The 72,089-nt window shown below is 44.2% G+C and overlaps 1 protein-coding gene across 1 annotated transcript; it reads left to right on the forward strand.

The window, feature by feature from the left end:
- The first annotated feature begins 29,977 nt into the window (after positions 1 to 29,977).
- Positions 29,978 to 35,857, forward strand: LOC127345200 (UDP-glucuronate:xylan alpha-glucuronosyltransferase 1). Its single transcript, XM_051371642.2, has 5 exons — positions 29,978 to 30,210; positions 30,720 to 30,887; positions 32,885 to 33,085; positions 33,208 to 33,845; positions 34,390 to 35,857. Exons 2-5 carry the CDS (start codon positions 30,847 to 30,849, stop codon positions 35,415 to 35,417), a joined length of 1,908 nt encoding a protein of 635 aa, XP_051227602.1. The 5' UTR covers positions 29,978 to 30,210; positions 30,720 to 30,846; the 3' UTR covers positions 35,418 to 35,857.
- Positions 35,858 to 72,089: the final 36,232 nt, after the last annotated feature.

Genomic DNA, 72,089 nt, shown 5'->3' on the forward strand with positions numbered 1-72,089 from the left:
TGTCCAGAGTGTAGGTCACTGAACAAATCTAGAAGATCCGATTTAATCGTGTCCCAGAAAGTTTGATAAAACTCAGCTGGGAAACCATCAGGACCCGGTGCTTTATTGCATTCCATTTGGAAAACTGCCTTCTGAACCTCTTCCTCGGTATAAGGTGCGGTTAAGTAGACCATTTTCCTCAATAGAAACTTGGGGTATATCGTCCGTTAAGTCCTCATTAAGAGAGAAGGTACTTTCCTCCGGAGGACCAAACAAACCTTTATAATAATTAGTTATGTAAGATTTGAGTTGCTCATGGCCTTCAATCACCCCTTCATCTTGAGTAAGAGAATGAATACGTTTTTTCCGATGTCTCCCATTGGCTAAAGCATGGAAATATCGCGTATTTGAATCTCCTTCCAATATGAACTGGGTTTTGGATCGCTGATACCATTTGAGTTCCTCCTCACGAAGAAGACTCGCCATCTGCGCATTTGATTGATTTTTAAGTTCAATCTCCTGCGTCGACAACGGTCTAACCTCCGCAAAACCCTCAAGCTCATCAATAACATTTGATAAGCGAGCCTTCTCTTTTTTAAGGATACCAGCCGTGTGGGCAGCCCAACCAGAGAGATGTTTGCGCATTGACCGCATCTTATTATTCCATCTCAGAATTGGAGAGCTGCCCCCGACCGGTCTCTCCCAAACCTTCTTAACCATATCATGAAAACCCTCTCGATGTAGCCAACCAAGTTCAAATTTGAACGGTCGTTTACACACAGGACGAGGATTCCCAGTGGTTAGGAAGATGGGGGCATGGTCAGACCGATTTACAATACGTTCTAGTGCACGGACAGACACCATAGGGTATTTATTTTCCCATTCGGTGTCCATCAACACGCGGTCTAGTTTCTCGTAAGTGGGTTCAGGCAAGCTGTTGGCCCAAGTAAACTGTCGACCAGACATGAACACCTCCCTTAAATCAAGGCTATCAATGACAGCGTTGAACAAGAAAGGCCAATGTCCATCAAAATGGCCTTTACTTTTCTCGTGAGGAAATCTCAACAAATTAAAATCACCTCCGATTAAAATCGGATAAGGATTGTCTTTTGTAAGATTTACCAATTCACGTAAAAAGTCAACCTTAAAAGCATCCTGGGCGGCACCATACACAGCGACCAGACTCCACTTGAACCCATCTGCTTTATTCTGAATGTCGAGCTTAATATGATACTCTCCATCAGAACTAGCTAAGACAGTCATGATATCTATACGGACGCCAAGTAAAATGCCACCGGATCTACCACGAGGTGGGCGAGAAAACCACTGAAAGTTAATTCCGCCTGACAAACGGTCGAGAAAACTTTGTGTGAAATTTCGCCTACCCGTCTCCGATATAGCAATGAAATCTAAATCATAATCTCTACAACCATCGGCAATGCGAGAATACTTAGCCAAGTCACCAAGACCTCTGCTATTCCGAAACATGCCGTTCATCGAGAAACTATTTTGGATTTAGAATTTTTGCCATATCTACGAGATTTCTTTCCAGCCGATGATCTAGAACCACGTTCAGAGGCAGTTAGATCATAAACTGAACTAAGCTCTGAGTGGTCTAAATCAACTTCTGTCACACTTCCAACTATAGCCGAGAGAAGATGACCATCTAGGATGCCATCATCTTCATCATCGTCAACAATGGAAGTAGCCGACTCAGTGGATCCATTTGGAGCAACCGTTAAACGGTCAAGCTCCGTCTGTCTCAACACATGAGCTGAAGCTAAAATCTCATGCGAACCTCTACCGAGATACCTACACTACTCAAATTCGAAGAAATTCTAGTATCAGAAAAAGAAATGAAAGACTTGGATGAATTTCTAGTACCTGCCGTGTCGAGGTTCTTTTCCGCCTTGCGCCGCATAGCCCTCTGCATCACGTCTTCATCCGTAGCCTCCACGCCGCCCTCCGTCGTAGCAAACCTCCCACTCCTCCTCACCGTCGGCTGAGCAACTGGTGGAGGAATAGTGGGGCGAGGTTGCAAGACGGCGGCAGCTGGCGGAGGCGGAGACACGCGCGATGAAGATGGCATCGACCCTGGTACCATAGTAGACGGTGGTCCAGACGCTGGTGAAGAAGATTTCGATGCGGGGGTAGATGGCGAAGAAGCCCCCTGCACCGAGCCCGACCGCGACGCTGAAGCCCCCCTAGGCGAAGAGGGCACAGGGGACCGGCTGGGGCGCCTCCCCAGCCTATCCTGCTCCTCCGCCTGAGGCGCACGGGCCGAAGGCTGCACCACGCCAGACCCCCCGCACGGCGGCGGAACAACCTGGCTAGAGGCCGGCTGCTGCACGCCGTGCTGTGAGCTGGGTGTCGTCCTCCTGCCGGGGGCCGGCTGCTGCAACTCCATGGCGAAGTCCTGCTGCTGCGTACTCGTCGTGTCCTGGGATGGCTGCTGCATCGCCGAGACAACGACAAAGTGTTGCTGCGCCATCGAGACAGAGGGCGGTGGCTGCTGCCCCTCCGTGCCGACGACCTGCTGCTGCGCTGCGAAGCCCACGGCCGGCTGATGTGGCCCCGCCGGGCCTTGGGCCGGCTGCTGCATCGCCGCATCAGCGGCAGAGAGCTGCGGCAATGCCGAGCCCAAGGCCGGCTGCTGCTGCCCCACCACCTCCGCAACGTGGCGCTGCAGCCCCGAGTCCGACGAGCCGAACGTCGGAGAAGAAGCCCTCTGCTGCTCCCTCTCCGTCTGAGGTGTGGTAGAAGACGGAGTGGGAGCAACCAAAGGAACACCGAGAGGAGTAGACGACGAAGACACCGGGCGAGTCCTTCCCTGCATAAAAGTCCGAACACTCGACGGAGAAGACGCCCCGTCCATAGGAGGCGGAGTTGCCACCAAGTGCGGCGACACCGTCAAAGCTCTAGCCACAATCGTCTTGCCCCTGACTGTCGTCGGCGAGTGGTTAAACGGGGTCATGGTGACCTGAGTAACCGGTACCGAAGCTGTGCCAGAAGAAGGCAAAGATGCATGGCCATCTACGTCCATATGTGAGGCCCCTGGTGCCCCCTCCGCCGCGGCATCATCAACACCATCATCGTCCCCATGAGCCGCATCGTCCTCATCATCACTCTTCCAGAAGAAAGGACGAAACCTAGGGTCTGGCTTGTACTCAGAAGACTCACGACGAAATCTGAATCTGTAGCCATTAAGCTGAAGGCGAGCCAGCACCTCTAAGCATGGTGGCCCGTGTTTAGCCTTATCTTTCTCCAGAACAGAAGCATCTCTCATGGCCACCTGAATACGAACTATCCCTTGACTCCTCAAGGTAAACAAATCCACATCAATAGTAGTACCAATAAAAGTACCAACAGCCCATAGACCTAGGAAGTGTCGTAGAGCATTCGGAACACCCTCGACATGCACCCAAACAGGCTCCATCACAAACTCTGGCATAACATCCTGCTGAGTCCAAGAAGAAACTATGGCCTGTGCATTAATCTTAGGCATAGCGGATACCATACCGAAGAAAACCTTGTCTATCATTGGCACACACGGGATGACGGGAATGAAAATTTTCTAAATACCTAACGGTAGCATGTACTATAGAACAATCCAGCAATCGCCAACTGGTCGGCCGGATGCGCCTCCGAAGACAATGAGTTTTTCGAAAGCGTGTGTGTGTCCATAATCAGCTGATCACGCAGACGACAGTGTTGGCTGCAGTGAAGTAACCCCATGGTTGCTGTACTGGCGTCGAAGTTAAATCAAGTGTGGGGCACTTCGTGCAGTGCAAGCGCGCTTCCATACGTACCGAGCGGCGGCCTGTTTCCGCACATGGACGCGCGTACGGGATCCAAGTTAAGTAAACAAGGTAGGGTCAAACGGGAGGTCTCTGCTAAACCCAAACCAAATGATGTGTGGCAGCTGCTAGGTTTGCATCAGGGAGAGTCTGAGAATGGAGTACTCCATGTCGGTCGTACTGATTAGCAACTCACAGGTTGGCACCGCGTGGGAGGAGTCTGCACTGCACAGCAGATGGAATCTGGATGCGGCGGCGTCAGATCGGGATGCTTTTGTCCGTGGCTCTGTTAGTTTACATGTGCTGTTTAGTACTCCTACTAATCAAGCGCGGTGGCCTTAGTTAATTTGTGGTTAGCTCGGCGGTGATCTGAGAGGTAGTACGATTGGCGTAGTGCACTATCACATCTCGTGATCCTGATTCCATTCATCGACCAGACCATGGGTGTGACTTATCCACAGCCGATCGTTGCCACCGGACGACAGAGCCTTTCACGATTTTGTGCTTTGGTGTCAGATCCTGAAAACACATCAGCGTATCACAGATTCACATGGATGGCCACATATGCTCCTGATGTAGTATGTCTGCGTCGGGCAATGGAGCAAAGACATTGATACAACTCTCTGCGACGGAAATAAACTGCGGCCGCTTATTTGGGTCCAACAATTCAAGGGTAGAAAAAAAATGAAGTAACAATATGGCATGGCATGTAAAATTATGTGGGAATGCTATACGTAAGAGTTAGTTGTAGAAATCGTCTGATTGCACCGGAAAAAAATTCTATAAAGATTAAGTACATATCATAGACACATAAAGTAAATTCCAAGAGATCTAATATCTTGCTAGCAATTCTATAAAATTATAGTCTAGAAAAGTAATCCATATAAATTTTATAGGGTTCAATCCTTTGATTGGGTAGAGCCAATAGGAAAGATGTAGTACAAGCATAGTTGTCAGTATCGCGATACAGATAGTAGTATCTTACGATACTAAGATTCTGCCAGACTACAACGATACGTATCGCACTGCGTATTCTAATCGGGTGGTAACGTTGTCAAAGTGCGATACCATGCCTTGAATCGATAGTATCCCGATAGTTTTACAACACATGATACCACACATTAGTTAAAACCGATCGAAGAATTAGTTAACCAGTTGACATCAACGAGCCTTGTAAGCATGTAATCTCTTCATTGTTTTTCTGTTATGGACTAAACATACTATGTGTTGTCCCTGCATCCCTAACGTGGTGTTGGGCTGTATGATCCAAGTTTATAATATGATATACCACTCTCTTACGAGAATAATATGATATGGTACTATGTTTTTCCAGAAATATATGTTAGGTAACTAGTTTAGTTAACAAATAAATTGATTATATTCTGAAAAATAGAAATCACATAGTATCGTGATAATACGATACGATAGTATTATAGGAAAAACGATACTGTCTAGTATCTTGATACTGAAAACATTATGTACAAGTGTAGAACAAACCGGGGGAGTGTTTATCTTCATCAGTCTGAGGCTTAATACGCACCACAACAACACTATATAATGTGTCCCTCCAAATTACTAATGGAGCTACTTAGAAGTACAGTAGCGGCGGTGCATGCAGATCAGCGCCTCATTGCTCCGCCGCTCGCGCCCGGCATGCTTGGCCAACTAGCTTGAACCGCGTTTCTGCTCGTCAATCACCATTCATGCACGGTCAACATATTCTTTCTTCGTTTTACACTCGCCATGCCGCGTGCGTGCACCGACGCCATGTCGTCTCCGGCGCCTCCGTGCTGCCAGCCCGGATTTGATGCTGTTCCACCGCAACGACGATCGGAAGTAGCCGGTGGGGTACATCCTGTCGACTGTCCCCGGGCGGGCTGAACTTACTAGGACACGTACATCTCCACCTCAGGGGCTTAATTCCGATCCTGTCGTTGGAGTGTGTCCATCGGATCTGTGCCTTGCTTGGAGGCGAAATGGGGGAGCGGGACGTGCTACGCTTGTCTACTTGGAAAAAGGCTGAATTCGCTTGAAAACGAGCACTCACCAAATAGATTCTGCTCATGAACCTCACAACCGAAATAGCGTGGCAACTGCCGAATGCAACATCGCCACTAATTTATCTGGATGGAAGAGATGCCGTCCACTTCACCATGCATGGTGATTGGCGATCAACGTTGACGGTTGAATCTGGGCCGTGATTAGCGGCCGTTGGGCAGGAGCTTGCCATTGATCCCGCCAGATCGACTCCTATGAATTTTCTTGTCTTCCTTATTTGTTTGGCAAACATTCCGTCGCGTGCAGGCGAAGCAAACAATTGCCGGCCGGCATTGTGGCCTGTCGTGACTCGTGAGTCTCCGGTTACGCACGGTCGTCCGTGTGACATGCATGACGAATGCATGGGTAGTCAACTCTCAAGACTCGTGGGCCATTTCTTTTCCACGCCTTGCGCTGTAACTTAGACCTAACTAAAACACGGCGAGCGGTTTGATTCCATCATTTGTCTTGTTGGTTTCTTGACAGGTTAACCTAAGCTGCAAGTGAAGCTCCGTTTCGATGCGACTTGACCTTTGTTTCGTCCTCCCTAGCAAAATACAAAACGAGCTACTAGTAGGATGCAAAAACCCATGTAGCCATCCATCCAGCTAGGAGTGGCCGCATACTTAAACACATTTCTTTATCAACACTTGACACTTCCACACTGGTTCTAACTTCACCATGTGGACGCCAAACATCTGTCTCTTGCCGCAACTACTCGTATCAGCGGTGACGTTAGCGGCCGCTTATTAAAACTGTTGTATTGTGATCCAAATTCATATACTAAAGGGAGGCTAACTTCTGACGAGCGGAGCGAGGTCCGTCGCCGGAGGCTTGGGCCGAAGCGTAGAGTGGCTCCCGAGGACACCTCACTCATATACTAGTGGGTGGGCTAGATGGTACCAAGTAAATAGAGACGAGAACTTTGGACAGCAAACACACTATTGTTTTGGTGCATCAGCTGGAAGCACCGGAACAACATGATCTTCAGCGATGCTCATTCAGATGATCCGATCTGAGTACGAGGTGTGTGGAAAAAGGCAAGCCGATTCTTCTTTGGTTGCTAAAATAGGCTTAGGGTCGAGGAGTTGGCACCTCCTGTTCACAGCAAGCTAAGCAGCTCGACGACGTTGTAACCTCGTCGTTTGACACCCTTGTATAATACAGTATGTGATATACCTGTTGTATTGTGATCCAAATTCATATACTAAAGGGAGGCTAACTTCTGACGAGGTACGGATCGTTGGCACCGCCTATATATACATCTTGTAAGCCGCCGGCTAGGGTTAATCAGATTATAAGATAACCCGCGGCGTTTGTAAACACCTCCCGATATAGTGAAGTTTTGCTGGCTGGCGCCCGTGGTTTTTTCCCCTTCTTGTTGGAAGGGGTTTTCCACGTAAAATCTTGTGTCCCCTGCGTGTGTTCTTGTTTCGTTCTTCGTTATTTGCTTGTCGCATTTATAACAAGTGGTATCAGAGCCCGTGTTTCAATCTAGGGTTTTGCGACATGTCTTCCTTGAAGTTCGATCTACCGCAGCTGGATTATACCACGAGATTTTCTCTGTGGCAAGTGAAGATGAGGGCGATACTTACCCAATCTTCTGATCTGGATGAAGCTCTTGATGGTTTTGGCAAGAAAGATGCCAAGACCTGGACCGATGAAGAAAAGAGGAAAGACCGTAAGGCTTTCTCATTAATTCAGCTTCATCTATCCAACAATATCTTGCAGGAAGTGCTGGCTGAGAAATCCGCATAGTCATTGTGGCTGAAACTGAAACGATTCGCATGTCCAAAGATCTAAATCCAAAAGAAGATGCATGTGAAGATGAAGTTGTTCTCGCACAAGCTGCAAGAAGGTGCGTCAATGATGAATCACCTATCGATCTTTAGAGAGATCGTTTCTGATTTGCTGTCCATGGAGGTAAAATATGATGATGTGGATCTGGCTCTTATACTGTTAGTCTCGTTGCCTAATTCTTTTGCGAATTTTCGAGACACCTTATTATACAGTCGTGATGAACTAACCCTTGCCGAAGTTTATAAGGCCCTCCAGCAGAGGGAAAAGATGAAATCTATGGTGCAGGCAGAGGGTTCGTCATCTAAGGCAGAAGCACTGCAGGTCTGAGGCAGGACCGAGAACAGAAACAACAACAACTACAACAACTACAACAGAGATAAGAGCAAGACCGACAGAGGTCGCTCAAAGTCCAAGGGACGAGATGGTAAGTTCTGCAAGTATTGTAAGAAAATTAGCCACAATATTGATGATTGCTGGAAGTTGCAGAACAAAGAGAAAAGAAACGGTACTTACCAACCGAAAAACAAATCTGAGGGTGATGGTAAGGCTGCCGTTGTTTCCAGTGATAATTCTGATGGCGATTGCCTAGTTGTGTTTGCTGGTTGTGTTTCTGGTAATGATGAGTGGATCCTTGATTCTGCATGTTCGTTTCATATTTGCTGTAACAAAGACTGGTTCAGTTCTTATGAGTTTGTGCAGAGTGGAGATGTTGTGCGTATGGGAGATAACAACCCACGTGAGATCGTGGGCATTGGCTCCGTTCAGATCAAGATGCATGATGGCATGACACGCACTCTGACAAATGTGAGACACATACCTGGCATGGCCAGAAATTTGATCTCTCTCAGTACCCTTGATGTTGATGGGTACAAACACTCCGGTTCTCGCGGAGTTCTGAAGGTATCAAAAGGTTCTCTTGTCTGGTATTGCTGCTGCTGTTATTCCTGATGAACCTGGTAAAACTAATCTGTGGCATATGCGTCTTGGACATATGAGAGAACATGGTATGGCAGAATTGCACAGGAGAGACCTGCTAGATGGCTGCAATTTGAGTAAGCTTGAGTTCTGTGAGCACTGCATTTTTGGTAAGCATAAAAGAGTTAAATTCAATGCTTCCGTTCATACCACTAAAGGGATTTTAGATTATGTACATGCTGATGTGTGGGGACCTTCCCGCAAGACTTCTCTTGGTGGTGCAAATTACATGCTTACTATCATAGATGATTACTCCAGAAAAGTGTGGCCTTTCTTTCTCAAACATAAATCTGATGTGTTTGATGCTTTTAGAAAGTGGAAAGTTATGGTAGAGAAGCAAACATAAAAGAAAGTTAAATTGCTTCGTACTGACAATGGCATGGAGTTTTGTTCTACTGTTTTCAATGATTATTGCAGCGACGAAGGCATTGTGAGGCACCACACCATCCCATATACTCCTCAGCATAATGGTTTGGCGGAGAGGATGAACAGAACCATCATCTCCAAGGCTCGCTGCATGTTGTCCAATGATGGTATGCATAGACGTTTCTGGGCTGAAGAGCCTCCACCGCTTGTTACTTGATAAACAGGTCACCTTGTATTCCGCTTGATAAGAAAACTCCTATTGAGGTATGGTCTGGTTCACCTGTTGATTATTCACAGTTGAGAGTTTTTGGTTGCACTGCTTATGCTCATGTTGATAATGGAAAGCTAGAGCCTAGGGCTGTTAAGTGTGTGTTTCTTGGTTATGGTTCAGGAGTTAAGGCATACAAGTTATGGAATCCTGAAACTAAGAAAGTTTTGCATAGCAGGAATGTAGTCTTTAATGAGGCTGTCATGTTTTATAAGAGTTCATCTACAGATGTTACTGATGCTGTTGATTTTTCTGATAGTTCTGATGATGAGCAACAGAGGATCAGCGTGCAGGTGGAGCACGTGGAGGAGAAAGAAAATGATGTTGCTGAAAATGATAACACTGTTGTTCATCACTCACCACCTGTTTTGCAGCAAACAAATGGTTCCATTGCTGCTGATAGACCGAGGCGTAACAAAGGTCCACGTCCTCGTTTAATTGAAGAATGTAATCTTGTTCATCATGCTTTGAGTTGTGCTGAACAGGTGGAGCATGAGACTGAACCTGCTACATATAATGAGGCCTTTGCATCCGTTGACCACGTGAAGTGGATTTCTGCTATGCAAGAGGAGATGCAATCACTTGATAACAATGGCACATGGGATGTTGTGCCCTTGCCTAAACAAAAGAAGGCTGTCCACTGTAAGTGGATATTTAAAAGAAAGGAAGGATTGTCTCCTAATGAGCCTCCGAGGTTTAAGGCAAGGTTAGTAGCAAAAGGTTTCAGCCAAATTCCAGGTATTGATTATAATGATGTATTCTCTCCGGTTGTGAAGCATAGTTCCATTCGTGCATTCTTTGGTATTGTGGCTATGCATGATCTTGAGCTTGAGCAGCTAGATGTAAAGACTGCTTTTCTGCATGGTGAGCTTGATGAGGAGATATACATGGACCAACCTGAAGGTTTTGTTGTGCCTGGTAAGGAGGATCTTGTTTGCAAGTTGAAGAGGTCCCTTTATGGTCTGAAACAGTCTCCAAGACAATGGTATAAAAGGTTTGATTCATTTATGCTTGCACATGAGTTTAAGAGATCTAAGTATGATAGTTGTGTTTATATCAAGTTTGTTAATGGATCGCCAATATACTTGCTATTATATGTTGATGATATGTTGATTGCTGTCAAGAGCAAGAAGGAGATCACTACTTTAAAGTCACAGTTAAGTAGTGAGTTTGAGATGAAGGATCTTGGTGCTGCTAAGAAAATACTAGGTATGGAAATTACAAGAGACAGAAAATCTAGTGTGTTATTTCTTAGTCAGCAAAATTACATTCAGAAAGTTCTTCATCGTTTTAATATGCATGATGCAAAGTCAGTTAGTACACCAATTGCTTCTCACTTCAAATTGTCAGCATTGCAATGTCCTAGTACTGATGAAGATATTGAGTACATGTCTCGAGTTCCATATTCTAGTGTTGTTGGTTCCTTGATGTATGCCATGGTTTGTTCTCGTCCTGATTTATCATATGCTATGAGTTTGGTCAGTCGATACCTTGCTAATCCTGGTAAAGAACATTGGAAAGCTGTTCAGTGGATTTTCAGGTACCTTCGTGGCACATCCAAAGCTTGCTTGAAGTTTGGCAAGACCGGTGAGGGACTTGTAGGCTATGTGGATTCAGATTTTGCTGCCGATTTGGATAAGAGAAGATCACTCACAGGTTATGTGTTCACTGTTGATGGATGTGCTGTGAGTTGGAAGGCAACGTTACAATCTGTTGTTGCCCAATCTACGACCGAAGCAGAATATATAGCAAGTAATGAAGCTGGCAAAGAGTCTGTTTGGTTGAAAGGTTTGTATGCTGAGCTTTGTGGAGATGATTCTTGCATTAACTTGTTTTCTGACAGTCAAAGTGCAATATACCTTACTAAAGATCAAATGTTCCATGAGAGGACAAAGCACATTGATATCAAGTACCATTATATTCACGACATTGTTGCTCAAGGTAAACTGAAGGTATGCAAGATAAGTACTCATGATAATCCTGCTGATATGATGACAAAGCCAGTTCCTGTTTCCAAGTTTGAGCTTTGCTCGAGCTTGGTTGGTATAACTGTTTAGCCCAAGTGGCTGTTGGCGCCAGCAAGTGTTTTTCCTTTGATGTTCAGGAGATTGTTGAAGTTCATGCTACAAGATGGAATTTGTCTCAAGGTGGAGTTTGTTGTATTGTGATCCAAATTCATATACTAAAGGGAGGCTAACTTCTGACGAGCGGAGCGAGGCCCGTCGCCGGAGGCTTGGGCCGAAGCGTAGCGTAGTCAGAAGTTAGCCCATACGTCGTGCCCTACAGGGACGCCTGCGGGGGGTGCGGGGGGAGGGGGGCAGCCCCCCGCGGTACGGTACGGATCGTTGGCACCGCCTATATATACATCTTGTAAGCCGCCGGTTAGGGTTAATCAGATTATAAGATAACCCACGGCGTTTGTAAACACCTCCCGATATAGTGAAGTTTTGCTGCCTGGCGCCCGTGGTTTTTTCCCCTTCTATGTTGAAAGGGGTTTTCCACGTTAAATCTTGTGTCCCCTGCGTGTGTTCTTGTTTCGTTCTTCGTTATTTGCTTGTCGCATTTATAACAAAAACTAAGCATGACTTATAAGTACGAGCCAGGACAAGCTAAGCTCGTGAAGCTCCGATTTCCAAAACCAAACCCAGGGTTGGTGTCGTGCCTTCAAGGTTGGCCAAACGTCAGGCATGCAGTATACTAATAGTTACTTGAGATCAAACACCATCAGGCGACATGCAAGTTATCTTGTGCTTAATTCACAGATTTGGGAAATCCTTGGTCTACCTGTTTTTTGTAATAGTAAACACCATCACACCTCATGTGCGAATTGCGATGTGTATCTACGAGCACTACAAAAACTGAGAGATTGAAAATATATACATAGATAACTAGTTCGATTCGCTATCTGACTTTTGAGTCACACAATTCTCTCAACAAAAGAAATGCATGCAACCTAAGAATGCTAGATAGGACTATGAGGGATGATGTGTTGACAACGTTTCAAACCTCAGGTAACGAAAAAAATCCATCTAGTACTAATACATCAAGCTAGGGGATGGGCTTGTTAAGTTCTGATCCAAATTCATATAAAAGCTTTTATTACGTATGGGGATGCCTGGGGAGTGCAAGGGGCGAAGCCCCCCCCCCCCCCCCCCCCTCCCCACCCAACAGCGCCCCCGTGCTGCGGTGTGGATCTGTATCGGGGGAGATAGTGTTAGGGGAAGGGAAGTGATGACCCTCTGGGACGCGCGCCAAGAACCCGTGACCGGTGCCATATTCTTTGTCTTGTTGTATGACACAGATCGGCATCAGTACAATGCACACAGTTTTTTCCTTACGATTCAACTACGTTAGCAAAAGTAAAAAAAAAACATTATAGACAACTCATTAATTAAAATAAAAGGGGAAAACCTTTGGTTCTATTTTTTATAATAAACAACAGCACGTCAGGTGCAGCACTACCAAAACTAAGAGATTTAGAATATAAAGATACTCCCTCCGTTCTGAAATAATCTGCATTATAAGCCAAAAATTTGTTCTAAAATACTCTATATTCTAGCTTTTAGTCAACAAGAATACACAAAACGAAGTGGTTTCCTTTATCTACTATTGAATACACTATTTTAATGTTGTTTGAATTGAAGTAGTACTAATAAATGCACTACTAATTTGTTTGATTTCTCCTAGAATGTAGACTAAAAGAGAACGAATGGAGTACATAACTAGGTCGATTCGCTATCCGATACACATACTTCTTACAACAAAAGAAATGCATGAAAATTCGGATGTTAGCTAGGGTTGTGAATGATGCCGCGTTGGAAACGTTCCAAACTTCATGTGATGCCTCTCATTACACCTCTCACCCTCTGACGGGGGTTGATAGTGTTAGCGGAAGGTAATCGATGACCTTCTCAGGCATCGTGTATGTGTTAATCGGTGTATCACAAACTCTAACGGACAGTTTCACAAATAATGCACGAAAGGTTGTGAAAGATACATGAAACAGCGCATGCACGCGTGTTCCGTCATGCCAACATATATAAAAGATATATGAAATTCTGTTGAATCTCCAATTCTCCATACATCCATTAAATATATTTGGGTTTCTTCATGAAACAAGAATCTACGTGAAACTTCCATGAAACATTTATAAAACCAACCACAGGTGAAGCTCAAGAAATAGAAAGTTTTATGCGCTAAGGTATTGATCGACAAAGTTAAACATGAATCCCAGAACTAAGGATGGGTAATACTGCCAGCACGTCGACATACGGGTGGCTGGGAGTGCATTTTGGTATCCCACCTATGGTTGGCCAAACCTTAGGGATACAAGGCCAGTTCTTGCAATCAGACGCCAGCACACCAAGTGCCAAATGTGATGTGATCATCTCCTAGGTACTTTATTTGTGTGGCACTATATTAAATGATGAAAAAGAGTGGTGTATCTTAGCTAAGATATAACTCTTGCACAAGGTAATAGGTAAATGCATTGCTAGACCAATCACATGCATGCATATCGTCCCTAAATTATTAAATATAGATATAACCCCTAAGATACAATGTATTATGGGTATTGTCTCTTAACATATACTACTACATATGATTTTGCGCGAAGATACACCCATTGAGAAAGACGTTAGGCCGAGAGATTAACAATATATGGATAGATGATTATTATTCGAGTTGGCTGATTTTTGAGTCACATACTTCCCTCAACAAAAGAAATGCATGCTTTGGAGTGAGCGACGGCGAGTTGACAACGTTGCATATATAGCACAAAAACCCATCCATTCAGCTAGGAATGGGCTCATACCTAAACACGTTTCTTTTTATTCGCGTTTCCACACACTACTTCTCCATGTGGACGACAAACATCGATCTGTCTCTTGCTGCATACTTCTCGGCTCAGCGGTGAGCCGGTGACGTTAGCAGCAGCTTATATTAAACTAAGCATCGATCGATCATTGATCTGTCCGAACCAGACAAGCTAAACTCGCATAGCTCCGAATTCCAAAACCGAGCCAGTGTTCGTCTGGAATGGTGTCTTTAGCCTTCAAGGTAGGCCGAATGTTAGGCATGTAGGGCTGCTCCATGCTCCTTGCAATCAAACACCAGCACGCCACAGGTGCCAATTGTGATGTGACTACGGACTACCTAGCGATAATATTACTCAACAAAATTTTATATTATAGATAATTAATTTCAAATCGCTCTCTGACTTTTGAGTCACATTTCTCAACGAAAGAAATGCAAGCTTTCGAACGTTAGCTAGGCGACGGCGAGTCGACAACGTTGCATAGCTACTGTCTCCTGATGCTGCGTAGGCTGGGAACTTGTCGTCGGTCTTGCAGCCGTCGCCGTCGTCGGTCGGCATTGGGCGGTTTGCTTCGTGCCAAATTGGCATTCCGGATTCAACCCAACAGAACCTACCGCCGTGGATTCACCAAACTTTGTTTCTATTTTCTACACGTGTATGAGTGAATCCAAGATCAAGTCAGCAATATCTTTGGCTTCGAGTTTACTTGAATTCATCGACACTTACTAGTTACTAGGTACCACCCACCTGTTGGTCAGGCAAACTGGTCTACAAGTTACAGAGAGTAACCCAAAGCAACGAGATGACGTGAAAAAAAAAGACGTTGGTTAACTTGTAAAAAAAAAAACTTGTCAAGGTGAAACAATGTTGAAGCGATCGGCGGGAAGCAAATTTGGTGCACATGAGCACCAGTGCTCCTAATTTTTAAAATATTTAAAAACTGTATATCTATGTTTCAAAAAATCGTCACATTTATTCCGTGAACACATATATATGTCATGAATACTCGTGCAAAGTTTTGTTAGAGATTGCATTGTATTTTGAGCTACAGGAAAAAAACAAATTTATTGCTACGTATAGTGGCATATATTTGTCAGAAATTTGTCTTTTTTGTGTAGCTCAAAATACAACATATTTTTCTACAAAATTCACACCGTATCTTCGAAATGTTTCTATGTATGTGAGTATTTAATATCAATTTTTTTGGAATTCAAAAAATATGATTTTTAGAAAACAGGAGCACTGGTGCTCATGTGCCAAAGAAACTTTCCGCGATCGGCGCTGCTTATAGTTGGGGGCCGTAGTTACACTGCTGACTGCTGGTAATGTCTCGTTTCAAAAGACAGTGCTGTTAATATGCGCCGATATAGAGGACTCACGACAGAGAATGAGCGTTTGCATGTTACGATTAGGAAGCCCAAAGAGTAGTTGCGACTTTCCTTTCAGAGAGCCTACGCTACGCATTTTCTGGCAACATTTGGCAGCCGCGCTAGCTTCCTGATCGAGTCTAGAACGAACGTGAAAACATGTCCGAACAACGGCCATATGGGTACATGACACAGTCACAGGTGAGGGCCCTAATCTTGTTTGGCGACGGCTAGTGCATGCGGGATCACTTTGTTGATAAGATTTCCGATTCCTTCGGCACACCCAGCCACAGTGAAAAATACTACTCCTACACTACATGTAATAGAAACGGTCATATAAGAACCTATTGCGGAAAATGTGTAAAAGCAAATTTTCAAAATGTCAAAAAATTAAAAATAAAATCTCACGTGTACATTTGGGTACTCTATGTTCGTATATAAGTTTTCTGGGTAAATGAACATTTTATGTGGCCCTTGTAAAAAGGATTTAAAAATGTCACGAGAATAGTCATGTTAAAGCATCAAATTTTGTCTTTTTACACGGGACACACACAAAAAAACTTATGTGTGAACATATAATGTTTAGATGTACATATGAAATTTTATATCAGAGATCTTTAACATTTTGAATAGTTTTTTGCAAAATGGTTTCATCTGTACCCGCGAGCCGAATTATGAATTAGATATATGTTTAAATCTGAAATGACTAGAACACGATTAGTAAAATTCACCTTCCGATCTCCCTTTTTCTCCAAGATCGAGTCACATTTGAGTTCTTCATTTCGTGGTATTTGAAAGTACGCGATGTGTCTATGTTGTCAACCTTTCGGTAATTTACAAGGGTGTTGTTTGCATTGAAGTATTTTTTTTCAATTAAAGTGTGGCAACTACCGGAAAAACGATTATTGTTGAGTGGTGCTCGTTTGGCGAGTATAAAATTTTCTGAACTCGGTAGACGAGCCTCTTTGCCGAGTTCCGAACCAGAAACACACGGGAAAACTGCACTACTCGGTAAAGGCACATGAAAACACAAGGCAAACAATCAAACTTGGTAAAAACGTGATAAAATGCTTGGTAAATAGAACACTCGGCAAAGATCTAGCAAAACCGTGGAAATTATCTCACCACGGCAAACCATTGGGACATGTGGCGGTGGCGCTCGCCATTGACGCCGCCGTCTGGGGGGGTCCCACCTTTTCTTCCCGCGCGAGGATTGGGTTCCCTGCCGTTTTTTTTTCGTAAACGTGATCACAATTTCATTATTATGCGTACGAAGTTTCGAACTTAAATTTGAAAGAACATAAGTTGGTAATTAATGTGTAAAATGAAGTATACCTGAATAGTACAAGTAGCAACTCCCTTGGTTTCTCTCTTTCTTGCATGATCGATTTTATCTTGAAATTTGAATTAAGGAAGATTCAAGTCAATATGTATGTACAATATTTCTTTCAAAAATTCCGGAATCTCAGAAGTACAATTTTTGAAACTTATGCGCTCGTAAGTCAGCTCACAGAGAGAGAAAATTGGTGGTTTTTTAGAACCGTAGGTACAATCGTGGTGGATTTTTGACAATCTATAAATCTAAAAAAAAAAGATGAAGCACAATACAAGGGCCACCATACACAACCCTTGGGATTGCTTGATTTGTCCGGAAGGACCAGCATTGTGGAGCAGAAAATACAGAACGAAATAAACATATAAGCAAAGAGAGAGGACGAACGAGGAATGCGCGTCGGCATCTCTCTCTGCATGCGCGCACCACAGGCTCTTATGGGAGGATAAGAGCTCGCTCACTAATTAGTTTAGGCCCTGCAATGGGATCTCTGCAGCGCCAAAAGAGTCGACAAAGACAGCGCCGCGGCCACGACGAGGGCTTCGCTTTCATCAAGTTTCAGGAGATCGAAAAGAAAGAAAATTCAGCGCCGGGCCGGAGCCAGGCGGGTGGCTACATGGTCGCATGTGTCTCTGAGCAGCGACGCGCGCTGGATCTAGGTCGTGTTTTTTTACTTTCTCGGGAGGAAGCCAAAAGGATAAAAAACCACTGTGAGCCAGCCAGGTGTTCATCGCATCGCATGCATGATCCCCTCCGACCGCCTCCGATGGGCTCTTCGCGATGGCCTCGTCGTCGGCCGTCGTGGCAGTGGTGGTGGACCTGCAAATGCTCCTCGGCCGTATCCGATTGATTCTTGCGGCGAGCTCGATCGCACATTGAAACCGAGCGTGAGGCGGGACGCCACCACCGATGGAGCACGAGAGCGAGCGCAGCGGCACCGGCGTAATTGTGCTAGCTTCAACAGAGTGACTGCCCTTGCCAGTTGCCACTACTGGGGCAACGGGATAGTATCGGATCATCGGCCGTTGCGCTTGCAGTCTCAGTTCTAGTGACATCAAGAGGAGCAGAGACACACACACATGACATCGATCCACATAAGCATGGCAGCATGTGTGAACGTGAACGCACAAAAGTGACCAAGCAAGGATCCATCGCCAGGTCAGCTGCATGCATGCATGCTGGGTCATTATGATGCTCTCACTCTCAGATGGAGCTACCACTACTAGCGTCTACCACTTCCACTAATAAAAAAAATCCTGCTAACTGCTGCTGCGAGCGATTGTGTTAAGCCGAAAGCTGGCCTGCTACCGTGCCACGTCGCGTCCTCCGTCGGAACTGCGGCACTACGTGGAGCGCTCGATTGGTGTTTAAAAATGGATGGCGCCATCATCGCCTAGACTAGATGCTGCCCGTTCTCCGATCGCTTCCCCCTTCTCGAACAGACCCGACTCGTTCGATCAGGATTTAAGAAATTAAGGCCATTGCATGCAGCCATGCACCCAACCGCCACCTGCAATATGGCACGCAATTACTTCGCAAAGGATCGATGCTGCGCTTTTCGTTAGTAGCGGTAGCACCAAAGCGTATTCGCAGATTTTAGGCATCTGTATTTGTCGCAATCATTATACCGCGGGTCAGGTGTCATTCTCGGAATAAAACCGGAGTGGAAAGAGCGGCAACGGTAACGTTTTACTAGGAAGCGATCGATCGATTGTTCCTTTTTTTTTCCTTCGATCTTGCGTGAGGCCACGATCACATCACGAGTGAGAGAGCGAAAGGAAGAAGCTAGCTAGCTAGGGGAAAAGGTCAGATCAAACTGCGAGATCAAGCACATACGTTTCGGGTCGGTGCGTTAAAAGGAGGGGAGGCGTTCCCCAAGTCATTGCTTCTTTGTCTTCCGTTTCCGTCTTTCTGTTAAGCTTTTTTAGCAGCCAGCTCCAGCTCGAGCCAAAACATCAAAAGCTACGGTTTGCATACATGGAGAAAGGAGAGTGTAGATTTGCAAGTCTAGACCGCTCACTCCTTACACCCAAAAATGCAAGAGCATAACGGAATACTTCCTTAATAATAATCCGGTTGGAATAGGGTTATCGAGCATTTTTAGCTCATCTCTTATAATTTCTCTCTCTATTTGTCCGAGTGTGGTTTACATTCCTATATTTGCTCCTTTGAAAAAAAATGGTTCTAGCAGATACCCTATAATTAACTCCCTGATTTTTTTAAATCAAACTATTCAAAGTCAAACACATGCAAACCGAACAATGAAGTAAAGTAGCATGATTACGAAACAATAAAGTTTAATTTTTACAAACCAAATTATTCAAGGCCAAACAGATGGCAGGGTTCAAATAAAATAAAACTCAATTAATCACGTTGCAACAATGAAATCTTCTTTTCAATGTAATTCATATCTTACATAACCTTCTTCTCATCCTTATTCTTTTCATTATTACTTTCATCCTTATTCTTGTCTCGGCAATAGATCATTATTGTATTCATATTTTACATTACCTGAAAACATCCTTATCCTCTAGATGTTGCACAATTTCAACTTTTTTACATCGCACATATACTTTATACATTGTGGGTTAAATGGTGATATTGAATTGCTATTCCCGATTACTTGTTCATATTCAGATAGTAGTCACTACGGGAAAGCAGGGCATTGCCGTGCGACACTTTGCACGGCAAAGACGCCTATATGCACGGCAACGGCTTTGCCGTGCGTGTACTCACGGCAACGAGTGCCCGGCAAAGTGTTCGACGGCAAAGACTTCTTTGCCGTGCGCATGCACAAACTGCACGGCAAAGACCTTTGTCGTGCGTGTTGTTCGCTGCCGTGCGTGAGCTTCGCTGCCGTGCGGCGTTTCTTTGCCGTGCGGCATGGAGGCTGCCGTGCGCCCCAACATTGCTGTGCGCCCCAGTCGTTGCCGTGCGCCCTATCAATACCGTGCGCTAGCCTGTGCCGTGCTGCTCACCTTTGCCGTGCGGCCAAGCCCCAGCACGCGCGGCAAAGGAATCTCCAGGCACACCCACTGGCTTCCCAGGAGCACAGGCTTGCGCCACAAGGCGCCTTTGCCGTGTGTATGCACACGACAAAGTGACCAAAAATCCTTTGCCGTGTGCATACACACGGCAAAGGCCCCTGGTTTTTTCATTTTTTTCCTGTTTTTCATTAATCCCTGCATTTCAAAATTGCATTTCACATATATATAACATATACAACATATATATTCACCATAGCATCACCAAACACATCAACAACACCACAAATACATCGAGCACACATAGTTCATGCATAACAAAGTGCAATGTCCATTATTACAATCCATAACAAGTGCGAACAATCCATAACAAGTGCGAATAATCCATTACAACTCCGACAAGTGCACGAAGACCATGACATCAACCTTGTCCTCCTTCATTGCTTCTGCCGGCCTCATCGTCATTGCCTTGTGACACATAATCTACAAGGTTGATGGAATTAGCATTTGTCATTTGCATAATGATCACTTGAACAAGCACAAGTAGCGGGTTGGGCACAAGTGTAGGAGGACTCACCGCGGTTCATGCTCCGGATGATGTTCATGTTGTTCACGGTGACAGGTGTCCCCGGGCTCTGAGTGGGCGGTGGCGGCATCCACGGCATGGAGTAAGGTGGAGGAGGAGGAAGACTCCCCGGCCGGTGGAGTAGACAAAACCGTCTGGCTCATCAGCCAGCTCATCTGTGACTGCTGCTGCAGCATCATCTGCTGCTGCTGCATCATATGCTGCTGCTGTTGCATCTGCGAGCCACGGCAATGCCCAGGGCCTTTGCCGTGTATTATTTCTTTGCCGTGCGGCATGTAGGGACTTTGCCGTCTACGTTTGTTTGACGTGCGCTTTCTTTGGACTTTGCCGTGAGAAGCTTCTTTGTCGTGCGCCGCTTCTATCTTTGCCGTGCTTGGGTTCATTGCCGTGCGCTGCTCTCAGCCTTGGCCGTGCGAAGTGTCGTTGCCGTGCGTTCTGCTTGCTGCGCACGGCAAAGATTTCTTTGCCGTGCAGCGGCGCACGGCAATGATGTGCTACACGGCAATGACTTTATTTCCCGTAGTGAGTACACCAAATATTTACGTTGCAGATCACTTGATCCTTCTACTTCCAATTCCACTTCTTTTTTTAACTCATTAAGGTTGTAAATTTGGTGAGCCTGATTCTACCTCTACTTCTTCTTCTCTTCTCATCCTTATTGCTCTCATCCTTATTATCTTCATTACAATAGACCACAATTGTATTCATATTGTTGTCAACTTCAGTTAATTGCATTTTAATTAAAACATACTACCTCCATCCTAAAGCTTAAGGCTTATATTTTTTGAAAATTCAAACCAAGTAAAGTTCGACCAAACTTTTAGAACAATCTATCAACAAATATAATATTTTGTAGCTACCGTACGAAAATATATTTTACTATCCATCTAATGATATTAATTTTTTATTTTGCATGTTAATGATTTTTGGTAAAAACTTAATCAAACTTGACATAGTTTGAATTTCTAAAAATAATATAAGCCTTAACCTTTGGAATGGAGTTAGTATCACTCATTTAGTGATAATGTGATATACAAGATAAAGAGAAGAAGCAGCTTCTTTTATTTGTTTGCGAGCACACTTGTTACAACTTCAACTACAAACATTAAATTCAGTAGAAAACCTAATCAAACTACTTCTACTTCTTCTTGGGTTATCCCTTTCTGATTCTTCTTCTTTTTTTCGCAACACCTTCTTCATGATCCACTTCTTCTTATTCACTTCCTTATTCTTCTCTGGAGTTGATCACAAGAATCAAAAGTTTTAGTCTACATTCAAACAAAATGACATACACTTTCAGAGAAAAGATAAAAAAAAAAACCATCAAGGATTTGGCGGTGGCGACGACGCACAGGGTTTTGGCAGTCCAGGCGGCGGTACGGACTTGCATAACCATGAAGGTTTTGGTCGCTGGTTCAGCGTGTCGACCTTACCGTGGATGATGCGAACTTGCATCTCCATGATCACGTTGGTTAGGAAGAGCGGACGCCAGACCGTCAGCTCGTCCATCTTCTACTTATCCGCCTCCAACACACGAATGAAGTGGAGGAGCATAACCTTTTCATAGAGGCTCACAATGGAACGCCCAGTGCTTTCCATGGAGCCTTCTCCCTGCTCCATCATCACGGTGCTGCCGCCGCGTCGTTGTTTCACATTTGGAGTTGTTCTCGCTTTCCCTCAGCCGCGAGCGACATATAAGGATTTCACCGAACCTGCTGTGTGGGAGCCAGGAATGACCCGGTACTATTTTTTGGACTTTTCCGCAAATTTGTGCAGTTGTGGCAACTCCTCCATGAACGAATCCGGTCAAAATCTCGCTCACTCTAGTTTGAATTAGACTAAAACCCCGCGATTCATGTTCTTGAGTTAGTTTTGTCCTGTTTGCAAGAAGTGGGACTATTTTACAGTCCGGGTGCAAGCTCTGAAACTAAAAGTGTATATACTTCCAAAAGTGATTTTAGCTCCCGAGCTCCAGTGCTCTCGCTATGTTAAAAAAAATTAAAAATATTTTTACAAGTTATAAAAATCATGAAAATAATTCTGAAGAATGTCATTGATACATCCCACAATCATGCAAAATCCCAATCCGAAATTCTTTTTATTTTGAGCTAGAGAAAAATGACAAAATCTGATATGTTTTTGAGATTTGAAAATGACTACTCAGATCTACAATTTTGTCATTTTTATGTAGCTCAAAATATTAAGTATTTGAAATTGATTTTTTGCACGTTTGTGGGGTACATCTTTGACTATGTGTGGATTTTTTTGCAGAATTTTTTGAAACTCAAAAATATGATTTTTATTTTTTTTAAAAAAACGAGATCACTGGTGCCCATGTGCACCAAATCTCTTCTTCTATTCTCCTCTTGCGTAAGATCACATCAGCAGTTACGGAGGGAGGGAGGAAAGCAAAATAAAGGAGCCAGGGGGAAAGGCCAGACCAAAACGCGAGATCAAGCACATATGTAGTCGGTGGGTTAAAAGGAGCGAAGGCGTTCACGGAATCATTTGCCTTCCGTTTCGTCTTTCTTAACGCTTTAGTAGCTTCAGCTCCAGATCGAGCCAAAACATGAAGAGGCGATTTGGCACTCGAGCTCAGCAGCACCCGATATCCTGGACGTGACTTCTCTATGTGGATGTGAGCGTGGCCTGACGGTGGTGTCAGATACGGTGGGCCGGAATCGTATGGGCGGGCAGGTACTACACTACTACGGTTTGCATACATGGGGGAAAAGCAGAGTGAGATCTGCAAGTTATTTAGAGTACTGCTGGCTACATACGTCCAGAAATGCAGGAGCATCACGGAATACACCCAAAGAATTCTGTTGGAATCGATTACTGATCATCTGATCTTAATTAGGCCGCAATCCAACTAGCTAGGAAGACGGAATAGGTGATGGATAGGTAGCAGTACGTTGCAGCCGGCGCTACTCTCCACTCCGAGTGGCAGAGTGTTCATCCATCCATTCCCACGGCGATCTTTGAGACGGCATCGCTAGTCTGCTGAGACGGCAGGTGCGGCGAGCTGGGCTACTCCGGTCGAAAAGCTCGCTCGCTACCTAGCTGGCTTCTTCCTTCTTTTTGCCTTCGTTTCTCCTTCCTTCTTTTTGCCTTCGTTTCTCCGGTCCATGTGGAAATTAAGCGCTCGTGAATCCAGGCTTGATCGACAAACCGTGTCGTGGGAGAGTTTTCAGTCAGTTTCACATCCTCGGATGGATGGATGCATCTTCGTCGCGCTCCAATTCCTCGGCGGCGTTCTAGATCGACCTCGCGCTCAGATGAAGACGACGGAACAGTACCACGCGGAGAATCGTTCACGCCAAGCTACTACAGCAGGTGAGCGCCAAGCTACTACTACTCGATCCTGCTGGTGAGCGCCAACGCGTACGTGTCACGCGCGACGGTGCGAGAGCCCGTGAGCTGTCGCGTACGGAGCACCCGGCCGGCCCGAGTCTGGCAGCTTCCGGGCAACGGCTCCGTTAATTGCCATGACCATGAGCAAGGTGAATCCTCTCTCCGGTACGGAAATCACGTAACCTAGTAGTAGTAGTTAGGAAAAATCACGGTTCCGTTCTTCCCCAACTCCATCCGGCCTCCGTGAATACACACATTCGTGATCAATCTTGGGTAGTACAATACAATGTGCGACCAGACCAGGAATGTGAAATCAATGAGTACTCGCCGGCCGCGCGCACCGATCCAAAACCAAATCGACCGTCCAATGGAAAACCATGCATGCATGGAAAATTTGGCACGGACCAGTACTACCACCGGTACGGTACGGCCAGCCTTCTTTTCTGATGGAGGTGACACCTATTTCTTTTCACTTGACAAATGAGTGAAGGAAAAAAATTGTAGAGGCAGTGAATGCATTGGGCCTAGCTAATCCGAGTCATGGGGCGCTCTCCGACACATCCAGCTCGATCCGACAGCTAGCGAGACACTCACTCTGCGATCGCCACATTTCCAGGCCCCTCCTCATTGATCATGTCCGCGATTTTCCTATGGGTCGATAGTGAGAAAAACTGGAGCAATTAATTTCCATCTTCCATCTACCGCCCTCCTACCCCTTTCATTCTCCATGAGCGACAGCGCGTGAAATGCAGATGAGGCACACCATGATGGCCACATTTCTTCTCCCTCCAGCATGGAACGTCGGTGGAGGCCTTGCTTAGAGCATCTCCACCAGCACGCCCCACAGCGGCCCCGATAGCGATTTGAAGTCCAGGAACAAAAATTGGTTCACACCGGCGCGTCCCAAACGGTGCTGGCTAGTTTCTGAGCGCAATAGAGGCGTCGCCAACCCCGTGCCGTCCCCTTAGCCAAAGGCGCGAATTAGGCGCGCCGGCGCCTCGCGAGGCGAAATTTTTTGGGCGTGGGAGCCGCATGTCAGCCCCACATCCCAAAATTCGATGCCAGCGGGGAGTGGCGGGGCTGGCGCGTCAGCGGAACATTCAATTTTAACCTAACCGTCGCCTACCTCGCGACGGAAGTTATTGGCGCGCAGCGGCGGTGCAGTTTCCGCAGACGCGCAGCGAACCGCCCCGTCGTGCCTAGCCCTCCGTGCCGGTGTTAATGAGCGCCACCGCCCCCCTCCCCCCCGCTTCCCTCCGGCCTATAAAAAGGGCGCTCTCGCATCGTCCCTCCCACACAAACCCTAGCGCCTCTCTCCCCAACCCTAGCCGCCACCATCTGAAGAGACGACGCCATGTCTGGTAGAGGCCGAGGTCGCAGCCGTGGTCGTGGTCGTAGCAGAGCTGCACGGTCATCGTCGCCTGCGATGTCGTCGTCTTCATCGTCAGACCTGTAGGAGGAGGAGCGGCAAGTGTTGTTCGAGTTTGTCGTCGTCCTCAGGGGCGACCCACTCGGCATCTAGAGGCTGCCGGACAAGTTTGCCGACTTCATCGCCGGCAACGAGTCGTCCTCTCTGCATCTACGGGAGGCTACCTGCGGCTGCTGCCGGTGGATTGTGGACGTGATCCGCGACGCGCGCGGCAAGATGTACCTCCACATCGGCTGGGAGAAGTTCGTGCGCTACCACCACCTCGAAGCCGGCTTCGTGCTCACGTTCTCCTATCTTGGTGAGGGGATATGAATGTCAAAGTGTTCGAAGAGACGCGTTGCCGCCGACACTACCACGACGACAGTGCCGAGGAGGACGATGACTGAGTGTTCTTTCTTCGCAGCGAAAATATGCACGCATGTTTTTGGATGTTCTTCCTTGAAAGAACCAACAGGGTACCGTCACCAGCTGGATTTTCCAGTTTGAGTGATTGAGAGTGCCTGAGAGTGTTCTTTCTTGGCAGCGAACACACGAAACCTACGATGCCAACACTAGTTAGGTTTTATTATTTTGCAATATTTTATATTTATGTCAACCATGGTTCAAACTATGTATTAGTTTGTGAAAACAATGTTCCAAATTACGTCTTCGTGTAAACCATGTTCGTAATTATGTATTAGTTTGTGAAAACCATGTTCCAAATTATGTCTTCGTGTAAACCATGTTCTTAATTATATATTAGTTTGTGGAATTTTTTTTCTCTTTATTCCAATTTCTATGCATTTATTTGAGATTTTAATTTAAATCATCTATCGGGACCACCGGTTTGGGGCGCCGGTGTGGGAACAGCACCCCAAATAAAAGATACAGTGCCGGCGTCCCCAATACGGAAGTGCCGATGTCTCTACCGACGACTATTTGGAGGCCGCCACTGAAGATGCTCTTATGTACACCTGACACAAATCTATTCCGCTAATTGTAACTTCGGAAATTAGACAGGAGGGGGAGCTACTAGATGTCTGTCAGTCTCGATGCACAGTCCCAATTAGATTCAGCAAAAGGAACAGTGGTCACATTTTCGTACGCGCGCGTTGAATAGCAAGGGGCCAAATTAAGGGCCCGGCCGGCATAGACGCATTGTTCAACTGCAGATCTAGCTAGGAAAACCAAACAGTGCCCGACTTTTTTAGGTCAAACAGTTCCTACTGTGTACTAGCTAGCTGAAAAAGTTCATCTACAACGGTATTTCTACATGCCCCTACATAGATAGATAGATCCATGCATGGGAAGGTTCCTAATGCTGCCCATTACGCTTTAGGTTAGATTATGCGTTCACTCCACCATGGGCACTTCACGGAAGCTGCTTTAAGGCATCAGCCATGCCTTCACACGGTATATATCGTTTCTCCACTAAAATAATGGAACCTGCGCTGTGCGCTGTGACCACCAAAGACGTCAAGCTGATCTCTAGTCAAAGTAGGTCAAACCACACAGCTTCATAAGCTAATTCACCCACTTGCGCGTTCATCATATCCACTGCACTGCACCTTGCGGATATTCACGGTGGAAAAGGCTGCGATTTCTACTCCTAATATTCTTCTTTTTTTCGATAAAGAGTGTTTGGTTACTCAAAAGTTTTACTCCGACTCTTCGAAACCTCGTATGAGTGTTCAATGAGAAATCGTGTGTGGATGTGAAACTGAAACTAATAGTAGGTCTTAGTATGTTTGCGGATATAATAGAGAAGCTTCAATTTCTAAGTCCACTGAAGAATCATTTTGTTCCCCATTTGATGTCTCAACTAGGAATGTAACAAGGAATGCAATCGGATTTAGGGCGAACCGAATTATGACCGGTTGTAGATTCAAGTGCGGATATTATAGACTACAAATTCAGAACAAAGACGAATAGGAAATAACATTAATCACATTGGTAGTACACACATCGGTTGATCAACAAACCATACAACAGTTTTTTCTTTGATAAATGAGTTTAACAAAACAAAGTCACCTTATCGCCACCCTCCACCTTCTTATGTTACTTACCCTAGATAGCCCTCCCCTAGACCTACCTCGTCCTCCTCTACACGCCGAACAACAGGGAAAGTCTCCCACATGGAGTCTACAAAACAAGCCTTGAGTGCGGTGTTTTTTTATAATTAAGAAAAAACACGATGAACACACAATTAAATAGTTGAAAATAGTTTATACCATAACTAAGATAAATCGACCTGAAAAAAAACGGCTCAGGTGAGCACATCCTCCTACATAAACAAAATGAAATTCAACATTTTTTAAAACATTTTAGCACAGGTGAAAGATTGAGATGTCGCCTAGAGGGAGCGTTAGTATACGTTTTAGAAACAGTTAAGTATTTGGCTTGAATAAATTTGAAGTTAAACTAAATGTTTAGGTTCCAAACACAAATCATAAATATGCTAGGCACAACAAAGTGTACCAAACCAAATAACTTAATGTTAACAAGATATACCACAAGTGATAAAACCCATATGAGAAAATGTGCGACTTCAAGCATAAAGGTAATCACGAGGAAATAAACTCAGGTATATAAATAACCGACACACGTGTGGGGACGAAGATGTATCTCGATGTTCACTTCCTCTTTGGAGAGACACATCTCCCATGAAGCCCCACCCCCCCCCCTCCCCGCCCCGAACACTAGAAAAATCTTATCTTCTTATGCGAGCACTTCCATGAAGTTAGAGCTCCTTCTCTTATGGTTAGCTTTTCCTCCACCCCGGAGTAGGCAAGCTTCACAACCTCTTCACAAAATCCCACGAAAGAGGAGTCTGTGCCTCTGTACAGTCTCGCACAAAGAGATCACCGCGGCACCAACCACTAAGCCAACTAAGAGGGGAACCCTCCAAGACTAACAATCTCATGGGACCTCACTTGACGAATAAACCTAAAGAGCTCAAGTCAATGCAATGTATGGAAATAAAGAACACAAGAAATGCGCAAGTTCCATCACCAATAATTAGCAGATGCTACGGAGATATAGGCTGTGAAGAAGAAGAACAATGAGGGAGATCAATAAAATACTTCAAGATCCAGGTCCAAAGCTTTCCTTCACATCGAAGAGAGATTGATTGGTGAAAATGTAGATATAGATTGCCTCCCTCTTTTCACAAAAATATGTGAAACGGATGTCAACGGTCAAGCTTTTGAAGATCAACAATGAAGGGAGACCCGAGCCAAAAGCTTCTGTCTCTCTTAGGAAGAAAACCTCATTTTATAGGGAAATTAAAAATCTACCCGTTATGTTTAGATCTAGAGCTATTTGGAATTTGGTACATAATTTTGGGGGGATTGGAATATTCCATGGAAAATTCGAGTAGAACCCATACCAAACCAAAAGCTATTGGTTCGGTGCAGAATCTTTTCAGATTCTTATTGGAAAATTACATCAGGCTAAGAATTTATCTGAAATTCCGAGCTAAATCCGGAATGCTAAAACTGCGAAACGACGCACATGGCAAACATGACATCTTTTGCATATAGACTCCATTTTTATGAACTTGGGTATGTTTTCAAGCTAACAACAACATCTAAGTCCTTATACAGAGAAACATCAAATACCAAAAAAATAGGTTGAAGCCACAAATCAAAAGGTACAAATATTCTAGAAAAAAAGAGCCGAGACAAAACCTTCAACGCAAAAAACATGATAATTTTTCATATGAACTTCATTTTTAGGAACCTGAGCTTGTTTAAAGACAACAACAAGATCTAAATACCCACTTAATAAAACCATGTGGTAACATAAGAGGGAGATGTAAAGTACTCCCTCCGTTCGCTTTTTTTTTTTACATTCTACAAACTTTAAGACCAAATAGCAAGTCATTTAATACTACTAGTTTGATGTCAACAACCAATCTAAGCTACATTAAAATTAAATACCAATATAGAGAGTAGGACTACTTCGTTTTCAATGTTGTTGTTGATTATAAAAGGTAAAATGTAGAATAAAAATTTAGCCCAAGATGTAGATTAAATCAGAACATAGGGAGTATGTAAGGGTTTAAGCTCCCTACAAAGAATGACATATGCACATAGTCTTTCCATAAAAAGATCGATTTGTCATTTGCCCTGTGTAAAAAGAAAAAAAGTTGGTTAAAAATAAGGCTTTTTTGAGACATGTTTTTTTTACATCCACCACAAAAATATATGTTTTGCGAAATTGTACGAACGCACAAAGATTGTCGAGATTTACATGAAAAAAAAATTGTTAGAACTTTTTGACAGTTTAAATATGTTTTTTTGTGTGGAGAGAGCATATGCATATACTTACTGAATTTTGAAATTTTATGACATTAATTTGTTGCCAAAGACGCATAATATGTCATCTATTCAGGAAAAATAGAAACATGTAAAAGACACAAACATGAACCACGTCAAAATATTTGGATATTTTTTAATTTCTGAAACATTTTTTTTTAATTTCACACCTAGTTAGGGATGACAGATACACATTTGAAGTTTCCAGAAGAATTTAATTATCACTAAGCTCTAACACTAGATATACTAGTACTGTTTTTCATTTCCCATATCCGCGGCTCATAAAAGGTAGCATGTTTTTAACTACCATGTTTCCGTACACATCTTTGGTACACAATTATTCCCATAATAATCTCTAACGCAAGTATATCTGTAGATCGTTTTAGCCGGTTTCCTTTTTTCCCCACACGTCATGATTATCTCCTCTTTTATAGGCGGCCTAACAATTCTGCCCTAATCAATCTGGGTCCCTCCCTCCCCGGAAGATTTGGCCCTTGCCGTGCACGACGGAGCGTACCCGAGGAACGGCAAAGACTGCGTTTTTCGGGATAAATTGCCGCGCTCGCGTCTCCCCACTCTCATCTTGCTTAACCAGCTCTCGCTTACCACTTTTCTGCGCTAAGCTTCCTCTAGTAACATTTTTCCCTTCTCTCTCTCTCTATAAAACTCTGCCGCTGCTTCCCCTCTTCCGTGAGAGCTTTGCAGAGAGAGGCAGCCGGAGCCACACAAACAAAGCCACCGCCCGCCACCGACTAGCGGTTCTTCCTGCCGTTCTTGTTCTTGCCATTGCTGCAGCCGCTTCCTTCACCGCTCCGCTCCGGGTACGCGGCCTTCCTCCCCTTCCTGCCACATCCGTGGGTTCCCCTTCTTGTGCTGCCCGTTCTTGGCTTACTTCGTCTCTGGCTGGATGCGGTTTTCCTGCGGGTGCTGCCTGATCTGTTCTGGCTCATCGGGGTTCGTTCCCCGGTGGCCGTGCGCCGGCACCATTTGCTCGATTTGGACTCTGGGTTCTTGCTCGCTCCCCGAGCAGCAGATTTGCTCTTTTCTCTTTACCTTTTCTTCTAATACTTTTGTTTCCATGGTGCCTTGATTTGGAGGTGTCAGATTTGGTTTGCGACCTTATTTTGCATTGCTCTCCGATTTTTACGGATTTTTCTACTGCTCTCATTTTCTCCCCCTTTGCACTGTTCATCACCACAACTGTTCACATGCTTGGCTATCCATCTGTTTCTCCCCTTCTTGTGTGGCATTGGGGGCGTTTCCTTGCCTGGATGAACCTCAATCTCACACGAATCCTCCCTTGCTCGGTGTTCCGAATTTCCGATTTCAGATGAGAAGCAGCGCAACCAGGGCGGCGACAGCGCGGTGGGCCTGAGGCTGGACGCTGGAGAGGCAGGCAGCTAGCTAGCCCAGGAGGAGTCTTGAGGCAGAACTGACAGCGAAAGAGAGCCGCCCTCATGGGTTCCTTGGAGGCGCGGTACCGGCCGGCCGGAGCAGCGTAAGATCTCCTCCCTCCCCAAACACCATCTCGATCCAAACAAAAAAAACTACTCTTTCCTTTTTCTATGCGCTGTGCAGTACCTGCTTTTAAGCTGGTTGTGCTTGAGGAGATGCGGCTCGCGTGCTAATCCATCTGCAGATGTGCCCTTTGTCATGTGCCGCCATGTGCTAATTAAGCTATCTTCTGTGGCGTTGGTGGAGGAGGGTGGCGGTGGCGTGATGCTGCCATATCATGATATATAATCTCGTGCCCTGTACCGCCTTGTGCCCTGCACAAGATGCCGTTCTTTCCTTTTGGCTGCCGTTCGTTCATCATATGCCCTTCCTTAACTTCCCTGATCTTCTAGGTGGTGTGGTTGTTGGTTCATGTGCCTTTATGGTATATATCCACCTATCCATGATCCATCCATATGCGCACCACTTCCGGTTGCAGATGCAGCAAAGATATGATCTCCCTTGCTTTGCTTTGATGATAATTGTGTTGGAACTACTCTGAATTCGTTAGGTTTATTTACCTATCTCAGTATCTCTTCTTACTGATCCGGGTTGGCTTTACAATTCCGGGGACGGTTTTGATCCCATATTTAGCTACCCTGTAACAATTCCGGTAAACTGGTTTTGCTGTTATGGTGGAACCAGGTGTCGGTGGCCATGTGTTTCTCACTGCAAAATTGTTTGACCCCAAAGACCGCTCCTTGTAACCAAAATGATATTAATTCCATCCTGAGGTATTAGCTCCATGTGCAGTCCGCAGTGGGCACTACCACCAGGCTTGGCACGTTGAGTAGCAGGATAGCCCGCCCCAGTAGAGTTTCTTCGTGTCTGTGTGGCCCAAGAGTGACAAATGGGGACCATAGCGTGTAGGAAATGGCCAGGTTTTGCTGCGTTTGACTCTTCCGTGCGCGGCGAACGGAGCGAATTCAGCAAATCTTGTCGTCCGGGGTCAGTCTTCTTGATGTTGATGGCATTACCACTAGTACACCATTTTCGTTTCTACGCCTGGGATTATGCAGCTTTTCTCTGCGTGGATTAAGGCATTGAAATTGCTGAGCGTGCTCTCGATTTGACACCAAGAAACATGGGGGGTTAGGTACCGAGAATCTTTGTGATTAGTGGTGCTTTTCCTTTTCTAAAAGATGTGATTAGTGGTGCTTTTCCTTTTCTAAAAGATGGGATTACTAAAGCAGGGGTCCGGAGGTATTGCAGAGTGCGCTTGATTTTCATTTGCTTCATCTTTATTAATTCTCGGTGCGGAGAAACGTGCATCACTTTTGCCACCCTTAGCCTTTTCTCTTCAATTGGCAATTAGCTTTGGTCTGTGATCACTTTCCAATATGAGACACAGTATTTTCTCCTTTTCGAAAGATGTGCGAGTACTTTTAGTGTTGCAAGGCCGGTCCTCTTAACCTTCTGAGCATAAGCCTAATGCAAACTCCAAGAAAAGCAAAACATCATCACCTAGGAAACTACTATCTAAGCTATCCTTGTACTGGTAAGCAATGGGAGAAAGAAAAGGAAGGAACCAGGGCATGCTAGCTTCTAGCCTTTCTTTGTTGTCATCTTGGTACAAAGGTTGTTCCGAAAGTGACATTGGCAAACAAGTTGGGATACTTCTATTTCAGATAAATATATATTAGTAATATAACCTGGTTATTTTTAGAAATCATAATCTTCAGGAGTTATTCTAGATTTCCTTTTTAAAGTCTTTAGACATAGTTTTCCTTTCGGCTTACCTACATTTAGCTTCCAGTGTCTGATGATTGTCTAGCATCTACAAAAGTTAAAAGGGAAAATAAATCATCTTCCTGCATATCAAAATGAAAGCTAAGGATCATAACTCTTACTGCTTTCATGGGGGTAGCAACAAAGATTATTTATAGCACATAATAAGACTCATTTTAGCTTCATTCTGACTTTCTCTTGGCAAGAATTAGTACTTTGATGTTGCAGCATTGAGTTGTTGTCTCTGACTGTTCTCCTCCATTGCTTCTTCAGTGATGACACAGCGAAAAGAAGGACCCAGAAAAGCAAAAGTTTCAAAGAGGTTGAAAAGTTTGATGTATTTGTCCTAGAGAAAAGCTCCGGCTGCAAGTTCAGATCCTTACAACTTCTGCTCTTCGCTATCATGTCTGCTGCATTTCTGACGCTCCTATACACTCCATCTGTGTATGAGCATCAGTTACAGTCCAACTCTCGGTGAGTATTCATACCAAGAAACCTTAACATGACTTTCCAGTGTTCTCTTTTAGGCCTAGCTGGCATTTTACTCCGTATGCTGCATATTACCCTGGAACTGACCATTCTTATATGCTTTTCAGTTTTGTCAATGTTGGATGGATATGGGATAAGACTATCCCTGATCCGCGATATGTATCTTCTATGGATGTCCAGTGGGAGGATGTGTATAAAACTATTGAAAATCTGAATGGTGGTGAGCTGAAGCTCAAGGTCGGGCTCTTAAATTTTAATAGCACTGAGTTCGGTTCTTGGACACAGTTGCTCCCAGAAAGCGAGTTCTCCATCATAAGGCTGGAACATGCTAAGGAAAGCATTACCTGGCAGACTCTCTATCCTGAGTGGATTGATGAGGAGGAAGAATCAGATATTCCATCTTGTCCATCGCTTCCAGAGCCTAATTTTCCAAGAGGCACACACTTTGATGTTATTGCTGTGAAGCTTCCCTGTACCCGAGTTGGGGGGTGGTCAAGAGATGTTGCGCGGTTGCATTTGCAGTTGTCAGCGGCAAAATTGGCCGTGACTGCAGCAAGAGGCAATCGTGGGGTACATGTGATGTTTGTGACTGATTGCTTCCCTCTTCCGAACCTCTTCTCGTGCAAGAATCTGAAGAAACATGAAGGCAATGCTTGGCTATACAAGCCTGACTTGAAGGCATTAAAGGAGAAGCTTAGACTTCCTATTGGATCCTGTGAGCTTGCTGTTCCACTCAAAGCAAAATGTAAGTTGACTGCTGCTTCCAATAGCTTTCCATCTGAATGAACATTCTTTCCATTTAGTTGTTTCTCTGAAGCTTTCTAGTTTAAACACAATTTCACGAGCATGTCTCACCTAAGGGACTCATGGGGCAGTTGAAACATATGTAAATCCCTCCGCATCATCATAGACAAGCATGGCCATCTTTTTTTAGCATAATGTGCTTTCAGTCGAAGCAAAATTCGAGTTGATTTCTGTCTGCATTTCTAAATAGCTTTGCGCATAAATATACTAAGTACCCCCATTATCCAGAGCGCAATGTTTACTATCTGCTTGATTGTCTGAAGTTTTTTCTTATTTGAATTCCCACAATGCTTCCAAGATTTTAGCATCCAAGAGACTTATGGCAGTTACACATGTATAGCAATCTCCTCGCTCTTTGTCATAGACACACATCCAAGCCAACCTTTTGTTGCAAAATTATCAAATTGTACTTCTATATCTTTTAGTGGTTGTCCCTGGATGACTTTGAAATTTCTGATAAATGACACCAATCCTTTGTTTTACAGCAAGGCTTTACTCGGTAGACAGACGCAGAGAAGCATACGCTACCATACTGCATTCAGCAAGTGAGTATGTCTGCGGTGCAATCGCAGCAGCTCAGAGCATTCGTCAAGCAGGATCAACAAGGGACTTTGTTATCCTTGTCGATTCCACCATAAGTGACCACCACCGGAAGGGCCTGGAAGCTGCAGGGTGGAAGGTCAGAATCATCGAGAGGATCCGGAACCCAAAGGCTGAGCGTGATGCTTACAACGAGTGGAACTACAGCAAGTTCCGGCTCTGGCAGCTCACTGATTATGACAAGATCATATTCATAGACGCCGATCTCCTCATCCTGAGAAACATTGATTTCCTGTTTGCGATGCCGGAGATCACTGCAACCGGCAACAATGCAACACTCTTCAACTCCGGCGTCATGGTTATCGAGCCTTCAAACTGCACGTTCCAGCTGCTGATGAACCACATCAACGAGATCACATCCTACAACGGCGGCGACCAGGGTTACCTGAACGAGATATTCACGTGGTGGCACCGGATCCCGAAGCACATGAACTTCCTGAAGCATTTCTGGGAGGGTGATGAAGACGTGGTGAAGGCGAAGAAGACGCAGCTGTTCGGCGCGGACCCACCGCTCCTATACGTGCTTCACTACCTGGGCCGCAAGCCGTGGCTGTGCTTCCGGGACTATGACTGCAACTGGAATGTCCCGATACTGCGGGAGTTTGCCAGCGACGTCGCGCACACCCGGTGGTGGAAGGTGCACGACAAGATGCCCAAGAAGCTGCAGAGCTACTGCCTGCTGAGGTCGAGGCTGAAGGCCGGGCTGGAGTGGGAGCGGCGGCAGGCCGAGAAGGCCAACTTCATCGACGGGCACTTTAAGCGGAACATCACCGACAAGAGGCTCAAGATCTGCTTCGAGAAGTTCTGCTTCTGGGAGAGCATGCTGTGGCATTGGGGTGAGGCCCCCAACTCGACGAAGAAAGCCTTGACGACTCAGGCGCTGCCTAGTACCGCGAAGCTGTCGAGCTCGTGAGATGTGTAGATATCGTCCGAACCCCCGAGAAATTAGTATACCAGATACAGACTCCTCCCAAGCTCCATACATACATAGCAGCAGCTTGTAAAGGTAGCTATGCTCTCTCTCTTAGGCCGTTCCCCAACTACTACACCTTGTGTTTGCCGTCATGCCTCATCGCAGCGCAGCACTCGCTGCTGCTGCTGTTCGCGACGGCTAACGATTTTTTGGTTTGTGGCTAATAATTCGTCAGTATAGGTGGTTTTCCTGGGCAAGAGAATTGTTTGGTCGAGTTATTGTGATGTCACAGTAGCTTAGTATGATGTTTGTGTATGGTGGTTGAACTGTTCCGGGCGGTGGTGATCTTCTGGGGTGATGCAACCAACATTAGATTGCTGACCAGCAGACCACCGCTGCTGCTTTGTTTCGGTATGGAATATGATGATGCTGATTCGCCATCTTTGTTGCTGTAATGAAATTGGATTGGTTGAACTACTCGGCAGGCAATTCACACTATTGGGCAGTTGAGCATGTATAGAAAGTAGTTAGATTGATCTTCCGGATTTGTTTGCTTTATGTGCTTATCTGTCCTAGCATGAAAGAAGCACGGTGTGTGTGTGTGAGCATATGTAATGTACGTACAGGTACAGCGCTACCGAACAACGCAGCAAGCATTGAATTGCCGCGCTGCTTGGTGCAGATGGCGAACACATGGGAGCATGGAGAGCAGAGCTGGGTGAGTGACCTGCCATCTGCCAAAGTGCCAATGAGGAGGAACATGAACACATCATTGCAAGGATCCAATTATTTCGTCGTGCCCCGTTGGGCTGGGTTACTTCCAGCTGGGGTCTTTCAGATTCAGTGGCCGCTGAGTGAGCGGGCGTGCTCGCTTTTCCGACAGCAAACACCACCTAGAAAAGTACAAGCAGGATTAGGCTGTACAAAGCACTGGGGCCTATTTGATATTAAAAAATGCACAAGAAATTTGTAGGATTAAATCCTACAGAAAATATTCTACAAAGGAATTTTCTCTAAGAAAATCTTTGCATAGATTACATAGGAAATCTAATATCCACTCATACTTTTTTTAGAATTCTTTGCTTTTTGTATGAATTTCATTCATATGAATTACATATAAATTTATATAGGATAGGAGTAGGCACAACATTATATTCGTTTATTTTTCCTATTCAAACATTTTGTATCCAACAAATAAGAAAATCCCTTAGTGCATCTTCAGCGGAGGCCCACAAATGGCCAGAGTCTGTGAGAGCATCTCCACTCGTCTCCCCGACGAGACCCTCGAGCGACTTTTTTTCCATCCGGACGGCGTAAATCGGCCCAGTCGCGCCCCCGGTTCCTCGTTTTCGTCCGGATTTGGCCCTTCATCCATCCGGCGAGCCCACGCCATCCCCGGTCCCCCGGGGCGCGCTCGGGGACTCCGGACGAAAGATTTTGGCGCGAAACGTCGTGTGGACCCGCGTAGTCGGCGACAGGAAAACCAAATCCTGTCGATTTTCCCTCCAATTTGCTTGCATATCCCCATTCTCTCCCGCCGAATTTGTCCATTCTCCTCCTCGTCTTCCAGTTCCAGTTCCCGGCGTCGTCTTCTCGTCCACCACCGCTCTTCTCCTCGTCATCTCATCCACCACAATGCCGCCGAAGGCGACGACGAGGAAGCCGCGGGCGAAGAATGAGCGGCCGCCGGGCATGACGAACGCAGAGTGGGCGGCGGACGAGAAACGGCGCGAGGTCGAAACAAGCGGTAGGGTGGAGAGGGTGAAAAAAGCCGCCGCCAAGAGGGCGGCGGCGGCGGCCCAGGACGAACAAGCGAGGAAGATAAGCATGACCATGAGCATGGGCCATGTTCCCGGCGGCGGCGGCGGCGCCATGTTCCCCGGCCAATGGCCGACGCAAGGTACAAGCAGTTCCCCGTCGTCCTTCTCCCCTTCGATGTACTCGCCGTCGCCGCCTGCCATGTTCCAAGAGGGCGCCTACGTCCAACCGTCCAGGTTCACGCCGTCGCCGCTCGAGCTTGACGTCGGCGGCGGCTTCCAGTTCGAGGGTGAAAGATCGAGATGTCGCCTAGAGGGGGGGGGGTGAATAGGCAATTACAAACTCTTGCGGATTTGTCTTGTAAGAATGCGGAATTAAACTATCGTTTAGTTTACAAGCACAAACCCTAAATATGCTAAGCTCAACTAAGTGTAACAATAGCAACTAGAGCTAAGCAAGATAGGCACAAGATATATGTAGCACAAGTGATAGCAAGATATATGTACTTCAAGCACGATGGCTATCACAAGGAAAGAGAGCTCGGGTATAGAAATAACCGAGGCACGCGGAGACGAGGATGTATTCCCGTGTTCCCTTGCTTTGCAACAAGGTACGTCACGTTTGGAGGAGTGGAGGTCCCACGAAGGATTCCCCGCGCCACGAAGGCTCACCCTATTCTCCGAACCACACCCACGAAGGATTATGGCCCTTTCCTTATGGTTAGCTTTTCCTCCGCTCCGGAGATGGCAAGCTCCACAACCACTTCACAAGCTCCACGAAGGAGAAGCCCGGGCCCCTTCACAATCTTCCACGAAGAGATCACCGGGACACCAACCAAGCCAACTAGGAGGTCACCCTCCAAGAGTAACAAGCTCACGGTCTCTCACTCGAACAAATCGTGGTGGAGAGCTCAACACTATGCAATGATGCAAAGCAAGAACACCGGAGGTGTTCAAGTCCTTCACACTCAAATCCCACCAAAGCAACGAATGCTAGGATGAGATTGGAGAGGAAGAACAAGGGGAAAAGTCAACCAAAGACTCCAAGATCTAGATCCCAAGAGATTCCCTCACTTATAGAAGAAACGGTTTGGTGGAAGTGTAGATCTAGATCTCCTCTCTCAAATCCTCAAATATGAGCAAGAATGGTTGGAGGAATCAAGGGGGAGAGCAAGTTCTTCAAATAGCAACAATGGAGGTGAGAGAATGGGAAGAACTACAAGTCTAAAGGTGGAAGAAGACCTATTTATAGTCCAAGAAGAGAAATAACCGTTGGGGGGAAAAACCAAGTGAAAACGCATTAAAAAGGGCCCAAAAACGTGCCCAGCCGGTTGCCAGGCCGGCCGACCGGCCTGGGCGCTGAGGAGCCCGGTCGGCAGCCCGGTCCGACCGGCCCAGCAACCGGGAGCGGCCGGAGGCGCACTGGGCGGCGTGAAGGCTCGAGACGCGCGGGGCGAGCGCCCAACAGGTCGGCGGCGTGCGGGCGGGCAGCGACCCATTATCGCGTGGCGGCGCGGAGGCAGACCGCGCGGGGAAGCAGTGGGCTGCGTGGGCGGTGTGGCCCGGTCCGGCCAGAGCCCGGTCCGGCCGGGGTGGCAGCCGGGCGGGCCGGTTGGTAATCGGCCGGGGCCGGATGGGGTGGCCAAGCCCACCGGATCCCAGCCGGATGGCACCGGTGCTGTGGGCCGGTCTTCGACCGGTGGGCCGGGCTTGGCCGGTCCGGCCGGCTGCCCCATTCCCTTTTTTTTCTTTTATTCTTTTTCTCCATTTCCTTTTTCCTTTTTCTTTCATAACTATTGCTCCCGCACCCCGAATCGCATGAAACCAATTGTGTTTGGAAGATGACAACAATTGCTCGCTGATGGCAAGTGAAAACCCAAGAATCTGTAGGAGGATTTTATCATGAATATAAAAGGTAGAACCTTATATCATGAATAAACGGTAAAATCACCCAACATCGAAAACGCAATAGAAGATGCATGTGAACTCCGTTTTCGATGAACTTGGGCTTGTTGTAAAGCTAACAACAAGCTCAAGAACCTCACACCGAGAAATACCAAGAAGCAATAAGAATATGCAACGCATGCAAGGATTGAGCTCCCTAAGACGATGTGATCAAGTTACCCAACCGAACGCCCCTCTTAATAGTACGACTATGTATCCTATAATCCGGTCTCCCATCAACCACCTTGAGACCGGTAAAAGGAAAACCTATCAAGGTCATACCTTTGCCTTGTGCATCCCGCTTGATCTTGATGATAACTCTTCAAGCTCTACACAAGCCGGAATGCCTCACTTGATCAATGTTGCTTTGTGAAGACTCACAAATGCTCCCCCATACACTATGATGGGAAAGCTCCATTGATGCACATCTTCACATGTCCATTATCACCAAATGGACGGCAAGGTTCAAGCATGTGATTCACTCAAGATGCTCATCTTGAACTTGCCCAACTCACTTCTTGTATCGATGATCTTGATGCCAATACACAAAGTATATCTTTATCTTCATGGCATCCATACTTGAATCCAACACATGGAGAGCAAGTAGATCCTATGGAATATTCCTTCATATAAACTCAATGAAAACATTAGTCCATAGGGGTTGTCATTGATTACCAAAACCACACATAGGGGCAATATACCCTTACAATCTCCCCCATTTTGGTAATTGATGACAACCACAATAAGAGGGTTTATATAATGAATATTAGTGACAAGTACGCAACTTATCCGAGAATAAGTTGTATACAAGAGGTTGTATTTGATATGGTCAGGTAACACAAAGCAACTAGTCCATATCAAAACCGGCTCTACTCACACAACTACAACAAATGCAATGGATGTGAGTAGAACCAATATATATAGAGAAAACTCCCCCACAATGTATGCACGTGTGATGAACATGAATTCATTGCATACCTTGTCAAGATTAACCTTTGGGATAGTTTCCACTATATATATACAACCATGCAAGACATATAAATATGGAATGCATGAGAGGCAAAACACTTAAGCACAAACCAAGCTTAAGTATAAAACCATTCCCTTAAACCCTCTAAACTTCTCCCCCATTGGCATCGATTGTCAAAATGGGTGAAAAATTTAGAAGGCCAATATAATGTGAGTTCCTCCCCAAAGTGTGCACTTCTCATAATTTGAGTGGAATCAAGTGCACATATCCAATGATGAATACTTGAAGGAAGTCAAACTATATTGAGGATCAAAGATTGCAAAAAGATAACATGGTGAAATGAGCTTCAACAAGTAAAGCAAGCAATCAAAGATCCAATTGGACAAACAAAGATATCATGATAAGAGAAATATAGTGCTCTAAAAATAAGAAAGCTCCCCAAGGTTCGTGCACAATTTATAATGTTTACATTTGAATACAATATGCACAAACATGGAATCCTCACTCCCTATATATCAATTAGAACACAACTAAGATAAAGAGAGTATGCTTATCAAGAACAACTTTAATTCAACAATTACGAGATATGAGTGCATGAAGAAAATAAATAAACCAAGCACTCATAAATTTTCTTTACCAACCCCAAAAAAAAAAACAAAAGTGATAAAGGATGGTCGGCAAAGATCAAGAATATCAAGGTGATGGATTAACACTCTTATGTATATAAGTTTCTAAAGTGGACAAAGTGAACCATAAAGAAACATGCACACACAAGAGGTTAACAAAATAGATAAAACAAGATATCCAAGATGAAGTCATAAAATATACCAAAGGATGTTTGCTTAAGAAGCATATATAGCCTATGGCTCCAATTTTCACTTATGGTATATATATGAATGAACTTCAACTAAGTTAAACCTCAAAAACATTACAACTAACAATAAGGGAAGTAGAGCTAGTTGTAGTGTTTTGAGAAAGGCAACAAGTATCACAAAAACGGATTTATTTCACAAATTCATCAATATTGCACACAAGAGCTCTTTGAGGAATTGATACGCAATAAATTGCTAGAGGGCATATTTGTGATAGGTGAATCATAAAATATGATATATATATATATATAACCTATCATATGCATCTTCTCAAATTACTCAAATGTTCAATAAGAAGTTTTACTTTAAATGGATTTTTCAAGAACCGCAATATTTTCGAAATAAATAATTTCATGCCAAGATACAACCTACAAGAGATTGGATGCTATATGAGAGTGCATGAATAAGATACTTGTTACCGAGATGGCAATGGCTTGATGTAGTGGATAAGAGTTCATCGATCATCCTAGGTTGACTCCAATCCTCATACGGTGACAACACCTTCCTTATAGATGAGACAAGCCTCCATTGCATCTCCAATGTACCTAAAACATCATTCAAGTACATCTTGGTCCCCAAACTCATTGGGTCCAACATGGTTAGACTAACCACAATATATAGGACACACTCCATATAAACATGTGCATATTTAGATGAAGTTTGAATTTCATGCACATCTTAGCCATTTAGGATTTGATGGAGTATATCCTACATAATGGATCGAAAGAAAGCAAGCATGCTACAAGTATAAACAAATTACATATAAGCATGCCCCAAAACTTTTAAAGATCCAAGAAAGATATACTTTGGACAAAACACCAAAGGAATTAAATAAGGCATAGAGGTGTCACAAAACAAATTTGTTGTCCAAATTATATCTAAGAAGCAAATCACAAAAGATTTGTTCAACAAAGTTCAACAAATCAACTAAGAAGAAACCATTGAGCATAAAGGATGAAATAAAGCAAACATGCTCAAGGATTTATCTCATTCAAGCAAATAAATCATGTAAGAAAGAATGAGATAGCAAACTCCCCAAAAGAGCAAGGTTCAAACAAAATAAACCAAACCCTATACATTTTTCACAATGGCACAATGTACCGTAAGGAAAAGGTTTGTCTTCCAAAACAAACACTTGATATGAATCAAGAGAATTTATCAAAAGATTTTTCAAAGGGACAAGGAAGACACATGGGAGCAACAAAGATTTGTTGGAAGTAAAATAAGGCAATAAGAAACAATCCAAGGTGAAGATGATCCAAACATTCAACCACATACAAGGTTATCAATTGTCAAAGACAATGAGTATATTGTAAATAATTTCCGGTGGAGTATCGACAATGTTAGAAAGGATCAACTTCACAATAAAAGGCATAGGATAAGTATATAGAATTGAGCACTATGCACGGATGAAGATTCTTGATAGCTTCAACTAGTCACACAATCACGCACGGCAATGATTAGAATAACTTGAAGCAAACGGTGTCCCAAATAAGATATAGAGATATGTATTTGAGGAAAAACCGCACCAAGAATTTCATATTCAAACAAAAGCCCACAAGGTGAGTAATAAAATATTTTTATTAGGGATGGAGCTTGTTTGAGCAAACATGCCACCTAGGAACAAGATAATTAAGAGCATCAACTCTATGTGGCATAACCTCATATGTTCACATTTTCTAGGCTTGTGATATGTACAAAACATATTACTCCCCCATAATGTGATAAAACATTTCTTCTAAATAAGAGGTAACTAGAATTCAACTAGAGATGATTAATGGATATTTAGAATTTGAATTTCTCATGAGTATGGCACACCACATAGTGACTAGATAATCTTGCAATATCAATACTAAGTGGTGGTACCCATGTACCCACATTTTATAGAAGGAGAGATGCACAAAGCATATCACTCCCCCAAAATGGGATGTTCCATTAATCACTCAAAGAGAGCCAAATAAGATATCATCAAGATGCATTAGGCTCCAAGACAATACACACGTATATGATGAGTCAAACAAACATACTTGAATACACAAGATAGGTAAGTAAGCCACAACACATACACACAAATATTTGGTACAAAACCAAACATGCAAAGGGGCAAGTAACTTACAATAAATATGATGAGTTGAAGTATAAGTTACCGCAAAGAAGAACATTGGATATAAGATATAGATGATAATCCATACGACTTGGCTTGGTCAAAATATAATATATGAAGGTCCCTTAATTCTTCATGAAGTAGCCAAGTCTCCAATGCCCTCCACATGTACCTATTGATCAAGTTTGAGATTGTTGGTCCCCAACCAAGTTGGGTCCTAAGAGGTTAGTCACAATAGGTTTGGCAACCCAAATGGTTCTTTTCTTGAAACCACTTTGAGTTCCAACAAACTTGGCAAACACATTGCCATCCTTATCCTTCCCTAGAGAATAATCATCATCAACAATTATAGGGTTAGATAAGGTACCACCTAAGCAAGAAGAAGCAAAGTGCCCCTTCTCACGGCATAAGTAGCAAGTGTTCCCCTTTCTCTTCTTTATTGATTTCTTCTCTTGGGGAACAATATCTTGATTCTTCTTGGGAAGTGGCCTATCTTCAACTTGAGGTCGAGCATGAGCTTGACCTTTACCTTGTGGCCGTTTCCCTTGTTGTTTCTCACTCAAGTGCTTCTTCTTTTTCTTCAATGGGCATGATCTAACATGATGCCCTTCAACCTTGCACTTGAAGCAAACCAACTTGGCCGGATCCTTGACTTTGTCTTGGCCCTTCTTCTTGTTGCTCTTGCTCTTGGACTTGTTCTTGTTATTGGAGTTGAATCCAAGCCCACTCTTGTCATTGGGGGATTGTTGCACACTTAGCATCTTGTCAAGTGCGGATTTCCCTTCATGACGTTTTTCCAAGTCTTTCTTCAAAGAAAGGACTTGGGCCTTGAGCTCTTTGATTTCCTCTACATGGTTAGTAGAAATACAAGTACTAGAGGAAGTAGAAGCTTCATTGTTAGAGCAACAAGGCAAAGTGAGTAATCCAACACAAGGTGTATCACTAGTTTGACTAGATGGATTACAAGGACTAGCACATGGCAATATAGCATTTGTAGTAGAGATTGTGCTAATGTCCATATGAGGCTCACAAGATGCTACCTTAGTGATACTAGCCTCATGAGCTAACTTAAGCCCATCATAGGAAATTAGAAGGTCATCATGAGAGCCCGAGAGCTTTTTATGACTTTCTTCCAACTTCCTATAATTGCTAGTTAGCAACTCAAGTTGAGCCCTTAGCTCAACATTCTCCTTTAAGGTCGATGCTTCACAAGAATTAGAGTTAGTAGCACAAGCATCATCAATAGATTTTTCATTTTCAAGCTCATAGGATTCAAATTTTTGTGTGAGCATAAAATTAGTATGCTTCTCATCTTTTAGCTCATGCTTGAGGAGAGTGAATCTCATTTCCTCATTTTCAACATGGGACTCCAACTTCACTATGGTTTCCTTATATTTATTCAAGATATCCATAGAGTGTTCGACATTAGCACGAGCTTCTTTATCACCATGAAGAGAAGCATATATCATTGCCATATTATGCACCAAGGTATTATATTCTTCATCATTATCATCATCATCACTCTCATCATTAGAGGAAGTGTTAGGAGTCAAAGTAGGAGATACCTTTGATTCATTTGCCATAAGGCACATGTGCATACCGGAGAATGAAGATGAAGATATTCTTGAATCCTCATTTGAAAACATGTCTTGATCCATATAGTGTTCGGTTTCCTCTACATTGTTAGTCAAACAACTAGAGGAAATATAAGCATTTTGATTATGGGGGCAAGACAAGGTAAGCATATCTTCATGAGATCTATGTAAGCAATTTACACATGATATGCAAGGACTATCAACACAAGCATGTAGGTCATTTTCAATGCTAGATGTGTTTAAGTCCAAAGTGGAAGCATTACAATGGGATAGAGATGAAGAATCATCACTATTGAGCACAATATCAACATTGCAATTTTCCTCACCACTCACCATATCATTACCTCGTGTCTTGCTACACGTTGGTGAAGTGAAAGAAGATGATAACTCATCACGACCGGAGGTGGAAGCAACTTGGAGCTCTTCATGATGTGAAGGGGAAGAGAGCTCCTCGGAGTCACCACCGACCAATTGAGAAGTGGATCCACCAAACATTTCCTTAAGCTTGATCCACATCTCATGAGACGATTTTCGCTTTATATATATCAAGAACCTACGAAAATCGGGTCTCAAAGAGAATAAAAGCTCATTAGATACTTGAGCTTCAAGATGTAAGTTTTTCTCATCCTCTAAAGATAGATTTTGAGAATCCATCGGAGGAGAAAAACCGACATCTAGAAATTGCTCTATATGTGGACACAAGGTCCGAAGCTTACAAAGCAAGCAATTTCGCCACAAATGATAATTTGTGCCAACAAAGATAATTGTGTCATTGTGCACTAAATTACTAGCCGACATCTTTACTCTCAAGGCGGTGAAGCCTAAAACAAGGAGAGACCTTGCTCTGATACCAATTGAAAGATCGAGATGTCGCCTAGAGGGGGGTGAATAGGCAATTACAAACTCTTGCGGATTTGTCTTGTAAGAATGCGGAATTAAACTATCGTTTAGTTTACAAGCACAAACCCTAAATATGCTAAGCTCAACTAAGTGTAACAATAGCAACTAGAGCTAAGCAAGATAGGCACAAGATATATGTAGCACAAGTGATAGCAAGATATATGTACTTCAAGCACGATGGCTATCACAAGGAAAGAGAGCTCGGGTATAGAAATAACCGAGGCACGCGGAGACGAGGATGTATTCCCGTGTTCCCTTGCTTTGCAACAAGGTACGTCACGTTTGGAGGAGTGGAGGTCCCACGAAGGATTCCCCGCGCCACGAAGGCTCACCCTATTCTCCGAACCACACCCACGAAGGATTATGGCCCTTTCCTTATGGTTAGCTTTTCCTCCGCTCCGGAGATGACAAGCTCCACAACCACTTCACAAGCTCCACGAAGGAGAAGCCCGGGCCCCTTCACAATCTTCCACGAAGAGATCACCGGGACACCAACCAAGCCAACTAGGAGGTCACCCTCCAAGAGTAACAAGCTCACGGTCTCTCACTCGAACAAATCGTGGTGGAGAGCTCAACACTATGCAATGATGCAAAGCAAGAACACCGGAGGTGTTCAAGTCCTTCACACTCAAATCCCACCAAAGCAACGAATGCTAGGATGAGATTGGAGAGGAAGAACAAGGGGGAAAGTCAACCAAAGACTCCAAGATCTAGATCCCAAGAGATTCCCTCACTTAGAGAAGAAACGGTTTGGTGGAAGTGTAGATCTAGATCTCCTCTCTCAAATCCTCAAATATGAGCAAGAATGGTTGGAGGAATCAAGGGGGAGAGCAAGTTCTTCAAATAGCAACAATGGAGGTGAGAGAATGGGAAGAACTACAAGTCTAAAGGTGGAAGAAGACCTATTTATAGTCCAAGAAGAGAAATAACCGTTGGGGGAAAAACCAAGTGAAAAACGCATTAAAAAGGGCCCAAAAACGTGCCCAGCCGGTTGCTGTTGCCGGCCGCCGACCGGCTCGGGGCGCCGAGGAGCCCGGTCGGCAGCCCGTCCGACCGCCCAAAGAACCGGGAGCGGCCGGAGGCGCACTGGGCGGCGGAAAGGCCTGAGGCCGCGCGGGGCGAGCGGCCCAGCAGGGTCAGCGGCGTGCGGGCGGGCAGGCGACCCATTACCGCGTGGGCGGCGCGGAGGCAGACCGCGCGGGGGAAGCAGGTGGGCTGCGTGGGCGGTGTGGCCCAGTCCGGCCAGAGCCCGGTCCGGCCGGGTGGTAGCCGGCGGGTTGTGGTAACCGGCCGCTGGGCCGGATGGGGTGGCCAAGCCCACTGGATCCCGGCCGGATGGCACCGGTGCCAGGGCCGGTCTTCGACCGGGTGGGCCGGCGGCTGGGCCGGTCCGGCCGGCTGCCCCATTCCCTTTTTTTTTCTTTTATTCTTTTTCTCCATTTCCTTTTTCCTTTTTCTTTAATAACTATTGCTCCCGAACCCCGAATCGCATGAAACCAATTTTGTTTGGAAGATAACAACAAATGCTCTCTTATGGAAAGTGAAAACCCAAGAATCTGTAGGAGGGGATTTTATCATGAATATAAAAGGTAGAACCTTATATCATGAATAAACGGTAAAATCACCCAACATCGAAAACGCAATAGAAGATGCATGTGAACTCCGTTTTCGATGAACTTGGGCTTGTTGTAAAGCTAACAACAAGCTCAAGAACCTCACACCGAGAAATACCAAGAAGCAATAAGAATATGCAACGCATGCAAGGATTGAGCTCCCTAAGACGATGTGATCAAGTTACCCAACCGAACGCCCCTCTTAATAGTACGACTATGTATCCTATAATCCGGTCTCCCATCAACCACCTTGAGACCGGTAAAAGGAAAACCTATCAAGGTCATACCTTTGCCTTGTGCATCCCGCTTGATCTTGATGATAACTCTTCAAGCTCTACACAAGCCGGAATGCCTCACTTGATCAATGTTGCTTTGTGAAGACTCACAAATGCTCCCCCATACACTATGATGGGAAAGCTCCATTGATGCACATCTTCACATGTCCATTATCACCAAATGGACGGCAAGCTTCAAGCATGTGATTCACTCAAGATGCTCATCTTGAACTTGCCCAACTCACTTCTTGTATCGATGATCTTGATGCCAATACACAAAGTATATCTTTATCTTCATGGCATCCATACTTGAATCCAACACATGGAGAGCAAGTAGATCCTATGGAATATTCCTTCATATAAACTCAATGAAAACATTAGTCCATAGGGGTTGTCATTGATTACCAAAACCACACATAGGGGCAATATACCCTTACAGAGGGCACCTCGCCGGCCCTGCGACGAGGGCCGCTCCCGTTCGGTGCAATGGCGGCGCCGAACGAAGAGGAGATCCACGAGATGATCACCTCCGGCTCCATGGCCGCCGCTGCGAGCCCGGGCTTGTTCATGGCCGCCGCCGCCGCGAGCCCGGGGTTCTTCACGCAAGAGGAGGCGAGGGCGACGGCAGCTGTCGCGGCGCGCAACGAGTATCAGGAGGATGTTGCCGACGGAAGCCAAGCCGTCGAAGAAGAAGACGGAGAAGAAGAAGAGCCAACTCAAGCCGCCGCCAACCTGTCGAAGGGGAAGAAGAAGAGGAAGAAGGACTCGCCGCCTGCCGAACCGCGTATCAAATGGACGCCGAAGGAAGAGGAGTGCCTCGCCGAAGCTTGGATGACCGTGTCCATGAACGGCATAACCGGGGCCAATCAGTCGTTCGACACATATTGGCTTCGAGTGAAGCAGGCGTACTACGAACACAAACTCGTCGATCCCTACTTCAACAAGACGAACATGAACGTCTACCAGGGAGACAAGGCAATGGCCACCCATTGGGGGATCATGCAGACGGCGTGCAGCAAATGGCACGGCATACAGGAGGAGGTCGAAGAACGACCGATCAACGGCCACGACTTGGAGCAAAAGGTATGCTTCGTCGACCCTGCATCACCGTGTACATCGTCGTGAGCTGACCCGTATCGCCGTACTCTTTTTCCCCAGCTGCGCCGTGCTTTGGACATGTACACGGACGACACCGGCATGCAGTTCAAGTTCCTGAACGTCTACGCCCGCCTCGAGAACTGCGAGAAGTGGAAGGAAACCCGCACGACCCTCTCGAAGAGCAAGACCGAGCAGTACAACCCCGACGCTCCGGCGGCTGGCGCGGCGGAAGGGCGCCCTGAACTCGGCCAGAAGAAGCTCAAAGAGCTCAAAAAGACGGGCAATCCCGCCGACAGGATGCAGACGTCGATCGACAAGTGCTGGGCCGACTTGAGGACGCACGCCGACGGGAGGAACGACAAGTTCGACGGCAGGTGGCGGGAGATGCTCGCCAACCAAGGCGTCCGGATCGCCCTGCTGAAGACGACGGCGGCGGCGAAGAAGAGGAACACAGACTTGGCGTTCCTGATGGGCGGCGGCAACATGGAACTGATGGACGAGGAGACGAGGAATTGGTACCAGGGCCACCGCAGCGACATCCTCCGAGCCACTCCGGCCAGTCCTTCGTCGTCTCCGCCGGCTCCTACCTCGTCTTCCTCACCGTCTACCTCGTCGACTGCCGCTGCTTCGACGTCCACTGCCGCTGCTTCGTCGTCGACTGCCGCTGCCGCTTCGACCACGGCGTGTGAGGAAACTGGTCCGTCGGACACCGCCGTGCCGACCGGGACTGCCGATGAGCCTGTTTCCGTGTAATTTCCCTCCGATCGCCGATCTGTGGCTGATCATTTTGCTCCTTTTGCCGATCAACTGGCCGTACTTGTAGCGCGGGACGCCGCTTTGTTTGAATTTAAACTATGTCCGCCGAACTCCGGGTGGACGACTGGAAATACGGTACTCCCCACGACTTTATTTCGTCCAATCCGGCGATTGTTTCGTCTGGATTTCGCCGTGGGGAGCACCAACGAGTGGAGATGCTCTGAGTTGTTGTCTGCGGGGACTAAGGGTGAGGCCCACAAACGGACCACATGGTCAACTATGTTCGTTTGACCCCCCATTTTCTGCCCAAATTTTGGTTGGATTTGCTATGGCCGCAGGCAGCCGACGCGTTCAAGCATGTACTCACTTCGTCTTCCAAGACCCGCTCGTTAGCAACCGAGGGAGTGAAACAGACGTGGATCCGCGTAGCTCGCTAACCGTCTTGTCCTTAATGGAGACAGATAGCTTTGGAGGCCCCATCCCCCACTCTCAGTCAACTGTCTCGGAAGCTTCTCTGGTCCAAACCCTAGTCTAGACCTTCGAAGCTCCTGGTCGTGGCAAAGGGAGACCGCTGGTTTTTCCTCGGCCGCAATCACCATTAGGCGGGCGGCTCAGGCTCCAGAGGTGGCCGCCATTTCTTCTGTCCGCCTTCGCCTAGGGCACCTCGACCACTTGTCGTGCCACGCTTTGAGCGACGCGTCTACATCGAGGTGGAGGTGGTGTCGATCAATTGTGGCCCACCTTACTCCCTTGTGGAAGGTAACGTCGACTACGAGGCGCAAGCGGTGGTGCACCACATGCCGCCAGTGAAGGAGAGGCCGCCGGAGCCGGAAGAGAAGGTGTGAGCGGGGTACACATTCCTAACCCCGCATGCTGGGCACCTGACTGGTCGCAGTAGCACGACGCCGACACACGGTACATGGAGCGGCTGCCCTTTGCTGCAGCCATGGGCGGAGCCAGCGGTTGTGCCGGTTGTGCCCTGGCACATCCAGATTTTTCGTGTATTCTTTTGGATCAGCTACTTTGGAGCAAATTCCTCCTAAAAGAAAACGAGAAGTCCAGGAAAAAGGTCAGATGATCGCCAAGCAGGAGCAACACGCCAGCACCAAGTTCGGTTCCTGACTTCCTTTTCGTGACTTCCTGTTAGGCTGTTAGAGTTGTTAGTTGTTTCTCTGTTAGCGAAATTGCAATAGCCTCTGTTTTTTACTATGAGCTAGTTTTTGATTGAATTTCGGTGGCTACTTTGTTGTAGGATGCCAAAAATGATGAGAGGAAATGGTGGTGATATTGCCTCACTTTTGCTAACTTCAAACATATTGGGGACCTATAATATTGCAAGGATTGATCATGTTAGTTACATTGTTCTTTTGGGTAACATTTTTGTATTATATGTGATGCAAAAAAAAAATGGAGAGTGGCACAACCTCGCAAAATTTTCTGGCTCCGCCAATGGCCGCAGCCAACCACGACTACGAACGAACTAATGGAGGATGACGCGTCGCCGTTGACGGAGGAGGAGTCCATCGCGCACGCCATTGATATTAAAAAAATGCACAAGAAATTTGTAGGATTAAATCCTATAGAAAAAATTCTACAAAGGAATTTTCTCTAAGAAAATCTTTGCATAGATTTCATAGGAAATCTAATATCCACTCACTCTTTTTTTAGAATTCTTTGCTTTTTATATGAATTTCATTCATATGAATTACATATAAATTTATATAGGATAGGAGTAGGCGCAACATTACATTCGTTTATTTTTCCTATTCCAACATTTTGTATCCAACAAATAAGAAAATCTTCAGCAGAGGCCCACAAATGGTCAGACAAACGGACCAGGTGGTCGACTATGTTCGTTTGACCCCCATTTTCCGCCCAAAATTTTGGTTGGATTTGCTATGGCCGCAGGCACGTCCAAGCATGTCCTCACTTCGTCTTCCAAGACCCGCTCGTTAGTAACCGATGGAGTGAAACAGACGTGGATCCACACAGCTCGCTAACCGTCTTGTTCTTAATGGAGACAGATAGCTTTGGAGGCCCCATCCCCCACTCTCAGTCAACTGTCTCGAAAGCTTCTTCGGTCCAAACCCTAGTCTAGACCTTCGAAGCTCCTGGTTGTGGCAAAGGGAGACCGCTGGTTTCGCCTCGGCCGCAATCACCACTAGGAGGGCGGCTCGGGCTCCAGCCGGCGGCCGCCATTTCTTCCGACCGCCTGCGCCTAGGGCACCTCGACCACTTCGCGTGCCACGCTTTGAGCCACACGTCTACATCGAGGTAGAGATGGCGTCGATCCGTTGTGGCCTACATGTACTTCCTTGTGGAAGGTAACGTCTACTACTAGGCGCAGGTGGCGTCGCTCCACATGCCGCCGGTGAAGGAGGTGCCGCCGAAGCCAGAAGAGGAGGCATGAGTGGGGTACACATTCCCAACCCCGCATGCTGGGCAGCATGAAATGGTCGCAGTAGCATGACACCGACGCGCGGTACATGGAGCCGCTGCCAGGACGGCCACAACTACAAACCAATGTAGGATGACGCGTCGCCGATGACGGAGAAGGAGTCCATCACGCACGCCATTGATCTATCCAAGCATGAGGAGTATGTGAAGTGGGTTGGCCTCCACAGAGCCATCCAACTGTCTCAGCCACCGTGACACCGTCTGTTCCACAATAGCTGCCTCCCCTCCTCTGGCTACAAATGTGTGGCCACCTCCGCAGGTTTCCGTCGACCTCGGCATAGAGGACTAGACATGCCGGCAGCACCGCCCCCACGTGCCCTGGATTATCTCTATGTTTCTTTTTATTTATGAGAAATGTGAACTTTTGGGATCCAATTATGTAAATTATGTTTTATGTTATTCTTGTCTCATGTTTTCTTTTGCGGGAGCTAGTGTTGGATGCACTTGCAGTCGTAAAATGATACTCCTTCCGATCCTATTACTTGATCTCAAAATAGATATATCTACAACTAAAATGTGTCTACGTCTCTTGGTCTGTTCTGTCCATGCTGCAAACGAAATTTCTTTTGGTGTTTAAAATGGAGATGCTTGGAGCAGCAAGATTTGCAACAAAAGTGAGGGAGTGGCTAGGTTTCTTCCCGGATGTACTATAGTGCTTTTGTTGGAGAAAAGCATCGAGATCTGAGAACACCTGTCCCTACATCATTGTAGTAGTGGTAGCACCGCCGATGTACGGACACACACCGGTGGTTCTGGGCCAGCGTGTGTCCTCCGGCGGAATAGAAAACTGGGTTTGGGACGCACGCAGAGGCGACGTACCTACACGTGGTATCGTCGGCGTAATCGTATCGCGGTGTCTGCTTTGGGCAGCAGGAGAGCGGTGCGGCCATCGAGTGTGTGTGTGCGGCCGTCTTCCCGGCAGGTGCATGGCACTCCGGCTCGGTACCCTAGGCCTAGGCTGGGCCAGCCAGACCACAGCGAGGCGTGGCCACGCAGGGCCGACGCGCGTCCGTTCGTCGTACATGTGCCAGCTCGGTGCCGACCACTGAGAGCTTTGACCGGCGGTAGAAACCATTGAGCTGGGGAGAAAGGACAGACCTTGCCTCCTTGGTCGGTGCGTACTGCAGAGCGCGTCACCGCGTGTCGGCGGCGCTGTGGCCGCGTCATCCTGCGTGCCGTCGTGTCGGCGCCGACGCGGACGGGCTTGCTTGCTTCCACGGCGGCGGCAAGTATGAACCGCAGACCGGTGACGTAGCGGCTGGTGGCGGCGCACAGCGGCTGGTACGGCGTCGCAGGTTTTCAGATCGAAGCGGTTTGTCGCCAAAGACGGCTGGTTCGCGGTGACGATGACACGGTCGTACGAAAACGGAACCTGCTTCGCCTTGGGCCGGGGATCTCTACGGGCTGGGGAAATGATCTCTGTGCTCACTGGCTATCGCTGACGCTGGAGAAAGCGAGGAGGCCCAAGTGTACCGGGCAGATCACAAATTCGCGATGTGTCGGGTGCCAAGGACCATGGCAAAACCTATACACCGACCAGGTCGGTGGCTACCGGCCACCGCACACCCCCTGGTCGGGTATGGGCCAGGCCCATTTGTGGCTGTTTGGCCTCGTTTTTTCTTTTTTCTTTTTTCTGGTTTCTTTTTTCTGTTTTCTTTTCTTTTTCTGTTTTCGGTCTTGTTTATATTTTTTTTCAAAAATTTTGATTTTTAAAAATTATTCAAATTGAGAAAATGTTTAAATTAAAAAATGTTCACATTTGAAAACTGTTTAAATTTGAAAACTGTTCAAATTCAAAAACCGTTCAAATTTGAAAATTTGAAAATTGTTCAAATATGAAAATCGTTCAAATCGAAAAATTGTTCAAATTCGAAATTTATTCATATTCAAAAAACGTTCAATTTTGAAAATTATTCGAGTTAAAAATTGTTCAAATTTCAAATTTTGAAAAATATTCAAATCCAAAAACTGTTCAAATTTAAAAACTGTTTTAATTTCAGAAAACTGTTCAAATTTTATGAAAAACTTTTTCTCGAAAAAAGTTTTTAAAAGTGTTAGATTTTAAAAAACGAAAATATAAACAGAAAAGAAAAAACAGAAAAGAAGGAAGAAAAAAGAAAAAAAACTCACCTGATGCAATGGGCCGCGGCCCACTAAATTACTGGATCGTGGGGGGAGTGCGGTGCCTTCCACCCACCGACCAGGTCGGTGGTGAGGAGCTCCCAAGGACCATCGATCCCAATGGCAAACCCTCAAAAAACAAAAAAAAGCCCACGGGTGGTTCTGGGCGATGTGTCGGGTGCCAAGCGTCATCCATCCCAGTGGCCACCCGCTCAACTAAAAAGTTCATCCCAATGGCCGCACTCCCTGTATCTGCTATGCGACAATATCCGGCATAATCGTCATGTTCACCCTCAGCCTCGTCCTAAACACCGTCTTTAAACTCAAGAAGCTCCAGCCCCGCAACATAGAGTACGCGGCATTCTGCCGCCTTCGAGATCGCTATCCTCGGCGGCCTGCAGCTCAACGGCAACATCAACAATGTTGGCGGTTTTCCCAAGCCCGCCAGCACGAAGGTGGAGACTAAGATCTACGAAGTAAAGCTCGAGCTGCAATTTCTGGGCATGTCGTCACGTTGCCTTGCGAGATGTCTGGCGACATCGTTCGCGATGGCTTGGACTTAGTCGTCAACAACGGTTGATTGTCCAAGGAGGATGTTCTAGCGTTAGGTCCTACAACGACATGATACCAAGGGCTTCTTGTTCAAAGTGGTGGACCTTCCCGAGAGCCACGGGGGCCATTGCCCCCCCCCCCCCCCCCAATAAAATTCCAAAAAGATCGCTATAATATGTATGCCAAATTATAGAATTTTAGTATGATTCTTGTTCTTGGGTCCCTCAACAATCTTTGTCAACCTCCATCATTTGGTCGGCGGATGGGCTGGTGTAGCTCTGGCTCGACGGCAAATTCCGAACCAAGATGCATGTCTTTTAGAGGCTCAGGTACCCTTAATGAGTGAACTATTGGATAGCGCTTTGGTTAAAGATGGGACACCTGATTTAACTAAGTTTCTATCCAATACTATTGAAAAATTTACTGAAAAACAAACTAAAACTAATACAACTAGTCCTCGTTCTAGGACATCATCATCACATGAGGATATTGCCCTAAATAAAACCTTGATGGATTTTTATGTAAACAATCTTGAAAGTTTTGATGCTTACTTTAGTGCAACTCCGGAAGAAATGTTTCCTGCTAATGGTAATAAGCATGAACCTCCTATATTTATTGAAGATGAAGCTTATGACTTTCCTTTTTTATCTTGGTATTATTAAAATGGTTGAGGTTAGTGGACAGGGTGTTTCTGCACCCAGGTGCATATGCACCCTTTATTTGAAATGCATGTTAAACATATTTAAAAATGTTAAAAAAATACAAATAAAAATTCTTTGTGTATACCTTGACATGTTACGTGCTCATAAAGTTGTTTCAGCAAAAACCGATATGTTTTGTGCCCTGTGCGAAAAACACAAATTTTTTGTGCTAAAATAGTCTATTTCTCGAATCATTGTTTGTCTTTTTTGCACAGGATACAAAAATTGTCAGTTTCATGTGAAACTTTACGCGCACACATAGAACATATCTCTCTACATGCTAATTTTTTTCCCTAATTTTTTTTAATTTTTGAAATATGTTTTATACATATAGGGTGCATATGCACCCGAGATCAGTTTTGGTTTTCCGGAGGTTAGTTAGTTTTATGGGAAAGAAGGAAAAATTCCTATAGAGCATTTTTCTAAATTAGAGAAATTAACAAGACTATTTGCAAAAGATGAAATGCATCAGCACAATTACTTCTCGAATTTGTACGGAACCTCTCCTACTCGTTGAAGAATGCGATAGGGACCAACGAATTTAAATTATGGCTTCTGATTTGCTCTGCGAACCACATATCGATAGATATAACGTTGCAACTTGAGAAATACAGAGTCACCTACATGGAAACTCGTATCAGCCCGTTTCTTCGTTCTCTGTTGTATTCCCATGAGATGCTGTTTGAAAGAATAAATAATCATCTATCAGAGAGCCAGCCAAGTTTGGATATCAACTGGAAAAATCTGATCCGTATCAAGAATGCCAACATATCGAGATTGTCTCCCATACAGGGGTGGAGCCTAATGGGCCAAGCCTGATACACAGGCATCAGGGCTGCCTGACCTGTGGCTGACCGTCGCGTACAATGGACCCATCTGTGTTGAGGCTGAGCAAAATTCTCAGCGTCAATCCATCGAGGCCAATCTAGAGGGCCTCAAGGATAACGACGTCGACTAGGAGGCGCGGGAGGAGCACACACCACCACTCTAGGTGTCGTTCGTGAAGAAGAAGCCGCTAGAGCCGGAAGAGGAGGCGTGGGTGGGGTAGACATTTCCCACCCCGCATCCCAGGAAACAAGTCTAGCCGCAGTATCGTGACACCGACACGCGGTACGTGGAGCCGATACCCCGCCTGCCAACATGTCCGCACGAGCCAAAAGAGGAGGATGTCGAGGACCTGCCAGAGGACGACCACTACTACGAACCCATGGAGGACGATGTGCCGCCGCTGATGGAGTTGGAGGCCATCGTGCACGCCATCGTGCTCTCTGAGCATGAGGAACATGTGAAGTGTGTTGGTGTAATATCCCAGGTATTGGGGTTACAAAAATAGAGGAAACAGATGTGTGCATTGCATTCATGCATAGAAAATCTGGGGAATTTTCGCGCTTTAAAGTAAAACAGTCACAGTAACTGAAGTTTCACTTGACCTTGGTGGAATTGAAGTAGCTCATCAAGTCAAGCGCTACAAACCTCAATGTGACTTTGCTAAAACCTTGTTTTGGGTAGGGATAATTTGATCTAAGGGGTTAGATCAAATGGAACTAATACTCAACACAACCACACTTTACTCAATGATCAAATGCTTGATCTTATAAAAGATTATAATATGGTAATCCTTACCATAACATATGAACATACATCTATTTGGAAATCAAGTAACAATAAATGGAGAAACCATTCTTCACTTATCTTTTCCATGTCTTAAACTAATCCATTTTCTTATCATCAAACCTTTGATATCCATTCTACTTTAATCTTGGAAGCAAGACAAGGAAATTCAACTGAAGAAATATGTTCTTCTCTATTCCAAATTAATAAGCATCAAACCTAGAGAGGTGAGAGTTCTATTAATTATTAGAGAAGCAATAACAAACCTTGAGTTAAACCCTGGATATACATCCATGTAAACAATACCTCATCTTAAGAACATAACCTTAGGATACTAATCAAGACCATCCCTAAAAAGAGAACCTTTTATGTTAAACATAGATATTGCTGATCACATCATGATCTATGGAACAAAATCTTAGGATGGTATTAAAAGTCCTTTCCTAGATGAGAGAGAGACCACTCATACCAAACTTAGCTTTACCTATTTAAGAATAAAGGACAACCTTTGAATTAAAGTATTAGGTTGAAAACCATTTTTCTTGGAGTGGTGAGATAACCTAATATCACATGGAATAATACCATACCCCTAAATTGATAAGGTGAGGAAGAGACTAACCCAATTAAGCTAGTCAAATGAAACCTTAACATAGATACCTAAGGAGATATTAGGAGTACACCATAAACCCTAGAATAACCATTCTTAAATGAGAAAGCTCAACCTATGGTGTTATACTCAAGATAATTGAGACAACCATAATCATGCCCATTCAAGAAACTATAAAAGATAGTATATATTTAATTGATCAAGACAACACTTGATCTTGGGAGTGAGAAACCCATTCAAGGAGAGCTATCTTAGGAAGTCCAACCTTGATCATTATAAATTGTGTAATGATCATAAACCCTAAGAAATTGAAGTAAAGATATTAAGAACAAGATGATCATATATAATATATGATCATGCTTTGGAGATATGTGAGGATAAGTTAAACCCTACTAGTAAAAGTAGATTCCATTTCCACATGAAATATTAAGCAAGTAACCATCTTATCATGGTTAGGGGAGATTAACCCTAGCACCTGTAATATAATGTCATCTCTACAATCTAGCATTATATCTCAACCCTTGTTTGTGCATCACATGGGGATCACTAGTATAATCCTAAAACCAGGCCTAAGCCTAAATATGAGCAAGGGAACTATTTAACCAACTCTGAAATGAAACAAGATAGCAAATTAACATATCTCACAAGCCATGCCTATGTGGGTGCAACTAACTAGTGTTTCAATATAAATAGAAGTCTCATGAGAGAAATGAGATCCACCTTAACCATATTAAACTAAGGGTTTAAAAGATGACAATAATACCTTAAAATAACCTTAAACAATTCTCCAAATCAATAACCACCATGAGCACATGAAATAATGTTATGAGATCATATGCTCAAATAAGAAACTTGATATTAAGCTATGCCTTGTAAATTGTTTAATGGAATGTAACAAAAGATAAATATGAAAACTTAACTATCAATAGGTACTTAGAAGAACCTCTTGAGAAATAGTTTGGATTACCTAAATTGATATTGGCAATTAGGACTATATAATTGCCCATTTTCAATCTCTATTAACATTTAATAAACAAGGGTGTCACTACACATATGAAATATTTTAAAGCTCTTATATTTACAATAGTATCTTTGTAAACTCCAAAGGGATTCACACATTTAAAATCCTGCAAAACAAAAGGGAAATGCAAACCAGAACTAAATAGAAAATACAAAACAGAAAATAAATAAACAGAAAATAAGAGAGAAAAGAGGCTTACCTGGCCGCAGCAGCTCAGCTGCCGAGCCCAACACCCAGCCCAGCACCAGAGCCCAGGAGCAGCCCAACACTTGGCCCAGACCATCACCAAACCGCAGCCCACGATACCCCTTCGCTAAAAAAACAACGGGAGGGGGTCATCCTCATCCTCTCCGAGAGCTGGAGGCCACCGCGAAGCCGTGCGTCGCTTCTCCCTCGCGCTGGCGCCTCCTCCTTCCTCGATGGTATGGCGTGGCGTGCTCCACCGCGCAGTATAAAAACCGGGGCGAACCCTAGCTGCTCGTTTCTTCCTCCTCGTCTCAATTTTCTTCCCAGAACCGAAACCCTAGCTACGCAGGACACCATTACCGCCGGCGATTGGAGCACCCCCGAGCCAAGCTGGGCACACCAGCGTGATCACCATCCTCGACATGCCCAGTCTGCCGTCGGAATCGAGCCGAGGTGCCTCGGAGCGTCCCCGTCGAGCTCGCCTCTCCGACGGCCGGCGCCATTAAATCCGGCGAATCAGGCCACCAATGACCTCGCCGTCAAGCGCGTCATGCTCCTGGTGAGCTTCTGACCTCCCTAGCTTGCTCGCCGAACTCAATTGCACGCCGTAGCTCCGCCTCGTCGGTTAGCCGGGATCACTGCCGTTCTTCCTCGCCGGCGAGCACGCTCCGGTGACCTATTCGGAGCGGCGCCGCCACCAAACTGCTCACCAAGTCGCCCCGAGACGAACCCGCCTAGTCCCTCGTCCGCGCGAGCCCCGAATCACCGCCGTCGTCGGCAACTGGCTGCCGGCAGAGCACTTGGTTGCCACATCGGCACCACGTGGCAGCCAACGTGGCTAAGCCCCACCAGTCATTGACTGTGTGGGTATTCAGTCCGTGTAGTTTTAGCAGTTTCCATTTTGAATTTCAATTCAATAAATGCTGCAACTTTACAAATTCGTATCAAATTCATAATAATTCAGAAAAATACAAATGAAATATTAAAATTCTTAGAAAAGAAAACTCTATCCAATAAAAATATAAAATGAAATTTTTATTTTTAATAAAAATTCATTTATTTAATACTTATTAATTAAGCCTTTAATTTTAATTCCAAATTCAATTAAAATTCAATAAATTAAGAAAAGTTTCTAAAATAAATAAAAACCAGTAAGAAGTTGAATAAAACATTATAAATTATTTTCTTTAATTATTATTTTGTTAAATCCTTATTAGAAGGATTTAAACCTAATTAATAATTATCATGGAAAAGTAATAAAATACCAAATCTAATATTATTATTCCAAAGTTATTAATAACTCCAAATTTATTAATGAAGTTATTAAGTTATGAATTCAACAGTAATTATGCAACCCTAGTTCCATAAAGAAGAAAACTAGGAACTTATCATTTAATGTGACACCTAAAACCCTAAATTAATTAGGAACCCTAGTTCCAGTAGTTCATGTGAACCCTAAATTACTTCTAAAACCTAAAACCTAGATCCTCACATGTAATCATGGTATTCTATTTTTCATCCATAGTATCATAACAGGAATTAAATACCTGCCATGCCACATAAAAATTGTAGGAGCCCATCATCAATCATATAGTAGTCCATATACACATACCTATCCAACTTAGTTGATCCAATTGGATCAACCACATCTAAACCCTAGTTCCTATCATCCAACTTATCAACCTTAACCATTCCTATTTAATTAGCATCACACCATGGTGATGATCCCTAATCGCAATCATGCTTATTATCTTGACTTACCTAACCATACTCCACTAAACCCTATTAGTGTAAGATAATTATTTACCATCCCACTTAGGAGTCAACTATTTCTTACTTAGTAAATCCAATAGCAAAACCTAGACAACCTTAAACCTAATTGAGATACTTCTTATTATCTAAGAAGTATGTTCTTCAAAAGTTATTCTTTTGAAGAAAATAAGGAATCATCATCAATCCTACCTAATAGGACCTATAAACCCTAGCCAGCTATCACCAACAAGGTATACCACCTTGATAGCAACTATTAGTAATTAAGATGTTTAGGCTTAATTCAACAATACAAGCCTAGTTGCTGATGAATCCAACTATGTTGTGATCCATCTACTACTTACTCCAGAAAACAATTAGAACCATAGACAACCATAGAACCCTCTCAACCTAATTATCATACTTGTTCTTTATTTAAGAACATGTTCTTCAAAAGTTATTCTTTTGAATTATATAATAAATAATCATCAGCCATGTATTATAGGACTTAAAATTGACAACTGCTCTTTACTTATTATACATCTACTATTCCTGGTTGTGTATGATTGTTACTATTCATTTTGCCACCTGCTTATAATTCTAAAACAACACAACCCTGAATAAGAACCTTGTTTGTGAATCACTCTAAAAGTGCAACACACCCTGAACTAATCATTACAACTCACTAATCCTAAATCATCGGGGTTAGGTCACGCTTAGAGCGATTGCATCTCATTCCTATGCATTATTGCATCGTTGCCAATCTTTTAAACATCGTCCTTACCGGACGATGATGCTATTTCAGAATTTGGAGTTATTGCGTATCGAAGACCTTGCCTGCATAATCTTGCAGTCAAGAAAGGCAAGTTCATCACTTGCTCATGTCATTTGAGTATCTTTATCAAATTAATTGCAAAGTACTATGATTATCACTATTGCATAAAAAACCAAAACCACTATTTTCATAACTATGAATATGACTATGTGGTGGGCAATGGAACCATGGATTGTGTTGTTATGGTGGAGGTTCCATTGCAAGGGTTTATATCCATCTAGGATTAAACAACAAATGTCGCCAGTGATTCTTGTGCCGTAATACCCGTGTTAACCATAAGATCCGGAGTGGGACGGAGTAGTCAAAAGTGTTTCCACCTCTCGTTCATCAACGGATGCGCTTTACCGTAGTACACTTGTAATCCAAGGGGGCAAGCTGGTGAGGCTGGGGAGTCCTAAGTCCCCACGGCATAGTCCGTAGTACACTTGTCGCCCGAAGGAGCAAGATGGTGAGGCTGGGGAGTCCTAAGTCCCCACGGTATTGCGGTCTAGGATGGGTTGCAGCCACCGGCGTAGGAGTGTATGGTAGAGCCCAAAGATCGTTGTCGTGGTCGGGGTCCACCTTGAAATCTACAGGAATAATGGGACCGACATGGACCCAGGGTCGGCGCATGCAACAAAGGGTGGGTGTTCGAGGTAGCGGAGGAACATGATTGGCTAGACCTTATACCGGGCCTCACACCAAAGGAAGTGTGGACGGGTCGCCCCCGGTTGGCACCAAGGTTAAGATCTCTTATGGGTAAAGCAACACACCTCTGCAGAGTGTAAAGAACCGTGACCTGTCACTCCCTGTTCCGGGATATGGAACTGCGAACGCGGCCGGAAAGGAGCTCCATGAAGTTCTAGTAAACCGGTGAAGGCTGACGGACATAGTTCTTCTGAATAAAAGCAACCTTTTGAAGAAATGGTTATGAAAACTTGCATTGGTATCAGACTTTCTGGTCTAATGCGGTAGCTAGTGCATTAAACACCTCTTTCCTATAATGAACTTGTTGAGTACGCTCGTACTCATCCCACTCTTAAATCCCCTGCTTAGATATGAAGGCATCGAAGGAGGATCTACAGTGCAACTCGAAGGCCGATGAGTCAACAACTACTTCAAGAGACAGGACCCTGTCAGAGGAGTTAGATACCACATACACCAAGGGAAAGCCTAGTTTAGCCGTAGAAGGGAACTAGTTTCCTAAACTTAGCTCCTACTTAGCTAGAATCTATTCTTAGCCTCTATAGCTAGTTAAATACTCTACAAAAAGAGTTCGTGATAGGACTAGACTACGAGTCGTTCTTCTAGAGTTTATTTGCAGTTTTACCTCATTGTAAAGTAGGAGGCTATGATGATCTTATGTAACAGAGTCGATGTTGTAATTCTATAGACATGCCTTGGACCCGCATATGTTTCTGTTGTACCACTCTGAGCGATATAATACTAGTGGAACGGTGTTTCATTGGTGTTATATCAGACTTGCATACTACACCATGCAGTGGTATGCCGGGTCACCACAGTTGGTATCAGAGCAAATGCTTTGACCCTAGGATTAAAACCCTTTAAAGGAGACCTATAGGATTGGTAGTGTCTATAGGAAGTTGTCCTAGGTAGACCAAATACTTTTTATGACTTGAGATGGATATTCACTTGAGAATAATCCTGACACACTTGAGTCAACATTTCTTATCTAGCTTACCAAGATAAAATAAAGTTAGTTAGCTAATCCCAAACATGTAGTACATCATGAAGTCCTTAAAACAATAGATGAGTAGATCACAGTTGGTATACAACACATGATAGTCCAAAGAGAGGATACAACCATAAGGAAGATATCCTATTGGAAGATGTGTACCAACACCTATTATATTTAAGTAAGAATTATCCAGACCTATAATATGAGTGATATCAAGTAACAAAGATATGGGTATAAGAAAAATATCCTATTAGAAGGTGTATACCAAAACAAGTCATGGGTAAGTAAAATCTATCCAAACTTGTGAAATAGTTGATAGTAAGTGATAATTATGAGTTATATGAGGTAGTACAAACCATGATGAGTCAATCATGGGAGGTAAGGAAGAGAGATAGGAATAAAATATGCCTACTTACATGGTAGAGATAGAAATCATATATGATTCACCTGAGAATCGTTATGTGATGGACTAGAATATCATCAATACTTAGGAGGAGTTTGATAAGAAGTTAGACGCGAAACAATAGAGTAAGATTTGTGTTCCAAAACCATGGGAACTGTGTCAAGTACATCAGAACCCTAGTTATATGGTAAGAACATATGGAAGTATATATATTTCCATAGTTATGTGTTTGGAGTAGCCATGTTAGAACCTAGACATATCATTGAAGTAGTCCTCAACAAAATGGAAGCTAAGCTAGTACTTCCAAAGAAAATTAGGTTAACCCGAACTATCCTAGACCACTTTGTTTCAAGTTTATCTCATTGCAAATGTGCAATTAAGGTAAAGGTTGAGACAAATAGTAGAATTCCCTATATTCGTGCTAAGTATCACGATATAAACCTATATTATGTGGTGTTATATACTACACATCTCAGCCTGATGTTTAGAGATGTCTTACTCAACTATTATATTCAGGCCTATGATGATGTGTATTATAAGCACAAAGCTGAATCTTCTTGGATTTTATTGGATTTTCATTGTTTGACTAGATCCATACATGAAGTTTGACTTTGATATGCAAATGCATGTTGCAATATCAAGTCCTTACTTGGTGCTATAGATCTAGATGGTAATGGTAAACGTGTGAGGAAGTGACGAATTCTAAAGATTCCGAAGATAAGATGAAGGTTCATCAGAAGAAATGAGTAAAGTTGTGGAAGCAACCACAATACTGCGAAGGAAGTACAATCAGAAACTCATGCTTACCTCAATAGAGGAGTACTTTAGTACGAAAGAAGCATGAAGGTGAGAAAGATAATGATTATGGTGAAGCTCAAGCAGATCCATAATTAATATAGAAGAGGGAATGCATGGGAAATCACCTTGGATACTATATTCATAGTGGTTTTCTTGCAAAATAAACCCTGAATGAAGAAAGATGACCTATGAAACCATAGCAGATATAAGAAGACCGTAGTTGATATCAGAAGACCACAATTGGTATAGGATCAATATTGCGAGATAAAGCAGAAAATGTCTCGTCCAGTTGATCAGAACCTATAACAGAATCCATTTTTAGATATCAAATAGACACAGTTGGTATAATAACCACAGCTGGTATCAGTTGGTATTCAAAATAGTCCACGATTTAATTAATTGTAACAAAAGTTTGTGATCGAATAAATAAAAAATTTGTCAGCCAAATAGCTAGATCTATAATCATTTAGTTGAAGGATTCATATTGGATGTCCACAATTGAGTGGATACACCACAAACATTCTTCACGAGACCTTAGAAGAAGTAAAACCCATAAGTTAGAACCAGACCAATATTCCAACCCTAAGTCCAATAGTTGGAAGAAAAGGAGTTGAAGACCATAAGAAAACTCTAAGGGGTAGAGTAAAATATTGAGTTGGATGTACAATGACTCAATACTTTGAGTAAGATATAGAGAAGAAGGTCTGAACTGAGAGGAAGTTCGATCTTATTTTCATAAGATTGTTGAACACTACTTTCAGAAGGATGTCAGACCGAGCGAGGTTCATACCTCGAGGAAGTAATAATTGGACTATAACTTGAGAAAGTGAGTAATATCTACTCAGAAGTACGAAAGCTCAAGTAAGTCAAAGATAAAGAAGTTGGACAAAGGAAATGTCAGAGACCAAATACAGCTCAAGAAGGCCAAAGACCGAAGGTAATTGACCATACCAGAACCACATACTAATAGAATGATTCCTTTCATGGAACCTAAATAACCCAAAATAGTATAGGTATCAACTATAAACCATGATTGGATGGACTAAGAGAGTCTAATCCATTATTAGGAAAATAAACTATCACGACCAATTCCATAGTTAGTACCTTACTAAGTACCATTATTGCACTTTTGGTAGTAAGGGAAAACAAAGACCTATTTAGCAATTAGGAGTTTATTATCAAATTAGCTTTCAAATAAGATCAACAGCACCAGAAGAAGTCTCAATCATTGAATCTTCAATGAAAAATGGAACAAGTTTATAGAGTTGGAAGAAATCAAAAGAATCAAAGAAAGAACCATGGTTCAGAGACAGACACTAATGGATTCCAGGAAGAATCTGGACAAGGGATATATTCAAATATATCCAACAACATCAATACGGAGTTCGAGAAAAGATATAGTCTGCACAAGTCTGATACACACTCCGGAAACGTGAGAGAGTTCAAACTTCGAGGACGAAGTTTAGTTTAAGGGGTAGAGACTGTAATATCCCAGGTATTGGGGTTACAAAAATAGAGGAAACAGATATGTGCATTGCATTCATGCATAGAAAATCTGGGGAATTTTCGCGCTTTAAAGTAAAACAGTCACAGTAACTGAAGTTTCACTTGACCTTGGTGGAATTGAAGTAGCTCATCAAGTCAAGCGCTACAAACCTCAATGTGACTTTGCTAAAACCTTGTTTTGGGTAGGGATAATTTGATCTAAGGGGTTAGATCAAATGGAACTAATACTCAACACAACCACACTTTACTCAATGATCAAATGCTTGATCTTATAAAAGATTATAATATGGTAATCCTTACCATAACATATGAACATACATCTATTTGGAAATCAAGTAACAATAAATGGAGAAACCATTCTTCACTTATCTTTTCCATGTCTTAAACTAATCCATTTTCTTATCATCAAACCTTTGATATCCATTCTACTTTAATCTTGGAAGCAAGACAAGGAAATTCAACTGAAGAAATATGTTCTTCTCTATTCCAAATTAATAAGCATCAAACCTAGAGAGGTGAGAGTTCTATTAATTATTAGAGAAGCAATAACAAACCTTGAGTTAAACCCTGGATATACATCCATGTAAACAATACCTCATCTTAAGAACATAACCTTAGGATACTAATCAAGACCATCCCTAGAAAGAGAACCTTTTATGTTAAACATAGATATTGCTGATCACATCATGATCTATGGAACAAAATCTTAGGATGGTATTAAAAGTCCTTTCCTAGATGAGAGAGAGACCACTCATACCAAACTTAGCTTTACCTATTTAAGAATAAAGGACAACCTTTGAATTAAAGTATTAGGTTGAAAACCATTTTTCTTGGAGTGGTGAGATAACCTAATATCACATGGAATAATACCATACCCCTAAATTGATAAGGTGAGGAAGAGACTAACCCAATTAAGCTAGTCAAATGAAACCTTAACATAGATACCTAAGGAGATATTAGGAGTACACCATAAACCCTAGAATAACCATTCTTAAATGAGAAAGCTCAACCTATGGTGTTATACTCAAGATAATTGAGACAACCATAATCATGCCCATTCAAGAAACTATAAAAGATAGTATATATTTAATTGATCAAGACAACACTTGATCTTGGGAGTGAGAAACCCATTCAAGGAGAGCTACCTTAGGAAGTCCAACCTTGATCATTATAAATTGTGTAATGATCATAAACCCTAAGAAATTGAAGTAAAGATATTAAGAACAAGATGATCATATATAATATATGATCATGCTTTGGAGATATGTGAGGATAAGTTAAACCCTACTAGTAAAAGTAGATTCCATTTCCACATGAAATATTAAGCAAGTAACCATCTTATCATGGTTAGGGGAGATTAACCCTAGCACCTGTAATATAATGTCATCTCTACAATCTAGCATTATATCTCAACCCTAGTTTGTGCATCACATGGGGATCACTAGTATAATCCTAAAACCAGGCCTAAGCCTAAATATGAGCAAGGGAACTATTTAACCAACTCTGAAATGAAACAAGATAGCAAATTAACATATCTCACAAGCCATGCCTATGTGGGTGCAACTAACTAGTGTTTCAATATAAATAGAAGTCTCATGAGAGAAATGAGATCCACCTTAACCATATTAAACTAAGGGTTTAAAAGATGACAATAATACCTTAAAATAACCTTAAACAATTCTCCAAATCAATAACCACCATGAGCACATGAAATAATGTTATGAGATCATATGCTCAAATAAGAAACTTGATATTAAGCTATGCCTTGTAAATTGTTTAATGGAATGTAACAAAAGATAAATATGAAAACTTAACTATCAATAGGTACTTAGAAGAACCTCTTGAGAAATAGTTTGGATTACCTAAATTGATATTGGCAATTAGGACTATATAATTGCCCATTTTCAATCTCTATTAACATTTAATAAACAAGGGTGTCACTACACATATGAAATATTTTAAAGCTCTTATATTTACAATAGTATCTTTGTAAACTCCAAAGGGATTCACACATTTAAAATCCTGCAAAACAAAAGGGAAATGCAAACCAGAACTAAATAGAAAATACAAAACAGAAAATAAATAAACAGAAAATAAGAGAGAAAAGAGGCTTACCTGGCCGCAGCAGCTCACCACGAGCCCAACACCCAGCCCAGCACCAGAGCCCAGGAGCAGCCCAACACTTGGCCCAGACCATCACCAAACCGCAGCCCACGATACCCCTTCGCTAAAAAAACAACGGGAGGGGGTCATCCTCATCCTCTCCGAGAGCTGGAGGCCACCGCGAAGCCGTGTGTCGCTTCTCCCTCGCGCTGGCGCCTCCTCCTTCCTCGATGGTGTGGCGTGGCGTGCTCCACCGCGCAGTATAAAAACCGGGGCGAACCCTAGCTGCTCGTTTCTTCCTCCTCGTCTCAATTTTCTTCCCAGAACCGAAACCCTAGCTACGCAGGACACCATTACCGCCGGCGATTGGAGCACCCCCGAGCCAAGCTGGGCACACCAGCGTGATCACCATCCTCGACATGCCCAGTCTGCCGTTGGAATCGAGCCGAGGTGCCTCGGAGCGTCCCCGTCGAGCTCGCCTCTCCGACGGCCGGCGCCATTAAATCCGGCGAATCAGGCCACCAATGACCTCGCCGTCAAGCGCGTCATGCTCCTGGTGAGCTTCTGACCTCCCTAGCTTGCTCGCCGAACTCAATTGCACGCCGTAGCTCCGCCTCGTCGGTTAGCCGGGATCACTGCCGTTCTTCCTCGCCGGCGAGCACGCTCCGGTGACCTATTCGGAGCGGCGCCGCCACCAAACTGCTCACCAAGTCGCCCCGAGACGAACCCGCCTAGTCCCTCGTCCGCGCGAGCCCCGAATCACCACCGTCGTCGGCAACTGGCTGCCGGCAGAGCACTTGGTTGCCACATCGGCACCACGTGGCAGCCAACGTGGCTAAGCCCCACCAGTCATTGACTGTGTGGGTATTCAGTCCGTGTAGTTTTAGCAGTTTCCATTTTGAATTTCAATTCAATAAATGCTGCAACTTTACAAATTCGTATCAAATTCATAATAATTCAGAAAAATACAAATGAAATATTAAAATTCTTAGAAAAGAAAACTCTATCCAATAAAAATATAAAATGAAATTTTTATTTTTAATAAAAATTCATTTATTTAATACTTATTAATTAAGCCTTTAATTTTAATTCCAAATTCAATTAAAATTCAATAAATTAAGAAAAGTTTCTAAAATAAATAAAAACCAGTAAGAAGTTGAATAAAACATTATAAATTATTTTCTTTAATTATTATTTTGTTAAATCCTTATTAGAAGGATTTAAACCTAATTAATAATTATCATGGAAAAGTAATAAAATACCAAATCTAATATTATTATTCCAAAGTTATTAATAACTCCAAATTTATTAATGAAGTTATTAAGTTATGAATTCAACAGTAATTATGCAACCCTAGTTCCATAAAGAAGAAAACTAGGAACTTATCATTTAATGTGACACCTAAAACCCTAAATTAATTAGGAACCCTAGTTCCAGTAGTTCATGTGAACCCTAAATTACTTCTAAAACCTAAAACCTAGATCCTCACATGTAATCATGGTATTCTATTTTTCATCCATAGTATCATAACAGGAATTAAATACCTGCCATGCCACATAAAAATTGTAGGAGCCCATCATCAATCATATAGTAGTCCATATACACATACCTATCCAACTTAGTTGATCCAATTGGATCAACCACATCTAAACCCTAGTGAAAGGACACGGATGTCGCCTAGAGGGGGGGGGGGTGAATAGGCGATTTAAAACTTTTACGAGATGGGCTTAACAAATGCGGAATAAAACTAGCGTTTACTTTGTCAAGCCCAAAGCATATATACTATGGTTCACCTATGTGCACCAACAACTTATTCTAAGCAAGAGTTCACCTATGTGCACCAACAACTTATGCTAAGCAATACAAGCAAGTATGTGATAGCAAGATATATATAACTTCAAGCACGATGGCTATCACAAGGTAAGGTGCATAAGTAAAGAGCTCGGGTATAGAGATAACCGAGGCACGCGGGAGACGATGATTTATCCCGGAGTTCACACTCTTGCGAGTGCTAATCTCCGGTGGAGAGGTGCGGTTGCTTAGTGCTCCCGAACGCCACAAGAGGCTCACCTTGAGGTGTGGTTGCTCGATGCACACCAACGCCACAAAGGCCTCACCCCAAGATGCGGTACTCACACCACACACCGAACGCCACGAAGGCGCCTCACCTAAATCTCCGGTGACCCTCGCCACAAAGGCCTAGGTCACGGTTCCACTAAGGGATTTCCTTCGAGGCGGAAACCGGGCCTTACACAAAGATTGGGGCACACATCCACAACTTAATTGGAGGCTCCCAACAAATCGCCACAAAGGCCTAGAATCCGTCTAGGGTTCCAAGAACCCAAGAGTAACAACTTCCTTGCTTTCACCTCCACGAATCACCGTGGAGAACTCAAACCGATGCACCAAATGCAATGGCAAGAACACCACAAAGATGCTCAAGTCCTTCTCTCTCAAATTCCAACAAAGCTACAAAAGCTATTGGGGGAATAAGAGAGGAAGAACAAAGGAATTCACAAAGAACACCAAGATCAAGATCTAGAGAGTTCCACTCACAAAGAGATGGATTTGATTGGTAGAAATGTAGATCTAGATCTCCTCTCTCTTTTCCCTCAAATGGGGGCAAGAATCATGGAGGGATTGAGAGATAGAGCAAGCTTCTCTAGTTCAACAATGGAGGAGAGAGAGAGTGAGAGAAGCACAGCCCAAGGAGGAAGAAGGGGGGTATTTATACCCCCAAGAAAATCGAGCCGTTTGGGCAAAAACGGGCCGGATATTCCGCCCAAGTTGGGGCCGGATTATCCGGGGCCGGATAATCCGGCCTCGGGGACAAAACCTGGACAAAATCCGGCCAAAAATCCGGCCCCTATCCAGAGCTGCTTTTCTTCCGGTCCTTAGACGATTTCGGGGGCCGGATATTTCCAAATATCCGGCCCGGATAATCCGGCCCGGATATTTCCAAAATATCCGGCCTAAGAAAACTGCAGAAACACCAAAACTAAAACGGGCATAACTTTTGCATCCGGACTCCGATTTCGATGATCTTGGGCTCGTTGAAATCACAACAATGAGCTCTACAACAATATGCATAGAAACATCATAGTCCAGCAAAGGAGGATAGAAACAAATGAAGAAAGGTTTGACCTATCTCAAAAAGACATACCGGTAAAACCTCCAATCTTGAAAATGCAACAAGTTGCCCATGGAAAAACCATTCTCAATGAACTAGAGCTTGTCATGAGAATAAGCACAAGCTCTAAAACATCACATGGATAAGATCCAAATAAAACCAAGAAAGATGATGAACCAAACTCGAAACGCAACAAGTGATCTATGCGAAATCCGTTTCGATGAACTAGAGCTTGTCATGAGAATAAGCACAAGCTCTAAAACATCACATGGATAAGGTCCAAATAACAACCAAGAAAGATGATGAACCAAACTCGAAAACGCAACAAGTGATCTATGCGAAATCCGTTTCGATGAACTAGAGCTTGTCATGAGAATAAGCACAAGCTCTAAAACATCACATGGATAAGGTCCAAATAACAACCAAGAAAGATGATGCAAGGATGCAAAGGTTTGAGCTCTCTCCGAACGATACGATCGAGTTACTCACTCGAGAGCCCTCTTGATAGTACGGCAACTAAACTATAAACCGGTCTCCAACTACACTATGAGACCGGTGAGAAACAAACCCTATCAAGAGCAAACCTTATACTTGCGCATCCCACTTGAGCTCGATGACGACGATCTTGACCTCAACAAGATGGAACGCCTTTCTTGCTTGTGCTTGCTTGACGAAGTCTTGTGGATTGCTCCCCCATAATCCACCATGGGAGAGCTTCTTCTTCGGCGCATCTTCACATATCCATGATCACCATATGGATGGCAAGACTCAAGCAAAGGATCTCTTCGAGATGGCTCATCTTGAACTTGCACTTCATTTCTTCATTCTTCATCATGTTGATGTCTTGAAGTAGCTTGAGGGCTCACTTCATCTTCATCTTCAAGACATACTTGACACTTGATATCCTTCATCAATTTCTTCTTATTGCAACCTTGAAGCCAACATATGGTTCAAGAATTGCCTATGGACAACTCCTACAAATATAACTCAATGCAAACATTAGTCCATAGGGATTGTCATTAATTATCAAAACCACACATGGGGGCTCCATGCACTTTCAATCTCCCCCATTTTGGTAATTGATGACAATCTCTTTGAGAGGGTTTATATAAGGAATTTAAGTAACAAATAAGTTGAATATATAGAGCAAACTCCCCCATAATATATGCATGTGTGAATGATCTTGACTTTCATTGCATATATTGGCATTCAAAGCCTAGTGGAGTTTCCTCTAAATATTCAACTATGCAAAGCAACAAGATGCAATGCAATAAAGGCACATGCTTAAGCACAAAGCAAAGACATAACCAAATTCCTTAAACCCTCCAAA

This window comes from Lolium perenne, chromosome 3 (genome assembly GCF_019359855.2).
Source record: "Lolium perenne isolate Kyuss_39 chromosome 3, Kyuss_2.0, whole genome shotgun sequence".
Lineage (NCBI taxonomy): Eukaryota > Viridiplantae > Streptophyta > Magnoliopsida > Poales > Poaceae > Lolium > Lolium perenne.

Excerpts from the sequence above, each read along its gene's own strand:
- LOC127345200 (XM_051371642.2), top strand. The coding sequence starts at position 30,847 with ATGGGTTCCTTGGAGGCGCGGTACCGGCCGGCCGGAGCAGC. Across the intron at positions 30,888-32,884 it reads TACCGGCCGGCCGGAGCAGC|TGATGACACAGCGAAAAGAA; the intron begins GTAAGATCTCCT and ends TTGCTTCTTCAG. Across the intron at positions 33,086-33,207 it reads CAGTTACAGTCCAACTCTCG|TTTTGTCAATGTTGGATGGA; the intron begins GTGAGTATTCAT and ends TATGCTTTTCAG.